Raw genomic sequence first — 70485 nt, 5'->3', positions numbered from 1 at the left:
GCATGGAAACTTTATAATATGAACTAGATTATTCCATGAAGTATGCCTAGTTTTAACTCATAAAACAAGCATGGTTAAATTCTTGAGACTTAAGGGAATAAATCTAATTCATGACATGGATAGCGATAAATGTAGAAGAATCATATCCAATTAAGCAATAAGAGATACAACATGAATTATTGGATAGAATTTCCTAGACATGATGAGATACGCATTTCCATAGAGAAACTTATTCTCTACAAGTGAGACTACTTAAATTACTTTAGATAAAAACATCAGTCTCACTTTTCTAGTTATAGAGAGAACTTTCCTTTTATAAGTGTCCTAAGTATTTGAATTCCTTACATGACACCTTATTCTTTTAAGAACATGAAATATCTCTCTATATCTAGAACATGGCAATAATAATTAATGTAAAAACATGCCATGAAAAATTGCAACAATTTAAAACATGTAGATTGTCATAATATAGAATTGATAAATACACAATCTACCATATGAAAGGAATTTCTTCAAAGAATGATGACATAATTTTAAAACATCCTTAAGTGCTTTCTATTTCTATGTGACTACACAAGACACATGACAAATTAAGATAATTGCACTTAAGAATATAAATGTTACCATCCTTTGACTTTCCTCCATGTTGTAGGCTTTGAAATTCCGCACATGATAATTCTTTAATTCCTACAACATCAATATCTTCCCCGAGATGATATGGGTTTTGAATAACATATTGAAACAACCTTGGGTCAATCTTGAATATGTAGATCATTTGAAGATTGATAGCTTGAGTTGATAAGAATTGAATTAACTTCCTCAAACACCCCAAAGGTTCATATCATCTCCTTCTCCTACAAATCTTGTCAAGCACATTTTGGTACCCATCGCAATGGGACAATCCTTGCATTGATGTCCCTTTCTTCGGCATGTGTAGCATAGGCGTTTTTCAAGTTTTGAAGTTTTCTTCTTTCCTTGCTTGTTGCCTGCTACATGGTTAGTAAAAACTTTCTTTTCTAACCCTATGCCTTTTTGTTTTAAATGGGGACAAGATCTAAGCAAGTGTCCTTTCTTAGAGCATTTAAAACAAAGTCTATCATCCTTGTTAATAATCAAGCCATTAATATAGGGACATGACCTAATCAAGTGCCCCATTTCAAAGCATTCACTACACCTCTTAATGTGAAGTGTGGCTTGATCATTACCTTGGATGTTACCTTTTGTGGAGGCGTGGTTGAGGCTTTTGGAGGAGGTGTTGAATTTCATTTTTTGTTTCCTCCTCATGGCAATCCTCAAATCCTTGACATTTTCTTCAAGGGATGTAGTGCATGCCACGATTGTTCCCGTCTCAAGCTTCTTCACCATGTGATCACGGTTATCTTGAGAAGGTTGGGCAATGCATTTCCCTTTTAGTTGTGTCAAGCTCTTCTTTAGCCTCTCATTTTCTTCTTTGAGCTTTTGATATGAATCATCATTTGTTCCTGCGAATTCTAGCTCAAAGGAAGATTTGCTTGTTGACAAACAACAAGCATTAGCACATGGTAATATAGTATTAATTTGAATACATGTGCACGAGTGAGGTTGTTGGGATTTTAAGTTCTCTATCACAACCTCATGAGCAATGTTTAATATGACATGATTATCCATAAGATTTTCATGAGAATATAAAAGCATATCATATTTATCTTGAAAAGCTAGATTTTCAACTTTTAGCTTTTCTACTTGGTCCTTGAGCAAGGTATTCCTATTTACTAATTGAGAGATACAATGTGAAGCGTTGTCTTGCTCAATTGAAATAGTTTCATACCTGTGGACCAAATCAACATGAGAGCACTTTAGCTCCTCATGTTCTTTAGTCAACTCGTCAAAGTGTTGCATCTTTATGGAGAGAATATCTTCTAGCCTTTGACGAGCTTCGCTTTGTTCTCTCGCTCTTTCTAGAAGTTTGAGCATGACCGCCTTATCTTCTTGGCTTAGGCGAGCGTAGAGATGCACAAAGCTTCTTTCTTCCTCCTCATCCTCATTTGTGCTCCCGCTATCATTTTCATTAGCCACACAACACATGTGGGAATCGAAATGGGAAGACAAACCTTTTGGAGAGGTGGATTCATCGTTTGGTCTCCATTGTTCATTTTCTTCTTCTTCCTTGCAAGGGTTAGTATCACAAATACCAAAGGAAGTAGAAGCACAAAATGAACTATCATTTTTGGACTCATCAAATTTGCTTCTAATTCTAGTCCAAATATCATGCGCATCATGGACGTATTCATCATAGTTTGATATGAAGGCACGATAATCTTCTTTGCTAAGAGAATTGTTTAAGATGTCAAAAGCTAGGTAGTTTAAGCGATAACATCTTTGATCCTCCTCGGAATTAATTTTTCCATTAAAACTAGAGGGAAAAATACTCTTGTCAATAATTTGTTCTAATTGAGGATGTATGGTTCTAAAGGCATTTATCACACTAGTAGACCATGAATCATAATTAGAACAATCATCAAGTAATATCTCAAGAGTTACCTCCTTTTGAGTTGCGTTCGTTGGAGGAGTCTTCTTGTTCTTTTGGGATCTTCTACGAGCCATCACTTCGAGTTGTTAGACTCAAGATGAAGTGCCTAGCTCTGATACCAATTGAAAGTCGCCTAGAGGGGGGGTGGATAGGCGAAACCTGAAAATTAAAACTTTATCCCCCAACTAGATCCTTTGATTAGTGGTTAGAACAAGATGAACAATTATCGGAGTATAAAAACTAAGTTCTTGCTGGTAAAGAGTATAGCTTTCAAATAAAGCGGAAGTGACAAATCAATACAACTAATAATTCTATGATAACAAAGCAAGAAAGCTTAGATGAAAAAGAGCACTAACTCAAGTTCTTTTCTTGCGGAGTGTTGCTTCACTTAAATGAGATTTTAACTTGAAGCAACACCAAATGATATGAGCAAAGAATAGTGCAAGAGAACTTAGAGTAAGGGAAAGCAAACAAATCACAAGCAAAAGCACAATGAACACGGGTGATTTGTTTTACCGAGGTTCGGCCCTCGAAGGCCTAGTCCCCGTTGAGGAGTCCACTTAAGGACGGGTCTTTTTCAACCCTTTCCCTCTCTCCCGATCACACAAGGATCGGCGAGCTCTTCTTCTTCTCAAGGATCACTCTCGATCCCACAAGGACCACCACAATCTTTGGTGTCTCTTGCTAGCTTTTACAAGCCTCCAACACTTTGGAGGAAGTTTGAATGGAAGTCAAAACTCCACGCGCAAATGAACACAAAGATGAAGCACACACTATCTCTCAATGAATCTCACAAGGCACTAGGGCTAAACTCAATTGAGTAGCTCTCAATTGCTCGCTCTCTCTTTTGTGGCACTTGTGTTGGTTGTAGTGGGCTAGATCTTGTGTATAGGATGTATCAATGAATATATGTGGTTGGGAGGGCTTGAGTATGTCAACTAGATGACTTGGAATGTTGCTTGGACTCCCACACCTTGAAGTGGCCGGTTGGGGTGGTATTTATAGCCACCATCCAAAAACTAGCCGTTGATGAAGTCTGCTGGCGATGGGCGCACCGGACAGTCCGGTGCACACCGGACATGTCCGGTGCCCCAGCCACGTCATCCTATCCGTTGGGGTTGGAGCTGGTCGACCGTTGGAGGCTTTGTCCTCATGTGGCACCGGACAGTCCGGTGCACACCGGACAGTCCGGTGCCTCTCTGATCCTCTGCTCTGACTCCTGCCGCGTGTACTGTTCTGCACTGTTTACTGTCAGAGTCGACCGTTGGGCACAGATGACCGTTGCTCCGCTGACACACCGGACAGTCCGGTGCACACCGGACAGTCCGGTGAATTTTAGCGGAGCAGTCTTCGTGAAATCCCGAGGCTGCCGAGTTCCTGAGGCCGCGTTCCGTTGGAGCACCGGACACTGTCCGGTGTACACCGGACAGTCCGGTGAATTATAGCGCGCCGGCCCCAGACTTTCCCGAAGGTGGCGAGTTTGAGTCTGAGTTCCCTGGTGCACCGGACAGGTACTGTTCACTGTCCGGTGGCACACCGGACAGTCCGGTGCGCCAGACCAGGGGTGCCTTCGGTTGCCCCTTTGCTCCTTTCTTTTGACTTTTGTCTTGTTCTTTTTATTGGTTTTATGTTGAGTCTTGGGCACCTGTAGAACATATAATCTAGAGCAAACTAATTAGTCCAATTGTTTGTGTTGGACATTCAATCACCAAAATCATTTAGGAAAAGGTTTAAAGCCTATTTCCCTTTCAGGTACCAACTCCCGCGGAGTTGCGTTCCCCGACGACAAGGCAGAAAGATGGCGGGTATCCCCCATCTGGGGGCTTGGAAGGTGGAAAGACACGATGCATAAGGGAGCACGAAGACATGGTCGCCTTCCAAGGGGGTCACCCTCCTTTTAAAGGCGACTCTCCCTACTTGCGTCCCCAGCCATAGCGGGCTGAGTCTTCTCCAACACGCTCCAAGGTCCTCCCCTGCGGCGCGGGGGCTGGGTCCCACACGTCATGCAAGCCGGCTCAGAGCAGAAGAAGCCAAACCGCCGTGCGCGGTGCGCACAACCGCCCAGCGGTTACAAGTGACCCTCCACTTTTGCCCAGACCAACGGGCGAAAGGGGCGGGCAGCCATGCAGGCGGCATGCAACCGCGCCAAGTGGGCGCGCTTCTCCGACTCCCAACACGCCCGGCATGGAGGCCCAGGCCCACGCGTCATGCAACCGGCGCGCCGAATGCTTCGTGCATGCAACTGCACCGCCACTTGCGCCACTACCGCGCCTCCTCGACCGCGGAACCAATACCGCGACTCGAGGCGACCCAGCGCTGTGACACCCCAGGTGTCTATTTCGGGTTATGTCGGGAGATTTATCCCAATCTCGGATGCTCAGTAAAAATTTCTATTTCTCGATCGTGCCTATCTCTGTTTATCAGGCTTTCTCTTGGAAGTTCACCGAATTCAGAGTTAATCGATCGCGAGAAACAGCCAATTTTGGAGCGTGTTAAAAACTTTTAATTCTCGGAACTAATGCAGACTCGAAGATCATTCTCGAATTATAAATCTCATCTGAAGTTCATTAAATCAAACTCTCGACGATTGTTATCTGATCTGAGCCTGAATCCAATTTTCTCGATGTTCGATCTATGTCCAAAAATTTATCCGACTCCGTACTCTCAAACGGAATGCTTAATATGTCGTCATCAAATTAATTTATACGACTCGGCTAAATATCTCATGTCCGAACCGAATTCAAAACCCCGTATCGACCGCAATTTTAAAATATCGCGATTCGCCTTCTCCGACTAAAAATCCAAAACCGGTCAAATCTCAGGATGATTTATTTTCCAGTCACGCGTAGGGAATTAATTTCCGAGCAAAGTCAAACCAAACTCTCGACCGAGTTAATCGCGTAGTCGTCCGTTCGTCCGAACTCTGTTTCACTCTGTTCCGCGTACAGACAAATTCCGCACGAGCATTTTTATTCCAAAAAAATAATTTAGCGCAGCCCGTTTGCGTGTTTGGGCCAGCCCAACCCAGCCCAATTGGGCCCATTTGAAACCCTAACCCTAGGGCTCCTTCTATAAATAGAACCCCTCTTCCCTTGTAAATTGGAAAATTTCCATTCCCACCCCTAGCCGCCACCAACCATTTTCCAGCAGCCTTTCTCCCTCACGCCAGCAGCAGGGAGGATCGGCCAGCAGCCATGGCGTCCTCCCTTTCTTCCCCAGCGCATCGAAGCACCTCCCATGGCGCCACCCCCTGCAGCTTCACCTCTCAGCGCCCCCTTTCTGCTTCATGGCTGCCAGCAGTTCCCATGGCCGACACCTCTGCTCGGCCAGCCGCCATGGATGCCCCCTGCCACTGCTGCAAATGGCCGAGCTCCCTTGGAGCAGGCGCTCTCCAGCCAGGGCGCGACGCCCTGCTCCTCCATGGGCTCGACCCTTCCTGCGCCCTCCCTGTTTCCCCTGGACGAGCACAAGTGCAGCCGACGACCTCCCTTCCCCTGCTGTTCCTGCGTCCTTTTTATTTTTCCATGGACAGCAGTAGGAGCCATGCCGCCCCGGCCCCTCTCCTCCCCTCTTCCCCATAAAACAGCAGCAGCAGCGAGCCGCCGTCGTCCACGGCGAGCAGCAGCTCGCCCACCTCTTCCTCCCATGACGCCCTGCAATCTTCCCCCTTCCTCCCTTTGCTCCTCTCCATGTTTCAGCGCCTAGAACAATCCCTGCTGCGCCTGAGATCTGGACAGCCATGGAGGACAACCAAACTCCCCTCCCATGGCAACATTTTCCCCCATCCGAGCTCTACCCATGGCGAGAGGCCAATGCCGCCCAGCTCGCTGTCCAGGGCGCCCATAAAATTCCAGCAGCGAGCTCCACCGCCGATCTACGCAGCCCCAACTTCGCGCGCTGCCGGCTCGCTGTTTTGTGGAGTCCCATGGACAGCGCGCCGTCGACGTCCGCCATGTGCTCGCTGTTTTGCGCAGCCCATCCGCGACGCCGTCGAAAACTGTGGTGAGAAACCCCCGCTGTTCTCGGTATTTATTTTCCAATGTGTGTGATGTTCGATGAACTGCCGCCAACAAATTGTGTGTTTTCGCAGCTAGTGGTCGACGTCGTGCCTTGCCCGTTCGACGAAATACCGAGCCATGTGGACAGCCATGCGTCTAGTCACGACCCGTTCAGGTTGATTGATTTATAGTTTATAATACATACGCTTTGGTTGATGTCAGACAATGCATGTATATATGTGGATGTGTGTAATATGTTTTGGCAATACATGTTAGTGGGATCGCATTTGCGGTTAAAGAACAAGCGGTTGTTGAGGTGTGCGATTTGTAGTTTGTCTAATTACGTTTTGGTCGATGTGGTGTATAGTGGTGTTTGATTAGATGTGGGCATAAAATATTTGGATTATATGTCGTGGCAAGGTCGCATTCGCGTTTTGGTAAACATGTGTGTCGTGCTTGTTTTATGTGATGAGTAAGTTTGGAAATACGTGGGATGCGAGGATTTAATTAGTGCACGTAGGTGTGTGAGTGTCGTGGTGTGATATAGTAGTGGTGGCGTGAGATGTTTGTTTGAGGTGTGCGGGTATATGCCGCGATGTGGTTATACTCGCAACGAGGACAGATATATGTATTGTGTGACACGACGTTTGGGTTGCTGTCATATAACCGCGTAAACGATGCTCCCGATGGTCAGGTGACTAAAGGGGGTTGTTGTGGCAAAGCGAGAAGTAAGTTTAATTCTTCAACGATTAGTGGATAGTATCTGTCGGTGCTGTCATGATTTTTGTTGTATGACAGATCGATGCATAGCTTTATAAATTAGTGCATTCCATTCCCTTTTGATAAATAAATGTCTTGTTGATCGATTAGAGGTCTTATACGAGTGTTATTGCAGCCCAATAATTATTGGGGGCAAGTAGCGTTCATGAGTAAATCCTTGCTAAAATTGAAGAACAGTCCGATAACATATGCACGTGAGTGCTTTGAGTCCTTCAGTAACCAATGTAGGTCTTATGGAGTGTTATGCCATGTTTTAATGTCTCTATGTTAGACCTCCTAAAAAATGGTGTTTTAAGTGACTTGTGCATTGACTAATTCGAGTGGAGGAATGGTTAAGAAAAACTAATTAACCTCTTCAACCCGTGTTTCGAGTTGCAATGTCTAAAATGGTTGGCTAAGTCTTATACGACGTTAGCCAACTCATGTTAAGTAAGAGTCGATGGCGTAAGAGATTGCGATATATATACATGTGGTGTCTCGGACTGTGTTAATAAGAGGCAAGCCGACGTGTATGTCGTATGGCGGGTTGTGCCATCCCTTTGGTTAATCGACTAGTTAGATGGCGTTGGTTAAGCTCGTAGTTACGATGAATTACTTGTTGTGGTCTAAATGCGTATGGTTGTGGTCGCAGGTAACAATTAGTAGTGCTCATGTGGTGTATAAGTTAAAATGCGGACTAGTGGGTGAAAAGCGCTTCGATATAAATATATGCCGGATTTGATGATTGTGGTGAATGTGTTTGTTAAATGAATGTGGTAATTTTAGTGCTCATAATGACATGAATAAAATTTGTAAGTCTACTTGTTAGTGCTCATTTGATTAATTTAACTCTAATAAATGGTAAAGTGTTAGAATAACTCAAGTCTCTAAAACATGGCAATTCTTGAATTATATAGAAGCTGAAATGTGTTGATTGCTGTTTTGGACTGCACGCACTGTTTTGGTTGTGCTGTATGTTTGATGAACCAAATTGTGTTTTCTGTAGATATGTGCTATAGAAAAGTGGTAGATAACTTTATTATCTTGCTGGTGTTAAAATTTGGCAGCCATAGGTCTGACAGTTTAGGAGTTATGCTGTTTATAAATTCAGTAACTGAATCTGTCCAAATTCTGTACAGATTTTAGAGACTGTATTGTTTGCCTAATTTAATGTTGCAATCTGTTTATGGTCATTATAAGAAAGTTGTAGATGCTTTTCTTATATTGCTTGTGTTAAAATTTCATAAACACAGGCCTGATAGTTTAAGAGTTATGAATTTTACAAACTGGTTGCTGTGTTCTGTCCTCTGTCAGAACAGATTTCGAAAACTGTAATGTTTGATTTGATTAAACCTGGAATCACTTCTTGGTGATTATAAAGGTTATGTAGTGCTTTTGCCAAGCTTTCCAAAAAGTCTTGGATCACTATTTTTGGTGGTCTGAAGATTAAGTTATGGATGTTTAAAGTCTGAAGACTGAATCTGTCCAGTTCTGGACAGCACAGCCTTCATAGTGTATTTCACCCTAGATACATGTTAAACCAGCCAGTGATGTTTATAAATAATTTGTAGAACATTTTATTAGCTTTCCAGAAAGTCTAAGATCACTTTGTTTGGATGCCTGAATCTTCAGTTATGAATTTTTAAAGTCATAAGTCTGAATCTGTCCAAATCTGGACAGCGCTGTTGTGTTAACACCTTTTGACCTTGCTAAGTGTTTAATCATGTTGTGATGACAATACCAAAGTTGTAGAGAACATTTTAAGCTTTCCAGAAAGTCCTAGTTTGCTATGTTTGGATTAATATTTGAAAAGTTATGATTAAAACAAGTGACTGTTGTATTGCTGTCCAAAAATTCTGCTAGTGCTTATTTGATTGTTAGTTCACCCTTTTGGCTAAAAATGGTTGGTTAGCATTAAAATTAATATAGGCTTGCCATGACTAAGCTAGTGATGACATGTGTGTCTTGTTTTATATGTTTCTTTCTCTAGTTAATTGCGACGTAGTATTGTGTTGCGTAAATATCCAAAATGTTTGTCGTCTTTTTAGTGGTGTGATGTTGTGCGCTCGACGATACGTAGTTAGCTAACGCTAGTGGGTGTGGTTGCTTGTGATGTCTCGCTACTTAGTGTTTAATTCGCTAGCGTGTACTTAAAGTATCTTGTGCTATTCCATTATATTCATACATATGCATCTTGCATCTCACATAGGACCGAGAGATGATGATCGAGCAATTGATGTGGTGCCACCCACAAGGTGCAGTCGGTGGACGACCCAAGGAAGGATGAACTTGACCAGTGGATGCTCGCCAAGCGAGTGCCACCCAGCAAACACTACCTAAGTGTTAAATTAAAGGCAAGCCCCGGTTTTATGCATAACCGTTATATATGCTATTTTACTGCACTTAATGTTTGTAGGCTTGTATTGTGCACTTAAGTGTAGGAGTTGATCGAAACCTTAGTTGCATGAACTCAGGATTCCCTTTGAGATGGATACTAGTATGCTAGGTCGAGTAGCTGCTTATTAATTAGGGATCTCGGTAGAAGTCGAGTGATTTTTCTAGCACTCGCGCGAGGTCAGGAATTGATTGTATCCATTTTGATATCATAATGATGGTGGTCTGTGGACAACGGTCCATGGGGATGCGTTGTCTACGAGACGGAAATTGGAATAAGGATTAAGGTGTGGTACCGTGTGTCAAGCGTTTGAACGTACTAAACACATACCGAGAAATATGGTAAATCGGTAAGCCTAGTACCTGAGTGAACCTGCCCGCAGACTTTACCCCTCACGCGACCTGAGACGAGGTCTCCCATTCCGGTTATGGTGGGTACAAGTGCGGCCACTGCACGACGGCCAGTCGGGGTCAGTGGGGCATTGTACGCCAAGGCGGTGAGCCCTGTTCTGTTGCCAGGGAATCGATGGGGACGGTTGATGTGTGTGGGGACGGAGTGCCCCTACATGTCGTGTGTTTAGGTTTACCTTGCAAGGTTTAAAAACTCGATTTGAATCGTCTGCTTCTCGCAGCTAATGAGACTGCTTGATCCATGCTGCTACATTGAGTAACAAGTGGAAATGTGGTGACTGGCAAAAGATGTTGATTGATATAATGTTTGATACCATGTATGATTAGCTAGGTACACATCTAGTTAAAAGGATCATACTAAAACTTGAAAAGCTAAAACTTGATTTTAGACTCAGCTAGTGCTTTTGGCAAACCAAACCCCTCAGCCAAACAGCTGCATGTCTAGAGGTAGAGGAGTAGACTCCTCACACCGGGTAAGTCTAGCTGAGTATTAGTATACTCAGCCTTGCTTGTGGCACAATTTTTGCAGGTACTCCTTAGGATGATTTTTTGCTGGTGTGACTTGGCCTTCATCCCTGCCACCGGGATAGACGGTCGAGTGGGTTATTGCTTCCACAGGAGAGGACCAGGAGGAGTAGCGTGGCCAGGCTTCGCCATGATTACTCGGTTTTCTTCGTTAGTTATTTCCGCTGCATTAAACTTTATGATTATTATTTCTGAAACTCCGATAATGTAATCACTAATGATAATTATTAAATTTGTGGTATTATGTTTTATTGTATTTCTCTGTGCCTCACCTTCGAGTGAGCTAGTGGTATTCGATCCTGGTAAGTGGCTTTATCGGACTAGATCCGAGGGACTAACGGGTTATTCCTGTTTAAGTGTGTTGCTGACCTTAAGGGTGCGACTTGGGCACTTAAGCTGGAATAATTCGGGCGGTTCCGCCACAGCTGGTATCGGAGCGAATACCATTACAGAGAAGTCAATAAGTCATGATTACCAACCTTTTCTAAAAGTAAAACTTGCTAGAAACCAATGTTGGATAGATCGTCAGGACGATAAGTTAGACTTAGGACGTGAAGCCTTAGGAAATAGATGGGTAGCTAGGTGGCTATTTATATAAGCCATAAAGGCTACTACTACTATTAATAGGGATGCTGTAGAAGCACCCGAAAAATTAGTTAGGTCTGAGAAGACGACTAGAATGAGCATGCATCATGATTGTCGCATAATTGTCTCTTGTGCACTAACATGCCTCTCTCACCTTTATTCCAATAATAACTTGTGAATAATGTGATGTACTGCTATGTTAGGAACTATAAGAAATGCTTTACCTTGTGTCGGATTGGTAAGTCTTGACTAGGTCGTGATATGTGTTTCTCTTGCCTTGCTTTCTAGAAGGCACGATAGTTGTTCAGTCCATTGTTTCCCCTAACCAATAAAAAAAAAGGTTGTCTGTCCTGCTCATTAAAAGACCCCCTTCCCCAAATAATCTAGCTTGTTCCCGAGTAAAGCCCTTAAAAAAATCAAATCACGTGCTTGTTTTGGTGTTTCTAGCCTTGTGTGTTTTACACTTGAAATTGCACCTGCACAGTTTAGAGACCCCCACAGCTTGACCGCTAGACCGACCCAAGTCTCCTTATGCACTTGTTGTGTCAAAAAGAATTTGTTGTTTGGTGTCTAGTTGCGCAAACCCTATCAAGGCCATATTTCTTTCCATAGATCCTGTCTCGAATCTTCATAAACTTTCTTGTGCTCATCCTAGATGATCCTGTTTGCCTACCTCTCTTTTCGCCTAGATCTGGTAACCCCTTTTTCTTGTGAATCATGTCGGCTTTATCATCCGAATCTCGGGATCCCCTATAATTCTGCCCTATTATCTGGTTATCTCCTATAACCCGTTCTCAAGTATCGTATGTCGATCAATCTAATCTCTCATTTCTAGTATTTCTGATGCTCTTTCTCTAGGCATCATGACATCGTTTTTGCCAACCTTATCTTTAAATGGCATATCCATGTGGATTAATGGATTTCGTTGTTATCTTTGGTTCTCTCATGTCTCTAAAAGCTTATCAATCTCGATCTCATGGTCGGTTCATCCTCATATCAAATCTCGTGCTAATATCTGATCTGATAATCTCTATGTTGATCATAAAATAGTTCTCTGAGTTAAATAAAAAGTCTCATCTGATGCTCTTTTGCCAACAATCTTTGCTTCAACTTCAGTCACCTCTTCTGAGCCATACTCTCATAGGCTCCATCTATTTTGCTATGTGGATTTCATTGGTTACGTTTGGTAATGGTGTCATGACTAACGACTGATGGTGCCGCGACGAGACCGAGAGCCTACTATGGTGCACACATGGTTGAGCTGCTCGGCACGCGCTGGTATCGCGGTTAATAGTCGTAATCCATTACGAGACTATACTGATGTGCTATCTTTTGTGGACCTTATCTCAAAGTGGTCGCGGCATTTTGTCTCGATATGTCACGATACTCTGTCCAAATCTATCTTCAGTATCTTGTCAGATACCCTCTCATGAATTTGCATCTATCTTCAGTCTGGGAGTTACATGCTTCTCCACCCTTAAATATCATCATTCGAATCTCGGGACGAGATTCTTTTTAAGGGGGGAAGGCTGTGACACCCCAGGTGTCTATTTCGGGTTATGTCGGGAGATTTATCCCAATCTCGGATGCTCAGTAAAAATTTCTATTTCTCGATCGTGCCTATCTCTGTTTATCAGGCTTTCTCTTGGAAGTTCACCGAATTCAGAGTTAATCGATCGCGAGAAACAGCCAATTTTGGAGCGTGTTAAAAACTTTTAATTCTCGGAACTAATGCAGACTCGAAGATCATTCTCGAATTATAAATCTCATCTGAAGTTCATTAAATCAAACTCTCGACGATTGTTATCTGATCTGAGCCTGAATCCAATTTTCTCGATGTTCGATCTATGTCCAAAAATTTATCCGACTCCGTACTCTCAAACGGAATGCTTAATATGTCGTCATCAAATTAATTTATCCGACTCGGCTAAATATCTCATGTCCGAACCGAATTCAAAACCCCGTATCGACCGCAATTTTAAAATATCGCGATTCGCCTTCTCCGACTAAAAATCCAAAACCGATCAAATCTCAGGATGATTTATTTTCCAGTCACGCGTAGGGAATTAATTTCCGAGCAAAGTCAAACCAAACTCTCGACCGAGTTAATCGCGTAGTCGTCCGTTCGTCCGAACTCTGTTTCACTCTGTTCCGCGTACAGACAAATTCCGCACGAGCATTTTTATTCCAAAAAAATAATTTAGCGCAGCCCGTTTGCGTGTTTGGGCCAGCCCAACCTAGCCCAATTGGGCCCATTTGAAACCCTAACCCTAGGGCTCCTTCTATAAATAGAACCCCTCTTCCCTTGTAAATTGGAAAATTTCCATTCCCACCCCTAGCCGCCACCAACCATTTTCCAGCAGCCTTTCTCCCTCACGCCAGCAGCAGGGAGGATCGGCCAGCAGCCATGGCGTCCTCCCTTTCTTCCCCAGCGCATCGAAGCACCTCCCATGGCGCCACCCCCTGCAGCTTCACCTCTCAGCGCCCCCTTTCTGCTTCATGGCTGCCAGCAGTTCCCATGGCCGACACCTCTGCTCGGCCAGCCGCCATGGATGCCCCCTGCCACTGCTGCAAATGGCCGAGCTCCCTTGGAGCAGGCGCTCTCCAGCCAGGGCGCGACGCCCTGCTCCTCCATGGGCTCGACCCTTCCTGCGCCCTCCCTGTTTCCCCTGGACGAGCACAAGTGCAGCCGACGACCTCCCTTCCCCTGTTGTTCCTGCGTCCTTTTTATTTTTCCATGGACAGCAGTAGGAGCCATGCCGCCCCGGCCCCTCTCCTCCCCTCTTCCCCATAAAACAGCAGCAGCAGCGAGCCGCCGTCGTCCACGGCGAGCAGCAGCTCGCCCACCTCTTCCTCCCATGACGCCCTGCAATCTTCCCCCTTCCTCCCTTTGCTCCTCTCCATGTTTCAGCGCCTAGAACAATCCCTGTTGCGCCTGAGATCTGGACAGCCATGGAGGACAACCAAACTCCCCTCCCATGGCAACATTTTCCCCCATCCGAGCTCTACCCATGGCGAGAGGCCAATGCCGCCCAGCTCGCTGTCCAGGGCGCCCATAAAATTCCAGCAGCGAGCTCCACCGCCGATCTACGCAGCCCCAACTTCGCGCGCTGCCGGCTCGCTGTTTTGTGGAGTCCCATGGACAGCGCGCCGTCGACGTCCGCCATGTGCTCGCTGTTTTGCGCAGCCCATCCGCGACGCCGTCGAAAACTGTGGTGAGAAACCCCCGCTGTTCTCGGTATTTATTTTCCAATGTGTGTGATGTTCGATGAACTGCCGCCAACAAATTGTGTGTTTTCACAGCTAGTGGTCGACGTCGTGCCTTGCCCGTTCGACGAAATACCGAGCCATGTGGACAGCCATGCGTCTAGTCACGACCCGTTCAGGTTGATTGATTTATAGTTTATAATACATACGCTTTGGTTGATGTCAGACAATGCATGTATATATGTGGATGTGTGTAATATGTTTTGGCAATACATGTTAGTGGGATCGCATTTGCGGTTAAAGAACAAGCGGTTGTTGAGGTGTGCGATTTGTAGTTTGTCTAATTACGTTTTGGTCGATGTGGTGTATAGTGGTGTTTGATTAGATGTGGGCATAAAATATTTGGATTATATGTCGTGGCAAGGTCGCATTCGCGTTTTGGTAAACATGTGTGTCGTGCTTGTTTTATGTGATGAGTAAGTTTGGAAATACGTGGGATGCGAGGATTTAATTAGTGCACGTAGGTGTGTGAGTGTCGTGGTGTGATATAGTAGTGGTGGCGTGAGATGTTTGTTTGAGGTGTGCGGGTATATGCCGCGATGTGGTTATACTCGCAACGAGGACAGATATATGTATTGTGTGACACGACGTTTGGGTTGCTGTCATATAACCGCGTAAACGATGCTCCCGATGGTCAGGTGACTAAAGGGGGTTGTTGTGGCAAAGCGAGAAGTAAGTTTAATTCTTCAACGATTAGTGGATAGTATCTGTCGGTGCTGTCATGATTTTTGTTGTATGACAGATCGATGCATAGCTTTATAAATTAGTGCATTCCATTCCCTTTTGATAAATAAATGTCTTGTTGATCGGTTAGAGGTCTTATACGAGTGTTATTGCAGCCCAATAATTATTGGGGGCAAGTAGCGTTCATGAGTAAATCCTTGCTAAAATTGAAGAACAGTCCGATAACATATGCACGTGAGTGCTTTGAGTCCTTCAGTAACCAATGTAGGTCTTATGGAGTGTTATGCCATGTTTTAATGTCTCTATGTTAGACCTCCTAAAAAATGGTGTTTTAAGTGACTTGTGCATTGACTAATTCGAGTGGAGGAATGGTTAAGAAAAACTAATTAACCTCTTCAACCCGTGTTTCGAGTTGCAATGTCTAAAATGGTTGGCTAAGTCTTATACGACGTTAGCCAACTCATGTTAAGTAAGAGTCGATGGCGTAAGAGATTGCGATATATATACATGTGGTGTCTCGGACTGTGTTAATAAGAGGCAAGCCGACGTGTATGTCGTATGGCGGGTTGTGCCATCCCTTTGGTTAATCGACTAGTTAGATGGCGTTGGTTAAGCTCGTAGTTACGATGAATTACTTGTTGTGGTCTAAATGCGTATGGTTGTGGTCGCAGGTAACAATTAGTAGTGCTCATGTGGTGTATAAGTTAAAATGCGGACTAGTGGGTGAAAAGCGCTTCGATATAAATATATGCCGGATTTGATGATTGTGGTGAATGTGTTTGTTAAATGAATGTGGTAATTTTAGTGCTCATAATGACATGAATAAAATTTGTAAGTCTACTTGTTAGTGCTCATTTGATTAATTTAACTCTAACAAATGGTAAAGTGTTAGAATAACTCAAGTCTCTAAAACATGGCAATTCTTGAATTATATAGAAGCTGAAATGTGTTGATTGCTGTTTTGGACTGCACGCACTGTTTTGGTTGTGCTGTATGTTTGATGAACCAAATTGTGTTTTCTGAAGATATGTGCTATAGAAAAGTGGTAGATAACTTTATTATCTTGCTGGTGTTAAAATTTGGCAGCCATAGGTCTGACAGTTTAGGAGTTATGCTGTTTATAAATTCAGTAACTGAATCTGTCCAAATTCTGTACAGATTTCAGAGACTGTATTGTTTGCCTAATTTAATGTTGCAATCTGTTTATGGTCATTATAAGAAAGTTGTAGATGCTTTTCTTATATTGCTTGTGTTAAAATTTCATAAACACAGGCCTGATAGTTTAAGAGTTATGAATTTTACAAACTGGTTGCTGTGTTCTGTCCTCTGTCAGAACAGATTTCGAAAACTGTAATGTTTGATTTGATTAAACCTGGAATCACTTCTTGGTGATTATAAAGGTTATGTAGTGCTTTTGCCAAGCTTTCCAAAAAGTCTTGGATCACTATTTTTGGTGGTTTGAAGATTAAGTTATGGATGTTTAAAGTCTGAAGACTGAATCTGTCCAGTTCTGGACAGCACAGCCTTCATAGTGTATTTCACCCTAGATACATGTTAAACCAGCCAGTGATGTTTATAAATAATTTGTAGAACATTTTATTAGCTTTCCAGAAAGTCTAAGATCACTTTGTTTGGATGCCTGAATCTTCAGTTATGAATTTTTAAAGTCATAAGTCTGAATCTGTCCAAATCTGGACAGCGCTGTTGTGTTAACACCTTTTGACCTTGCTAAGTGTTTAATCATGTTGTGATGACAATACCAAAGTTGTAGAGAACATTTTAAGCTTTCCAGAAAGTCCTAGTTTGCTATGTTTGGATTAATATTTGAAAAGTTATGATTAAAACAAGTGACTGTTGTATTGCTGTCCAAAAATTCTGCTAGTGCTTATTTGATTGTTAGTTCACCCTTTTGGCTAAAAATGGTTGGTTAGCATTAAAATTAATATAGGCTTGCCATGACTAAGCTAGTGATGACATGTGTGTCTTGTTTTATATGTTTCTTTCTCTAGTTAATTGCGACGTAGTATTGTGTTGCGTAAATATCCAAAATGTTTGTCGTCTTTTTAGTGGTGTGATGTTGTGCGCTCGACGATACGTAGTTAGCTAACGCTAGTGGGTGTGGTTGCTTGTGATGTCTCGCTACTTAGTGTTTAATTCGCTAGCGTGTACTTAAAGTATCTTGTGCTATTCCATTATATTCATACATATGCATCTTGCATCTCACATAGGACCGAGAGATGATGATCGAGCAATTGATGTGGTGCCACCCACAAGGTGCAGTCGGTGGACGACCCAAGGAAGGATGGACTTGACCAGTGGATGCTCGCCAAGCGAGTGCCACCCAGCAAACACTACCTAAGTGTTAAATTAAAGGCAAGCCCCGGTTTTATGCATAACCGTTATATATGCTATTTTACTGCACTTAATGTTTGTAGGCTTGTATTGTGCACTTAAGTGTAGGAGTTGATCGAAACCTTAGTTGCATGAACTCAGGATTCCCTTTGAGATGGATACTAGTATGCTAGGTCGAGTAGCTGCTTATTAATTAGGGATCTCGGTAGAAGTCGAGTGATTTTTCTAGCACTCGCGCGAGGTCAGGAATTGATTGTATCCATTTTGATATCATAATGATGGTGGTCTGTGGACAACGGTCCATGGGGATGCGTTGTCTACGAGACGGAAATTGGAATAAGGATTAAGGTGTGGTACCGTGTGTCAAGCGTTTGAACGTACTAAACACATACCGAGAAATATGGTAAATCGGTAAGCCTAGTACCTGAGTGAACCTGCCCGCAGACTTTACCCCTCACGCGACCTGAGACGAGGTCTCCCATTCCGGTTATGGTGGGTACAAGTGCGGCCACTGCACGACGGCCAGTCGGGGTCAGTGGGGCATTGTACGCCAAGGCGGTGAGCCCTGTTCTGTTGCCAGGGAATCGATGGGGACGGTTGATGTGTGTGGGGACGGAGTGCCCCTACATGTCGTGTGTTTAGGTTTACCTTGCAAGGTTTAAAAACTCGATTCGAATCGTCTGCTTCTCGCAGCTAATGAGACTGCTTGATCCATGCTGCTACATTGAGTAACAAGTGGAAATGTGGTGACTGGCAAAAGATGTTGATTGATATAATGTTTGATACCATGTATGATTAGCTAGGTACACATCTAGTTAAAAGGATCATACTAAAACTTGAAAAGCTAAAACTTGATTTTAGACTCAGCTAGTGCTTTTGGCAAACCAAACCCCTCAGCCAAACAGCTGCATGTCTAGAGGTAGAGGAGTAGACTCCTCACACCGGGTAAGTCTAGCTGAGTATTAGTATACTCAGTCTTGCTTGTGGCACAATTTTTGCAGGTACTCCTTAGGATGATTTTTTGCTGGTGTGACTTGGCCTTCATCCCTGCCACCGGGATAGACGGTCGAGTGGGTTATTGCTTCCACAGGAGAGGACCAGGAGGAGTAGCGTGGCCAGGCTTCGCCATGATTACTCGGTTTTCTTCGTTAGTTATTTCCGCTGCATTAAACTTTATGATTATTATTTCTGAAACTCCGATAATGTAATCACTAATGATAATTATTAAATTTGTGGTATTATGTTTTATTGTATTTCTCTGTGCCTCACCTTCGAGTGAGCTAGTGGTATTCGATCCTGGTAAGTGGCTTTATCGGACTAGATCCGAGGGACTAACGGGTTATTCCTGTTTAAGTGTGTTGCTGCCCTTAAGGGTGCGACTTGGGCACTTAAGCTGGAATAATTCGGGCGGTTCCGCCACAAGCGCACGACCCAGCAGCGCCAGCCTGGCGCGGCGGTCAGTGCGGCCAAAAATGGGCCGGCAGTAATGACGGTGGCAGGTGGGCAGGAGCAGCGGTCACGTCGTCAGCCAAGCTCACGTCCCATCCGGGGGCAGCGAGAGAACCCTCTCTCACGGCGTGAAGACAACGCGTCCGTGTTCCGTTCCTCGAACGGCTCGCGCACGCGCAACGGCCGCCCCGCCAACCACTCGCCCCGTCGTATTAACTCCGCGGCGGGACAGGCGGCGCCTCTGGCAGGAGAAGCGGGCGACGCTTCGCCTTCGCCATAATGACCGCGTCAATAAAGGTACGCCGCGTCGTTCGATTTCGTATCCTTTTCCTTTTTTCCTCTTTCTCTCTCTTGCAACAGGGATCGGGAAAGGGGGAAACCCCGAAAAGGATCCTTCCCCGTGAAGGAACCAGGCTCCGAGCCTCCCTACTGATCAGAGGTTCGAAGGCTGGCCCCTCGGAAGGGTTCGACAGCCGCCTCAGATCACGTGGGCCCTACACCCACTACTGGTCAGAGGTTCGAAGGCCGGCCCCTCGGAAGGGTTCAACGGCCGCCTCAGGCTACTCGGGCTCCGCGCCCACTACTGATCAGGGGTTCGAAGGCTGGCCCCCGAAGGGTTCACAGCCGCCTCAGACACAGAGCGAGGGATGACCATGGGTACGTTCGATACATAACCGAGGCTCGGGCTGCGCTCTCGAGGTACCCTAGGACATTTCCGAGACCAGCGGGAACGATCTTGTAACGGAACCCCATCAGAGGGAGGCATCGAGCCCTCGGACCCCGTCGCCAGGGGACCGGGTCCGGCAGATCACCCGCAGGTACTTTTGGGCGTGCCTCTGGGCCCCTAGCCGACCCCTAACGAATGGGGCACAGACGTCCACTCAGATTACCCGCCTGCAGCTCACAGGAGACACCATGTTCGGCGCCCATCGAGGGCAACATGGCGCTTTCCCCCCCTCCTCCTTGCGGAAAGGCGACACAGGGGCGTATATAAAAAAGTCGAGTCTGTCCCTGATCGCCCTCTCGCCCTGTGCAGAGGCTCGGGGGCTGCTCTCGCAAACCCGGCTCCGCCCGAACCGTTCACAGCGTCAACATACCAGCCCGAGAACTTGAGACCCGACCGTACACCCGGGCTACGGCCAGCTCGCATGAGGGAACGACCAGACCAGCCGAAGCATTACGCGAGGCATTAAGACCTCGAAGGAGTGAAACCACTCCTCCGAGGCCTCGGGGGCTACACCCGGCGGGTGCGCTCGCGCGCACCCACCGGAACAAAACGCAACCGAGAAAGGCTGGTCCCCTTGCAAAAAGTGCGACGAAAGCCTCCAAGCGAGTGCTAACACTCCCTTCGAGGCTCGGGGGCTACTGTTGGGGACCATAATTAGGGGTACCCTCAAGGCTCCTTAATTCTCAGCTGGTAACCCCCATCAGCATAAAGCTGTAAAGGCCTGATGGGTGCGATTAAGTCAGGGATCAGCCCATTCGAGGGACTCGATCACGCCTCGCCCGAGCCTAGCCTCGGACAAGGGCAGCCGACCCCGGAGGATTTCCGTCTCGCCCGAGGCCCCTCTCCAGCGGCGAATATATTTTCGGCTCGCCCGAGGCCCTGTCTTCGCCAAGAAGCAACCCTGACCAAATCGCCGCACCGACCGACCAAATCGCAGGAGCATTTAATGCAAAGGTGGCCTGACACCTTTATCCTGACGCGCGCCCCCCAGCCGGCAGAGCCGAAGTGACCACCGTCACTTCGCCGCTCCACTGACCGGCCTGACAGAAGGACAGCGCCGCCTGCGCCACTCCGACTGCGGTGTCACTTGACAGAGTGAGACTGACAGGCAGTCAGGCCCGACCGAAGGCACCATAGGAAGCTCCGCTTCGCCCGACCCAGGGCTCGGACTCGGGCTAAGTCCCGGAAGACGGCAAACTCCGCTCCGCCCGACCCAGGGCTCGGACTCGGGCTAAGTCCCGGAAGACGGCGAACTCCGCTCCGCCCGACCTAGGGCTCGGACTCAGGCTAAGTCCCGGAAGACGGCGAACTCCGCTCCGCCCGACCTAGGGCTCGGACTCGGGCTAAGTCCCGGAAGACGGCGAACTCCGCTCCGCCCGACCCAGGGCTCGGACTCGGGCTAAGTCCCGGAAGACGACGAACTCCGCTCCGCCCGACCCATGGCTCGGACTCGGGCTAAGCCCCGGAAGACGACGAACTCCGCTCCGCCCGACCCAGGTCTCGGACTCGGGCTAAGTCCCGGAAGACGACGAACTCCGCTCCGCCCGACCCAGGGCTCGGACTCGGGCTCAGCCCCAGAAGACGACGAACTCCGCTTCGCCCGACCCCAGGGCTCGGACTCCGCCCTGGCCTCAGCCGACGGCCTCCGTCTCGCCCGACCCAGGGGCTCGGACTCGACCTCGGCCACGAAAGACAGACTCGACCTCGGCTTCGGAGGAGCTTCCACATCGCCCAACCTAGGGCGCAGACCAGCCACGTCAACAGGAGGCGCCATCATCACCCTACCCCGAGCTGACTCGGGCCGCAGGGAACAAGACCGGCGTCCCATCTGGCTCGCTCCGCCAGATAGGCAATGATGGCGCCCCGCATACTCTGTGACGACGGCGGCTCTCAGCCCCCTTACGGAAGCAAGAGGACGTCAGCAAGGACTCAACCGCTCCGACAGCTGTCCCTCCGCCAGGCTCCATCGCTCCTCCGACGGCCACGACATCACACCAGCTGGGTGCCAAAATCTCTCCGGCTGCCACGACGACATGTACTTAGGGCGCTAGCTCTCCTCCGCTAGACACGTAGCACTCTGCTATACCCCCCATTGTACACCTGGATCCTCTCCTTACGCCTATAAAAGGAAGGACCAGGGCCCTCTTAGAGAAGGTTGGCCGCGCGGGGACGAGGACGAGACAGGCGCTCGATTGAGGCCGCTCGCTCCCTCTCCCGCGTGGACGCTTGTAACCCCCTACTGCAAGCGCACCCGACCTGGGCGTGGGACGAACACGAAGGCCGCGGGATTCCCACCTCTCTCACGCCGGTCTCTGGCTGCCTCACTTTCCCCCCTTCACGCTCGCCCTCGCGCTCGACCCATCTGGGCTGGGGCACGCGACGACATTCACTCGTCGGCTCAGGGACCCCCCGGTCTCGAAACGCCGACATAAATATTTTATGTCAACAAAGATAGCTGACTTCCGAGCTCAAAAGCAGGTAAGAAATCATGGTTGTAGTAAAACAGGCATACATATAGAGCTCCTCCAACAACTGAGAGGTACCATGGGGGCCTCTCGGCTCTAACACACATAGCTATTCTGCTGTCAAGCCAACCAGTATGGATCTTATTTTCGTGGTATTCTATTGCCTGTACAGATGGAAATTGAAAAGTAAATTACACAAAGAGATAAAGAGTATCATGTACAGAAGACCATTTACTATAGAGGTCATCATACATTCCAGAAATCCACTGTGTAATCAACATTTGTGCGTGTCTCTCCACGGATCTGAATCTCTTTCAGCCCAAGTACCATATTGACTGGTGGTCGGTGTTCTGCAAGATTAAAATGTAGTGAAGAACTAAAAGGGGATTGGGGTGGCCTCACAACCGACAGGTTGTGTGATTGCAAGACTCACCCAATATCGACGGGAGAGGGACTCCACAGTGTGGGTCTCGTCGCGATTGGCGGCAAAGCAGTTGAGGCTCATGAGCTTGGCCTTCCTGATCTGCTCCCTATCCAGGCACCCCGCGCAATCACCGTTGGAAAACCGCCGACAGCACCATGGCCAGCATCTAGAAATCCTCCGACGACGATATGTAATCCTCCTCTCCCACTCCAGCCACCACAGCAGCGGCAGCAACGCCCGTGAGCGTCGCCACCACGGGAGGGGGTGAGGAGGAGGCCGGCGTCGAAATAGAAAGCGCTGTCGCCGACACTGTCCCCGACGGGGAGCTCGCGGTAGGCGGCCCCGACGTCTGTTGTGACTGCCCCGCTGTGGACGTGTGAAAGGGAATTAGGCTTACACCTAGTCCCTAATTAATTTTGGTGATTGAATTGCCCAACACAAACAATTGAACTAACTAGTTTGCCCAAGTGTATAGATTATACAGGTGTAAAAGGTTCACACTCAGCCAATAAAAAGACCAAGTTTTGGATTCAACAAAGGAGCAAAGTGGGAACCGAAGGTCCTCTGGTCTGGGAGCACCGGACTGTCCGGTGTACACCGGACAGTGTCCGGTGCACCAGAGGACTCCAACTCGAACTCGCCACCTTCGGGAATTTCCAGAGGCGACTCCGCTATAATTCACCGGACTGTCCGGTGTACACCGGACAGTGTCCGGTGCGCCAAGGGAGGTCGGCCTCAGGAACTCGCCAGCTTCGGGAAACTCCAACGGCTAGTCCGCTATAATTCACCAGACTGTCTGGTGTGCACCGGACTGTCCGGTGCGACTCCGGAGCAACGGTCATCTCCGCGCCAACGGCTCTCTGCCGCGCATTTAATGCGCGTTCTGCGCGCGCAGAAGTCAGGCGCGCCCATACTGGCACACCGGACAAGGAACAGTAGCTGTCCGGTGTGCACCGGACACCCAGGCGGGCCCACAAGTCAGAAGCTCCAACGGCTAGAATCCAACGGAAGTGATGACGTGGCAGGGGCACCGGACTGTCCGGTGTGCACCGGACTGTCCGGTGCGCCATCGAGCAGACAGCCTCCCAACGGCCACTTTTGGTGGTTGGGGCTATAAATACCCCAACCACCCCACCATTCATTGCATCCAAGTTTTCCACTTCCCAACTACTACAAGAGCTCTAGCATTCAAATCTAGACACACCAAAGAGATCAAATCCTCTCCAATCTCCACACAACGCCATAGTGACTAGAGAGAGTGATTTGCTTGTGTTCTTTCGAGCTTTTGTGCTTGGATTGCTTTCTTCTTTCTTGATCCATTCTTTGCAATCAAACTCACTTGTAATTGAGGCAAGAGACACCAATCTTGTGGTGGTCCTTGTGGGAACTTTGTGTTCCAAGTGATTGAGAAAAGAAAGCTCACTCGATCCGTGGATCGTTTGAGAGAGGGAAGGGTTGAAAGAGACCCGGCCTTTGTGGCCTCCTCAACGGGGAGTAGGTTGGCAAGAACCAAACCTCGGTAAAACAAATCTCCGTGTCTCACTTGCTTATTCGCTTGGGATTTGTTTTGCGCCCTCTCTTGCGGACTCGTTTCTTTATTACTAACGCTAACCTCGGCTTGTAGTTGTGTTTATATTTGTAAATTTCAGTTTCGCCCTATTCACCCCCCTCTAGGCGACTTTCAATTGGTATCAGAGCCCGGTGCTTCATTAGAGCCTAACCGCTCGAAGTGATGTCGGGAGATCACGCCAAGAAGGAGATGGAGACCGGCGAAAAGCCCGCAACAAGCCAAGGGAGCACTTCATCGGAAGAGTCCCGCACCAAGAGGAAGGAGGAGAAGAAGATCTCCTCCAACAAAGGGAAGGAGAAGAAATCTTCTTCTCACCACAAAGAGAAGAAGGAAAAATCTTCTTCCCACAAGCTGCATCGGAGTAAGGACAAGCAAAAGAGGATGAGGAAAGTGGTCTACTACGAGACCGACACTTCATCAACATCGACCTCCGGCTCCGACGCGCCCTCCGTAACTTCTAAACGCCAAGAGCGTAAGAAGTTTAGTAAGATTCCCCTACACTACCCTCGCATTTCTAAACATGCACCTTTACTTTCCGTCCCATTAGGCAAACCACCAACTTTTGATGGTGAAGATTATGCTAGGTGGAGTGATTTAATGCGTTTTCATCTAACCTCACTCCACAAAAGTATATGGGATGTTGTTGAGTTTGGTGCACAGGTACCATCCATAGGGGATAAGGATTATGATGAGGATGAGGTGGCCCAAATCGAGCACTTCAACTCTCAAGCAACAACGATACTCCTCGCCTCTTTAAGTAGAGAGGAGTATAACAAAGTGCAAGGGTTGAAGAGCGCCAAGGAGGTTTGGGATGTGCTCAAAACCGCGCACGAGGGAGACGAGCTCACCAAAATCACCAAGCGGGAAACGATCGAAGGGGAGCTCGATCGGTTCCGGCTTCGCAAAGGAGAGGAGCCACAACACATGTACAACCGGCTCAAGACCTTGGTGAACCAAGTGCGCAACCTCGGAAGCGTAAAGTGGGATGACCACGAGATGGTTAAGGTTATTCTAAGATCTCTCATTTTCCTTAACCCCACTCAAGTTCAATTAATTCGTGGTAATCCAAGATATACTAAAATGACCCCCGAGGAAGTCATCGGGAATTTTGTAAGTTTTGAGTGCATGATCGAAGGCTCGAGGAAGATCAACGAGCTTGATGATCCATCCACATCTGAAGCTCAACCCGTCGCATTCAAGGCGACGGAGGAAAAGAAAGAGGAGGCTACACCAAGTCGACAACCAGTAGACGCCTCCAAGCTCGACAATGAGGAAATGGCGCTCGTCATCAAGAGTTTCCGCCAAATCCTCAAACAAAGGAGGGGGAAAGACTACAAGTCCCACTCCAAAAAGGTTTGCTACAAATGTGGTAAGCCCGGTCATTTTATTGCTAAATGTCCTATATCAAGTGACAGTGACCGAGGCGACAACAAGAAGGGGAGAAGAAAGGAGAAGAAGAGATACTACAAGAAGAGGGGCGGCGATGCCCATGTTTGTCGGGAATGGGATTCCGACGAAAGCTCAAGCGACTCCTCCGACGATGAGGACGCCGCCAACATCGCCGTCACCAAAGGACTCCTCTTCCCCAACGTCGGCCACAAGTGCCTCATGGCAAAGGACGGCAATCGGAAAAAGGTTAAATCTAACTCCTCCACTAAATATGAATCTTCTAGTGATGATAATGCTAGTGATGAGGAAGATAATTTGCGTTCCCTTTTTGCCAACCTTAACATAGCTCAAAAAGAAAAATTAAATGAATTAGTTAGTGCTATTCATGAAAAGGATGACCTTTTGGATTCCCAAGAGGATCGTCTAATTAAAGAAAACAAGAAACATGTTAAGGTTAAAAAGGCTTATGCTCTTGAAATTGAAAAATGTGAAAAGTTATCTAGTGAGCTAAGCACTTGCCGTGAGATGATCGACAACCTTAGGAATGAAAATGCTAGCTTAAATGCTAAGGTTGATTCACATGTTTGCAATATTTCAACTTCAAATCCTAGAGATGATAATGTTAATTTACTTGCTAGGATTGATGAGTTGAATGCTTCCCTTGCTAGCCTTAGAATTGAGAATGAAAAATTGTTTGCTAAGGCTAAAGATTTTGATGTTTGCAATGCTACTATTTCCGACCTTAGAAGTAAAAATGAAATATTGCATGCTAAGATTGTTGAACTTAATTCTTGCAAACCCTCTACATCTATCGTTGAGCATGTATCTATTTGCACTAGATGTAGAGATATTGATGTTAATGCTATTCATGATCATATGGCTTTAATTAAACAACAAAATGATCATATAGCAAAACTAGATGCTAAAATTGCCGAGCACAACTTAGAAAATGAGAAATTTAAATTTGCTCGTAGCATGCTTTATAATGGGAGACGCCCGGGCATCAAGGATGGCATTGGCTTCCAAAGGGGAGACAATGTCAAACTTAGTGCCCCTCCTAAAAGATTGTCTAATTTTGTTAAGGGCAAGGCTCCCATGCCTCAGGATAACGAGGGTTACATTTTATACCCTGCCGGTTATCCCGAGAGCAAAATTAGGAGAATTCATTCAAGGAAGTCTCACTCTGGCCCTAATCATGCTTTTATGTATAAGGGTGAGACATCTAGCTCTAGGCAACCAACCCGTGCCAAGTTGCCTAGAAAGAAAACTCTTAGTGCATCAAATGATCATGACATTTCATTCAAAACTTTTGATGCATCTTATGTATTGACTAACAAATCCGGCAAGGTAGTTGCCAAATATGTTGGGGGCAAGCACAAGGGCTCCAAGACTTGTGTTTGGGTACCCAAAGTTCTTGTGTCTAATGCCAAAGGACCCAAAACCATTTGGGTACCTAAAGTCAAGAACTAAACTTGTTTTGTAGGTTTATGCATCCGGGGGCTCAAGTTGGATACTCGACAGCGGGTGCACAAACCACATGACAGGGGAGAAGAAGATGTTCTCCTCATATGAGAAAAACCAAGATCCCCAACGAGCTATCACATTCGGGGATGGAAATCAGGGTTTGGTCAAAGGTCTTGGTAAAATAGCTATATCTCCTGACCATTCTATTTCCAATGTTTTTCTTGTAGATTCATTAGATTACAATTTGCTTTCCGTTTCTCAATTATGTCAAATGGGCTACAACTGTCTATTCACTGATGTAGGTGTCACTGTCTTTAGAAGAAGTGATGATTCAATAGCCTTTAAGGGAGTGTTAGAGGGTCAGCTATACTTGGTAGATTTTGATAGAGCTGAACTCGACACTTGCTTAATTGCTAAGACTAACATGGGTTGGCTCTGGCACCGCCGACTAGCTCATGTTGGGATGAAGAATCTTCACAAGCTTCTAAAGGGAGAACACATTTTAGGACTAACAAATGTTCATTTTGAGAAAGACAGGATTTGTAGCGCATGCCAAGCAGGGAAGCAAGTTGGCACTCATCATCCGCATAAGAACATAATGACGACCGACAGGCCACTGGAACTCCTGCACATGGATCTATTCGGCCCGATCGCTTACTTAAGCATCGGCGGGAGTAAGTACTGTCTAGTTATTGTGGATGATTATTCTCGCTTCACTTGGGTATTCCTTTTACAGGAAAAATCTCAAACCCAAGAGACCTTAAAGGGATTCTTGAGACGGGCTCAAAATGAGTTCGGCTTAAGGGTCAAGAAAATAAGAAGCGACAACGGGACGGAGTTCAAGAATTCTCAAATTGAAGGCTTCCTTGAGGAGGAGGGCATCAAGCATGAGTTCTCTTCTCCCTACACGCCACAACAAAATGGTGTAGTGGAGAGGAAGAATAGAACTCTATTGGACATGGCAAGGACCATGCTTGATGAGTACAAGACTTCGGATCAGTTTTGGGCCGAGGCGGTCAACACCGCTTGCTACGCCATCAACCGGTTATATCTACACCGAATCCTCAAGAAGACATCATATGAACTCCTAACCGGTAAAAAGCCCAACATTTCATATTTTAGAGTCTTTGGTAGCAAATGCTTTATTCTTGTTAAAAGAGGTAGAAAATCTAAATTTGCTCCTAAGACTGTAGAAGGCTTTTTACTTGGTTATGACTCAAACACAAGGGCATATAGGGTCTTTAACAAGTCCACTGGACTAGTTGAAGTCTCATGTGACGTTGTGTTTGATGAGACTAACGGCTCTCAAGTAGAGCAAGTTGATCTTGATGAGATAGGTGAAGAAGAGGCTCCATGCATCGCGCTAAGGAACATGTCCATTGGGGATGTGTGTCCTAAGGAATCCAAAGAGCCTCCAAATGCACAAGATCAACCATCCTCCTCCATGCAAGCATCTCCACCAACTCAAAATAAGGAAGAGGCTCAAGTTGATGAAGAAGAAGATCAAACAAATGAGCCACCTCAAGATGATGGCATTGATCAAGGGGGAGATGCAAATGATGAAGACAAGGAGGATGAGGAACAAAGACCGCCACACCCAAGAGTCCACCAAGCAATCCAACGAGATCACCCCATCGACACCATCCTCGGCGATATTCATAAGGGGGTAACCACTAGATCTCGTGTTGCTCATTTTTGTGAACATTACTCTTTTGTTTCCTCTATTGAGCCACACAGGGTAGAGGAAGCACTTCAAGATTCGGATTGGGTAGTGGCGATGCAAGAGGAGCTCAACAACTTCACTAGGAATGAGGTATGGCATTTAGTTCCACGTCCTAACCAAAATGTTGTAGGAACCAAATGGGTCTTCCGCAACAAGCAAGATGAGCATGGTGTGGTGACAAGGAACAAAGCTCGACTTGTGGCCAAAGGATACTCCCAAGTCGAAGGTTTGGATTTCGGTGAAACCTATGCACCCGTAGCTAGGCTTGAGTCAATTCGCATATTATTAGCCTATGCTACTTACCATGGCTTTAAGCTCTATCAAATGGACGTGAAAAGTGCCTTCCTCAATGGACCAATCAAGGAAGAGGTCTATGTTGAGCAACCTCCCGGCTTTGAAGACAGTGAGTATCCTAACCATGTCTATAAGCTCTCTAAGGCGCTTTATGGGCTCAAGCAAGCCCCAAGAGCATGGTATGAATGCCTTAGAGATTTTCTTATTGCAAATGGATTCAAAGTCGGAAAGGCCGATCCTACACTCTTTACTAAAACACTTGAAAATGACTTGTTTGTATGCCAAATTTATGTTGATGATATTATATTTGGGTCTACTAATGAGTCTACATGTGAAGAGTTTAGTAGGATTATGACACAGAAATTCGAGATGTCTATGATGGGGGAGTTGAAGTATTTCTTAGGATTCCAAGTGAAGCAACTCCAAGAGGGCACCTTCATCAGCCAAACGAAGTACACTCAAGACATTCTAACCAAGTTTGGGATGAAGGATGCCAAACCCATCAAGACACCCATGGGAACTAATGGGCATCTCGACCTCGACACGGGAGGTAAGTCCGTGGATCAAAAGGTATACCGGTCGATGATAGGTTCTTTACTCTACTTATGTGCATCTCGACCAGATATTATGCTTTCCGTATGCATGTGTGCAAGATTCCAAGCCGACCCTAAGGAAGCTCACCTTACGGCCGTGAAACGAATCTTGAGATATTTGGCTTATACTCCTAAGTTTGGGCTTTGGTATCCTAAGGGATCCACATTTGATTTGATTGGTTATTCGGATGCCGATTGGGCGGGGTGTAAAATCAATAGAAAGAGCACATCGGGGACTTGCCAGTTCTTGGGAAGATCCTTGGTGTCTTGGGCTTCAAAGAAGCAAAATTCGGTTGCTCTTTCCACCGCCGAAGCCGAGTACATTGCCGCAGGCCATTGTTGCGCGCAATTACTTTGGATGAGGCAAACCCTGCGGGACTACGGTTACAAATTAACCAAAGTCCATTTGCTATGTGATAATGAGAGTGCAATCAAAATGGCCGATAATCCTGTCGAGCATAGCCGCACTAAACACATAGCCATTCGGTATCATTTTCTTAGGGATCACCAACAAAAGGGAGATATCGAGATTTCTTACATTAATACTAAAGAACAATTAGCCGATATCTTTACCAAGCCTCTTGATGAACAATCCTTTAACAAACTTAGGCATGAGCTCAATATTCTTGATTCGCGCAATTTCTTTTGCTAGATTGCACACATAGCTCATTTTATATACCTTTGATCATGTCTCTTTCATATGCTATGACTAATATGTTTTCAAGTCTATTTCAAACCAAGTCATAGGTGTATTGAAAGGGAATTGGAGTTTTCGGCGAAGACAAAGGCTTCCACTACGTAACTCATCCTTCGCCGTCGCTCCAAGCAACTCTTCGTTCTAGGGGGAGAAAACATGAGTACCCAGCAAAAGGACTCCATCGTTGGTATAATCTTAACTCATTTATTTATGACCAAAGAGGAAGTTAGCACTACAGGGCTCAAATGATTCCGTTTTTGGCGATTCATGCCAAAGGGGGAGAAAGTAAGAGCCCAAAGCAAAAGGACCGCACCACCACCAATTTCAAAAACTTAAGTGTTGAATATTTTCAATTGGTATCCTATTGTGTTCAAAAGGGGGAGAAAGTAGTATTTCAAAATAATATATCAAAACCCTCTTGAACACTAAGAGGAGGATCTCATTTAGGGGGAGTTTTGTTTAGTCAAAGGAAAAGCATTTGAAATAGGGGGAGAAAATTTCAAATCTTGAAAATGCTTCGCAAAATCTTATTCATTTACCTTTGACTATTTGCAAAAGATCTTTGAAATAAGATTTACAAAAGAATTTGCAAAAACAAAATATGTGGTGCAAACGTGGTCCAAAATGTTATATAAGAAAGAAACAATCCTTGCATATCTTGTAAGTATTTATATTGGCTCAATTCCAAGCAACCTTTACACTTACATTATGCAAACTAGTTCAATTATGCACTTCTATATTTGCTCTGGTTTGTATTGGCATCAATCACCAAAAAGGGGGAGATTGAAAGGGAATTAGGCTTACACCTAGTCCCTAATTAATTTTGGTGATTGAATTGCCCAACACAAACAATTGAACTAACTAGTTTGCCCAAGTGTATAGATTATACAGGTGTAAAAGGTTCACACTCAGCCAATAAAAAGACCAAGTTTTGGATTCAACAAAGGAGCAAAGTGGGAACCGAAGGTCCTCTGGTCTGGGAGCACCGGACTGTCCGGTGCACCACCGGACAGTGTCCGGTGCACCAGAGGACTCCAACTCGAACTCGCCACCTTCGGGAATTTCCAGAGGCGACTCCGCTATAATTCACCGGACTGTCCGGTGTACACCGGACAGTGTCCGGTGCGCCAAGGGAGGTCGGCCTCAGGAACTCGCCAGCTTCGGGAAACTCCAACGGCTAGTCCGCTATAATTCACCGGACTGTCTGGTGTGCACCGGACTGTCCGGTGCGACTCCGGAGCAACGGTCATCTCCGCGCCAACGGCTCTCTGCCGCGCATTTAATGCGCGTTCTGCGCGCGCAGAAGTCAGGCGCGCCCATACTGGCATACCGGACAAGGAACAGTAGCTGTCCGGTGTGCACCGGACACCCAGGCGGGCCCACAAGTCAGAAGCTCCAACGGCTAGAATCCAACGGAAGTGATGACGTGGCAGGGGCACCGGACTGTCCGGTGCGCCATCGAGCAGACAGCCTCCCAACGGACACTTTTGGTGGTTGGGGCTATAAATACCCCAACCACCCCACCATTCATTGCATCCAAGTTTTCCACTTCCCAACTACTACAAGAGCTCTAGCATTCAAATCTAGACACACCAAAGAGATCAAATCCTCTCCAATCTCCACACAACGCCATAGTGACTAGAGAGAGTGATTTGCTTGTGTTCTTTCGAGCTCTTGTGCTTGGATTGCTTTCTTCTTTCTTGATCCATTCTTTGCAATCAAACTCACTTGTAATTGAGGCAAGAGACACCAATCTTGTGGTGGTACTTGTGGGAACTTTGTGTTCCAAGTGATTGAGAAAAGAAAGCTCACTCGATCCGTGGATCGTTTGAGAGAGGGAAGGGTTGAAAGAGACCCGACCTTTGTGGCCTCCTCAACGGGGAGTAGGTTGGCAAGAACCGAACCTCGGTAAAACAAATCTCCGTGTCTCACTTGCTTATTCGCTTGGGATTTGTTTTGCGCCCTCTCTTGCGGACTCGTTTCTTTATTACTAACGCTAACCCCGGCTTGTAGTTGTGTTTATATTTGTAAATTTCAGTTTCGCCCTATTCACCCCCCCTCTAGGCGACTTTCAACGTGGGGTCGTTGGACCGATGCGGCCACCAGATCTTACTCTTGAACAGGCTCTTCATCCCTCCATGACTCCCTATGAGCTCGACGGCTAGGGTTTGCTTGCGTCGGCCGTTTCCGCGTCCCGGTCAGCCAATGGGAGACAACGACTCGTGACGAGGAAGCGACTGGCGAGGGGTGGAAGCGCGGAGGAGGTGGGGACTGGGGATGGGAGGACGCGGCGTCGAGGGGACGGAGGGGGCATGCGTGGGCATCACCGCCATGACGTTGGAATCGCGGGGAGGGGGCGCGCGGGCGGGGGCATGGTTGCGTCGTGTGTGGGAGCCGGAGCCGGGGCGGGGGCAAGGGCGAGGGCGAGGGAGGAGCGCTGGGGGAGGGGCGGCGACGGCGATGCTGGCGAGATTATCGGGGGGCGGGTAGGCAGGAGGGCGGGCAACGGGGGCGGGCGCGACATGCGGGCGGGGGCGTGGTGAAGCTGTGGACGCCCTCCTTAGGTACTTATAGAGTAGTAGAGATTACAACACAATGTTTTATGATAAAATAAACACATGGGCGATATTTTTGATGGGCTAGTAAATTAAGCGGGTAACGGGTAATACCCGCGGGTGAGAAGTGTTGCCCGTATCCTTACCCGTGGGCGAGATTTCTTACCCGTATCCATATCCATCGGGTACGAAACCCGTGGATATCCGTGCCTGCGGGAAGAATTGCCATCCCTACCTATTCTCCATAGGGATTGAAGGGAAAATTAGTTTATTTTCCTTCAATCCACTCCAACGGCTGGAGCATAGGGCGGAGCTCAGTGTATATCCTGGAATAGCTCAGTGTATTCCCTGGAATACCCTGCATTTTTGTACACATACAATATTTAACCCGTTTAAATAAAAAATAGATAATAAAACTAGTTTGGTCCATCACAGTACACAATCGATGGCCCATTAGGTCCATTTGGCGTTCCCAGTTGCCCTCCACGCTCAGACGCTCTACCTCGCTCGAATCCTCGATCCCACCGGTGGCGGCTGAGCGGCTCCAAGCTCCTAAGCACGACGGCGCCACTGCGGACTGCGGTACGCCTGTTGCTGAGCTCCTACGCGCCTGTGGACGACCGGTCGTGGCTCCGCGCGCGTGCGAGACGGCGTCGCGGCGAGCGGTGCGCCGGCGCCGTGGCCGTGCGCTCGTCCGCAGCGGGCCCGTGGTGAGGCGACGAGGCGGCTCCACCGGCCGCGGCTACCGAGCGCCGAGCGGGCGCGGGCGGCACCCGGCAGCCGACGAGCGCTGGTGCTGACTGCTCACTGCTGTGCTGCAGGGCGGCAGGGCGAGCACCGAGGTCTTTGTCGTTCGTCAGGCCTTTCGCCGGCGACATGCACCAACCTGTGATGGCCCTTGGACGCCGGCGAGAAGGCGCTTGGACGTGAGCGACACCAGGCGATACCGCGATACAGTGTGGTAAAATTATGTTATTATTCGTTGTTCGTTCGTGCTTACATTATTTACTAGTTTGTTATATATCATATATAGTTTCTTTGTATAACACTATAACCCAAACCAATTCGAGTTACCGTGGTTAGAGGCATGGTCTCTCTTCCTAGAGACTAGGGATGACAGTGGATACGGGTTTGAGTAAATAACCATAGATAATTATCCATCAGGTACGAGTATAGTGAAAATTTGTATCCGTGGTACATATATGGATATATTAAGGTATCTATGGGTGTATTTTTCGTGGATATGGATATCCATATCCGTTACTCGATAGGTATCTGACAAGTAGGCCATCTCTCAATTTCCAAATCCCATTCAACCAACCGGCCAACCCTAAGTCCTAAACTAAGTAACTGAGTAGGCCAACTGGGCCTAGGCGACTGGCCAATGCACCGAGCCCCCTGCTACTTTATTATATTGTTGCTATAATGTTGTGTATTATCATTCCACGAATATTGTTTTATATTGTCTGTATTATCATCTAATAATTTGATGTTGAAATTGTTGTTGGGTGCTGAAATTGTTGTTCTATGTTGTTCGAACGATGAAATTTTTGATTATCATAAAATTGTTGTTTGTGTGATGAATGCTAAAATTATAGTGGGCGAGCAGGTAATGAATATTCGTCGGGTAGAGGAACCCGGTGGGTACGAGTACAGATCCATACTCATGAACATATATGGATATGGGTATGAGTTAAGTTTCATCTCGCGGGTATGGGTTCACCAACCATATACCCATGTCTTACTTGCCCGATTGCCATCCCTACTAGAGACCATAGTTCAAATCCCAACGGGCGGTTTTTAAATTTCGTTGAGCCCATAGGAACTCTAGCGACACTCGCTCGCTACACGTGTGGGGAGGGGGACGACGCACGACGAAACTCCCACTTCAAAGACGTAGTGATAGTGATATTCCCGGACTGGGCCGGTCCCAACATCCACGGTCCAACACCCACACAACCATAGACTAAAACGTAATGCAATAATACGCCTTCTGCAACACAACCAACCTCCCTATTCACCATCCGACACAATCAGCTGGGTGCCCGTGTTCCTAGCGTCTTCAGCTTCGTTGCCCATGTTCTTAGTGTCATTAGTTTTTTTAGACGTAACATCTGCCCCCGCCGAAGGACTTGTTTGTCCTCAAGCAAGGGCGCGTGGCAAGTGTTGTTGAACCGCATAATAATCCTCCCAAGTAACATATTCCCGATGAACGTGAGTACGTGACTCCAACAGATGAGCACTTGAGGAACCACCCGGTTGCCATTCTTCACCAACCGCCGATCCAGAATCTCCATAGGAGCAACCCCTTGCCAGATCATCATACCGAGGTATAGTGGAAAAGACTGGCGGTTGAGAAACGTGGAACACTAGATGCACTTGTGTTGTAGATGGTAAATCTACACGATAAGCAACTCGGCCACACATTCGACGACCTTGTATGGTCCAAAGATTTTGAAGTCTAATTTCGGAGAGGGTCGATTCAACATCGAGTGTTGAGCATACGACTGCAACTTTAGCAAAACTGGATCGCCAACTTGAAACTGTCGCTCAGTCTGGAGCCTATCAGTCAACATTTTCATGATGTTCTGAGCACCAGTTAACTGTTCTCACAACATAGTGCTAAAGGCTAAACGCTCAGCGAGCATGGTAGCCACATTCACTTCGGCCTTAGCTGGAATCAGAGGAGCATCAACAAAGGGTGGGTCATAGCCATACAACACCTTGAAAGGAGAGCATCCCAAGTAAGAATGGTAAGAAGTGTTGTACCAAAACTCACCTAGGAACAACCATGCCTTCCACTTATGAGGTTGGGCATGCATTGCGCAACGAAGATACATCTCCACACATTGTTTGACACGTCCACTTTGACCATTGGTCTAAGGGTGGTACAATGTACTCAAATTCAGTTTGGTGCCCAATAACTTGAAAAGCTGAGTCCATAAGGAACTAGTAAAAACCTTGTCCTGATCAGTGGTCATAGATTTAGCCATTTAGGTAGGCCATGCAACTTTACCACCTGATCCAACAACACTTGAGCCACCTGTGAAGCTATAAAGGGATGTTTCTAGGCCAAAAAGTGAGCATATTTAGAGAAACGGTCGACCACCACAAGAATGGTGTCATATCCTTCGGATTTTTGAAGTTTTTCGATGAAGGCCATCGTGATATCTTGCCAAACACCCAAGGGCAGAGGTGAAGGTTGCAACAACCCTACAAGATGTTTCCTTTCACCTTTGGCTTGTTGACAGACCTGACATTGCTTGACAAAGTTCTCTACATCTAGTTTCATGCCTCTCTGAGTTACGACCTTGAAGAATTTGTTCTCCCGTGACAACGGACCCACTCTGAGTAACGACTGACCCCATTGCCAGCAAGAGGTCGGCCCTCACTAGGGGGTTGATAAGAGAATGACCCCCTCCCCCGCAGCAAGCATGGATGCACCCGACCCATACCAAAACAAGTGGGTAGAAAGAGCGAATTACACCGGTCGGACCACAAGGATCCTATGCCCCAGCGGCCATGGTACCTTCGCTCACCAATGTAACTAAGTCCTCTCTCCGACCACAAGGATCCTGTGCCCCAGCGGCCATGGTACCTTCGCTCACCAGTGTAACTAAGTCCTCTCTCCGACCAAACTTAATCCGTAGGTGGGATCGGACCAATTATAGAGAGTCGGGCTCATCACAAATACTTCAATTTTTTTTTGAAAAACGCAGGAGAGCTGCGCATCTTTATATTAAGAAGGGAAATTAAGGTCCAAGAGGACCAGTACAAAAAACCACCCTATGGTGGCCAACAACAAGCATAAATAAATCTGTCCATAGGACCAAGATACAAAAAGACGACCAATGAAAAAATTAAGTCGAGCCTGCTGCGCCTGGAGCGGCAGCAAGCCAAGGCTTCCGAGGTGTTTGGCACCAGCCAACATCCATAAGGATAGCTCATCGATGAAGCTTCTATGCACCTTGCCAATGGTTGGCGAATCTCCATCGAAGATAACTCTGTTTATATGCAACCAAAGGCACCATGCTCCCAAAATAATGGCACTGTTGACTCCCTTTCTCTTGTTTCTGTGCACCTGAATGGTCACTATTCCCCACCAATCAGCAAAATTAGTTTCCTCTGGTCTTGGAGTTAGGTGGCCCATACCAAAGGGGGAGAGGATGCTATGCCAAAACTGTCTGGCGAAGACACAACCAGTCAACAGATGCTGAACTGTTTTTTCCAGCCTGTTAGCTGTCCAACACTTATTCTGCATGGCTAACCATAAAAAGGTCTTACACTTAGGAGGAGCCCAAGATTTCCAAAGTCTTTTCTAAGGTTCGTAGGTGATGGAGCCCAAAAATAGAACCTTGTAGCAGGACCTAGAAAAGAAAAGGCCCGAAGACTTGAATCTCCACACATGGTGATCCTCCTGGAGAGTGAGCACGATCTCACCCAGGGTGTCCCAAAGCGTAAGATATTGCTGTATACTTACAAGGGAAAGGGTTGGCTTGATGTCCCTAACCCACAACATGCCCTCCAAAGCTTGATGCACTGTCCTGGTAGAGGCCACCTTTTTATCCACCTTTGAGATCACTTCAGGTGCCAGCTCAGCGATAGAGCACCCATTTAACCATCTATCCCTCCAAAAAAGGGTGTTTTTGCCGTTGCCCACATGAGTGTACATCAAACTGGCCACTAGTTTCCTTACTTGTGACTAAACAGGGAGATCCAATCCACTCCAAGGCCTATTCGGGCCAGTCTTGATGAGCCAAAGCCATTTAGCTTGCAGCGCCCAACTCTTATATATCAGGTTTGGGATACCAAGTCCACCAAGGTCCAGCGGTCTGGTGACTTTATCCCATGCCACAAGGCAATGCCCACCTTTCACATCTTTTCTACCCTTCCACAAGAAACCTCGGTGAATTTTGTCAATAGCACTGATAACCCACTTGGGAACATTCATGGCGATGAAAAGATATACGGGGATTGCAGAGAGCACGAACCGGACCAAGGCTGTCCTGCCAGCAAGGTTTAGAAATGGAGCCTTCCAACCGGGCAGCCGGTTAGCTATCTTGTCCACCCACTGCAAGAGGTCCCTCCTCCCCAACTTCTTATCAGAAACAGGCAGCCCCAAATAGCTGCATGGAAAAGAAGCCGGATGCACTGCAAAATGTTACAACTGTCCTGAACAGTCTGATCATCACAACTGATAGGGATAGCACAACTTTTTTGCAAATTCACAACTAAGCCCGAGGCCTCTCCAAAGCAATCCAGGATCATTTTGACACAAATAAGATCTTCAACTGCAAGCTTGACAAAAAGAACCACATCATCTGCGTAAATGGAGAGCCTAGATTTCACGTTTTTGATGGCCAGGTCATGCAGCAATCCTCTCTCCTCAGCATGCTTGAATAAGCTACTAAGCACATCCATCACGATTATGAAAAGCATAGGAGATAAGGGGTCGCCTTGGCGCAGCCCCCTCCGGTGTCGAATATAATCCTCCGGAGTTCCGTTCAATAACACTTGTGTGGAAGAAGTGGATAACATATTGAACACAAGGCCGCACCACCTGGGTCCGAAGCCAAGATGAGATAACACTTCTAGGAGAAAGGCCCATGACACTGAGTCAAAAGCTTTTGTAATATCTAGCTTTAGAAATAGACTAACGATCTTCTTCCTGTGAAGGGCCTTGATAGAGTGCTGAACCAACATGTAGTTGTCATGAATGGAGCGACCCTTGACAAAGGCACTTTGATTTGTAGCCACCAGATTTTGAAGGTGTGGTGCTAAACGATTAGCCAAGACTTTGGATACCAATTTGGCGAAGCTGTGAATAAGACTAATTGACCTGTAATCTCCAGCTGTCTTGGCATCAACCTTCTTAGGGATAAGGGTTAGGTACGCAGAGTTCATCATCCACAATTTGTGCGCGTTACCTTGGTGCAGGGTGATAACTGCCGCCATCAGATCAACCTTAATTATGTGCCAACAAGTTTTATAAAACCTTCCTGTATAACCGTCTGGCCCCGGGGCTTTGTCCGAGGGAAGGCTAGCAATAGTGGCCCGGACCTCCTCCTCTGTAATGGGAAGGTCCAAGGCCCCAAGATCAACATCAGCATTGTGGCAAGCCTCCAAATCTAGAGTGAAATCACGCTGCTTCGCTACACCCAACAAATTGGAGAAAAAAATCAAACAAGACCTTCTGCTTTTGCTCTTGAGAGGTGGCGATCAGGTCCTCATGCACTAGTTCAGAGATAAAGTTCCGCTTTTTCCGATAGCAAGCCTATAGATGAAAAAAGGAAGTGTTGGCATCTCCCTCTTTCAGATATTTGATCCGCGATCTAAGTCTAGCAATTGTCCTTTCCAGAGAGGCAAGCCCCAGGCAGTGGTGCTTAAGCCTTCCTTTCAGCCATATCTCGTCCCCACACAACAGTCTATTGTCTTGAGCAATCTCAAGTCCGTGCAAAATTTCCCTGGCCAAGCTAAGCTGAGATTTAACATTTCCGATCCTTTTATGACTCCACGACTGCAAAGCCTTTGCAAGCCTTCTCAACTTTAGAGCCATTCTTCCAAGGGACAAGAAAACATCACTGGCTGCTCCCAAGAGGTAGCCACCGTCTCCAAAAAATCTGGAATCTTAGTCCAAAAACTCTCAAAATGGAATCTTCACTTCCCCTTGACATCCTCATTAAGATGCAGAGCTAAGGGACAATGGTCAGAGAGCTCCGAAGAGTTGCTATGGAGAATACAATCCGGATGGATCTCCTCCCAGCTGGCTGTACAGAAAACATGGTCGAGTTTAACAAGTGTAGGGACATTTCTCTCATTTGACCAAGTGAATTTCCTGCCTACCAACGGGATTTCTTTTAGCTCCAAGTCATTGATAAGTCTCCTGAATCTGCCCATCATGGCCCTATTTATATTGGCATTGTTCTTGTCTTCTGAGCTGTAGATCTGATTAAAATCTCCAGCTATTACCCAAGGGCCAGCGCATGTCTCCCTGACTTCCCTAAGCTCCTGGAGAAAGGAATGCTTGAGAGGGTCTTGGTGTGGCCCATAAACACCCGTGAACCACCACTGAGCACCACCTTCCTCTTGCAACTTGACTGAAACTGTGAAATCATGCACCAAACTCTCAATAGCAGAATAGACTCCATCTCTACAAGCCACTAAAACACCTCCTCTGGTTCCTTGCGCTGGGGAGTAAACGAAGTCACTATACCCAGCACCAAGAATAGACAGGATGTCAAAAGCTGAGATAGAGCATAGCTTAGTTTCCTGCAAACAGACAACCGCTGGTTTGATGCCAAGGACCAAGGACTTAACAATGTCTCTCCTAGACATGTCATTCAGGCCCCTTACATTCCAGATAAGAAAAACTGGCTGCATTATAACAGGGTACACTAAAACACACACGACCTACAGCACACCCCCCCTCCAATCAGGTTTGAAACCGGCCTTCAACAGGCAGTTCCCAGCCAAATAAGTCTGCCATGGCAGCAATATGCTCTCTGGAAAGTGCTGCATCAAAAAGGTGAACATACTTTTGGGCGTCTTCGAAGGAAATATGTTCTTGGTCATCACAAAATCCTAGCTGCCTGCAGACTTTAGCTGCAGATTCATTGCCCAGTTCCGGTGGCAGATTAGCCACCCTTCTGCTTCTCCTTGGATTGAAGTCATTGGGCAGGGTCTTCCTCTTCTTTCGCTTGGTAATCCGGGGGGGGGGGGTCAGCCAACAACCTTGCAGCTGGCTTGGTAACATTCTGCATGAAATCTTGTAACCTTTCTGTCCTCTCAACATCTGTCATCTGGGCTGCCGCTGCCTGGAGTTTTTTTCTTCTTGAGTAAACTTTGAAACAGGGAGGCTTTACTTTGAATCTGCTGTCAGAGTGGTCCTGAAGGTGGGAAGGGAGGCCACCTCCGCTAAAATGGGTAACATCCTGCGGCTCAACAAACAAAGGCCTGTCAACAGGGTGAGAAGTACCCTGGGCAGGCACAGTGTCTGGAACCACAGCAGCACCAAGACCTCTTTCTTCCAAAATAAGTAGCGACAGGTTGACGGCTGGAACAGAAGAATCAGCGTGAACATCATCAATATTGGGCACCAGCTGCTCCACGGTCTCGAGCTCATCAACAGGGGCCAATGGACCCTGGACATGCCCCACCTAGCGGTAGTAAACATGACAGCCACATCCGGAGGAAGCAATAAGGCCTCGGACGGAGTCTGTGGGACTACCACGTCCAAGGCATGAGAGGCTGCAAGGGGTTGAGAGGTGCACGCCTGTGGTGGGGAAGAAACTAGCACCAAACGTGCCCGGTCAGCAGCCAAATTCGGGACAACAGCAAATTCTGCAGATATACCAATGGTGATCTCCACGGTCGAGGACTCCTCCAATATCTCATAGTTTCCAGCTGTCTGATCACACTGACTGGCGTCGCCTTCTTCCCTAGGCTGAACTTTAGACCTTGGGCCTAGACGTTCAAGAGCAGATCGTCTGTCCTTAAGCACACCGTCCTCCGCTGAACCCCTTCGACCATCACGGTCCCCTGGTGGCGAACGCGAACAGAAACGCCACCTCTGTCGTGTGGAACCATCCATATCTGTTGGGATCTGGATGGGGTCAGGGACAACACATTATCCATCCAACACCTTAATCTGAACACGATAGGCAAGAGATAGCCTTTCAACGCCTGGTCCATTTCCCAGCGAATCAGTAATCCAGAGATCTCTAGAATGAGGGATTGAGGCCAGGTCATAACACCAACCATAACAGCGAAAGACCTCCAAATTCTTGAGCTCGAGAGTCTCCTCATGTACCTTCTGCACCCATGCAAAAGGGTTTAAAATGTGTCGGACAGTGGATAGTTCCCAGACATGAATTGGAATGCCACTTAGCTCGAATTCCACAGGGATAGGCAAACTTGCACCTGAGGGTCCAAAAAACCTGGACCATCTTTTACAGTGCAGAGAGAAGGCGCCTGCACGAATAGTGTTCCATCTCGTTATCAGCTGGTCAACTGACTGGAGGGTGGGAAGCATGAGCAGGAAATGTCCATGAGCCAATTGCCTCAAGATTAGCGAATCAGAATTGGCTTCAAGTTTTTGAGCGACTGCATCTGCGATATCGACGACTGGCACAAGCACATCACTGACCACAAAGATAGACACTGCGTTCTTCAAATCTTCTTCTGCTTTATCCATCAAACTATTCCAACCGATCACACAAGGGTGCTGATGATGCAAAAGGCTGGGTACAACCAGAGGGGTCTTGTCATTTCTGGGTTGATCAGATCGTCCACGACCCAGATCAGAACCACCCCTAGGGGATGACTTGCGCTTTCGATGGCGTATGCGTCGCGGGCGGGGCGGGAGGGGGCCCTGCGAGACAGAACCAGCTGTAGCTCCGACATCACTGGATGGAGTAACAAATGCTCGCGCATCCACTGCCCCTTTCATCATCTCGAAATGTACCCGATGAGAGCACCTAGAGGGGGGGGGGGTGAATAGGTGATCCTGTAAAAACTTGAAACTTAAAGCCACAAACTTGATTAAGCGTTAGCACAATAAAATCAAGTGGCTAAGGAGAGCTCTTGTGAACCACAATTGACACAGTGAGAACAAGCACAAGAGACACAAAGATTTATCCCGTGGTTCGGCCAAGTACAACACTTGCCTAGTCCACGTTGTGGCGTCCCAATGGACGAGAGTTGCACTCAACTCCTTTCAAGTGATCCAATGATCAACTTGAATACCACGATGTTCTTTTTCCTTTACTCTTTCCCGTTTGCGAGGAATCTCCACAACTTGGAGCCTCTCGCCCTTACAATGAGATGATCACAAAGAAGCACAGATGTAAGAGTGGGAAGAACAACACACACAAGCCTCAAAGCACGAGCACACACAAGTCACAACTTGAGCTCTAAGATCACACACGGAGTTCTCAACTCAAGAGGAGCTCAAATTGCTATCACAACGAATCAAATGCGCTAGAGAGATGTCTTGGTGCTAAGAGATGATCAAAGAATGCTTGGTGTACTCCTCCATGCGCCTAGGGGTCCCTTTTATAGCCCCAAGGCAGCTAGGAGCCGTTGAGAGCAATCCAGGAAGGCAATTCTTGCCTTCTGTCGACTGGTGCACCGGACAGTCCGGTGCACCACCGGACACTGTCCGGTGCTGATTGCTTTCCTGTTCTGGCGCAGCCGACCGTTGAAGTTTTGGAGCCGTTGGCGCACCGGACACTGTCCGGTGCACACCGGACAGTCCGGTGCCCCCATCGGACCGTTGGCCCGGCCACGGGTCACGCGCGGATTGCGCGACCGACTGTTGGCTCGGCCGACCGTTGGCTCACCGGACAGTCCGGTGATTTTTAGCCGTACGCCGCCGACGAAATCCCGAGAGCGGCCTTTTCACTAGAGCCAGCCTGGCGCACCGGACACTGTCCGGTGCACCACCGGACAGTCCGGTGCACCCAGACTGAGCAGAGTCTTGGCTGCTCGAGCCAAGTCTTTTCCATTTGTCTTTTCTCTGATTCTAGCACTTAGACAAATATGTTAGTACACTAAAACCAATGTACTAAGTCTAAAATCATACCTTTGTATTGATTTGCACTTTGTCCATCATTTGACATAGTTTAACACATAACCATTTGTGTTAGACACTTAATCACCAAAATACTTAGAAATGGCCCAAGGGCTCATTTCCCTTTCACCCGACCCTTCTCAATGCCTGGAGGGGAGATTCTACGCCAGACACTGACTCTCTTCTTGCGTGGATGGGGTGCTGGAGGCAGAAGTCGCTCCTAGACCGAGGCCCGAGCCAACTGGTGCTGCGGGACAGGCCCTGTCGCCACACGGTCGGCGTTCGTTGGCGCGACTGTCGATAGCCTACTCCAAACCACTCCCCTCAATAGTCGTCGATGCACAGGAAACTTCCTATCACCATTCACTGGCCCAGAGCAGGCGTAGGAGCGATGACCAAGAGCCTTGTAGCGGAAACATCTTGGCCCAAGGCGGCAGGATGCAACAAGGTGGTCATCCGCGAAGCAGTTGAAACAACGACCTACATCTTTACTATATTAAAGCACCAGTTTCAACGGTTGTCCCGCGTCAATATTTTTCGAAAAAACTCCTATATTTCTTTAGAATCAACCCACACTCCTATAATCTTTTTTCTACTACTATAATAGGAGAGTTTATGTAAAAAATAAGTTGAAATTATGTATAAGTGAGTGTTTGAATCTTGGTTGTTGACTCCACATTCACACACACCTAATCAATAGAAAACATATATTTTGTGCTTTATTAAAACAAAATTTATCCTATGTCATATATATATAAACCGTAGCAATGCATGGGCATATGACTAGTTAAATCCTGACATAAGACTAGTACATCCCTAGTTGGATACATAAAATCCTTTTACAATTACTTTATTTTAGGAAGAGCCTCCTTCCAGTCTGATCTGCCAAATGCCGCGATGGAGGGTCTGTCTCCTCGAATTTGTCCAACTCTTCCTCGGTGTACCCCAGCGCGAAGCCCTGCACCAACGCCGGGAGATCATTGTTGTCATAATGGGACGGAGTGATCGAAAACGACTGGTGCACATCGAGGAAGATGGCGTCCTTTATCAGCTTCGAAACTTGGATGGCTAAAGAGCTCAGGCCTTCGCGTTGGGAGATTCCGAGGTCGCTGCACGCCAAGATAGCGGCAACCCGCATGTTCTCATGTTCGGTGCTCTCCTGTCTTAGGGACTCTCGGACATTGGCGAGCTCCCGTTCTAGGCTTTGACCGTTCCTCTTGAGCTCGCAAGAAACAAAGTTATGGAGGACGAGTTGTCGTCGGTGTTGTTCATGTTCTTCATGTACCCACGATGTCGCAGTTGGCTCACATTTTCACAAAAGGCCTATCATATGTTGTCTTCAAAGAATGAATGCTTGGTCTACCGACACTCCTGCTGCGTGGGTGTTAGAGAATTCTTATATTCAAAACTCTTCGTTTCTCCACTAAGCGACTCCTTGTAATCAAGGCTTTTTTGTTTCTCGGCTCTTAGTTGTCCACTCACAGCGTCACAAGCTCGAACTGATGAGCACGGACCACACACGTACATAATGGCAACGGCATGATCACCTGTGCGCCATCCCACGACTGAGAAAGAAGCATGCATGACATCTTGTACGACCCAATAGAAAACAGAAACAATGGGAACACCGCATCGTGAACTAAGCACGAGTCTGGCGAGTACATGGACGCACCCAACTGGGTTCAAACTTTATTATTGGCTAAGAATCAAACACAAACCGACTGAATTAACCAACAACAGAAAGGTATCTGGTGAGCAGACAGAAGAAAGAATGAGTGTTTGCAAGGAAGAAATGGTGCCTGAGTTGAGGTCTAATCCTCATCGACCCATACCAATCTGGGACGGTTTGGGTGGGCATCCATTGCTCTCTCTAGGGGAGCTTTCAGCTCATGAGGGTCGTCGGGTGCATCGAAGAGATGGATGCAGAGGTATTCCAGACCAGTTATGCTTCCTAAGGTCTCCACATCTTTCTCACTGAGTCCGTACGTATAAAAGAGTAGCTTGTGAAGGTTCACAAGTACACCCCACCAGTCTGCAAGATCCGAGACAATATCTCCCGTGACGACAAGTTCTCCAAGGTCAACTGTACCATGGTCATTTAGCTTGTTCAGTAGTTCTGGCGGCTCGTTCAAAGTATGAACACGAAGAGAATCAAGGTTTGAGTCGGCAAGCTTACGGACCGAGGAGACGATCTCTTCATATTTCTCATCCCATTCTTCATCAGCATCACTGTTGATAAATCTTATCCCCAGCTTCCTCAGGTTCGTTAGCTCGCCGAGCCCCTCAATGAAGTCAACCGACTGGATGTAGACATTAACGCCTTCCAGAACCTGAAGTGCTTTCATGTCTGCAATCTCATCAGGCATTATAGTTTCACGATCAACAGCTAGAGTAACCAGGCATTCCAATCGCCCGGCCTGACAAATGGATGCTGGGATTTCCATTACTGTGTTGTGCCCATGTACGTCGAGTGCCCCCAGGTGCTTTAGCCCAGCTGTTTTTTCTGGGAGCTCTGTGACACCACTTGCTTCGTTGAGCCTCAAGTACCTCAGGTGCAACAGATCACCCACATCTTTGAGATGGTCATCCTGTAGCTGCCCACAGCCTTCAAAGGCTAAAACACGCAGGCGTCTGAACCTCGACAGAGACGGGATTTCCACTCTAGCACCGAAAACATTAAGCGACCGGACGCTAGATAAGACCAGCTCCGGTGGGATCTTGCCTTCATTCTGCATAGACAACCGACGGACCTTGTCTTTGTCTCCAACAGCAGTAGGATTTACACCAGGTACTCCTATTAAAGTGACAAAGTTCTCCTCGATGGCCTTGGATACAATGAAATCAAGAACTGTGTCATGAATTCGACAGCTTTTCACCACACCAAACTCGTCCATCTCTCCTGGCTGGAGCAAGCTCCTGTTGATGAGATCGTTAAAACACGTCTCGCCTGAGCGGTATGCTCCAGCCTCCAGGTTGGCTCTGCTCATGGATGAACCCCTCACCAATCCACCTCTTTATCAAACCGTCCTTGTCAATCGTGTAATCTTCTGGAAATATGCTGAGGTACAATAGGCAAGTTCTAAGCTCGGGAGGAAGATCCAAATAACTGAGTGAAATTATCTCTAGCATTCGTTGGACATCAGAATTCCTTTCGAGCGCACGGCCCATCGAGTCCTTCACTATATCCCACTCCTTCCTTGTTCTCCCCTTGCTCGACAGCAGGCCAGACATAGCGATGATCGCTAATGGTAAGCCGGCACATTTCTCCAGGATTTGGCCAGAGATCTCTTGGAGGTGCCCAGGGCATTTCTCTTCAGGGCTGAATAATCTTCCATAGAATAGCTGTGCTGAGTGCTCCATATTAAGAGGCCTCATATTGTATATATGCCCATTATCACTGTATCTACAGCATTCCCTAGCAACCTCGTTTATGCGAGTGGTGACGATGATTATGCTGCCACAGTGAGTCAGTGGGAAGGCAGTCTTGATGATTTCCCATGTTTTCGTGTCCCATATATCATCCAGCACAATAAAATATCTGCACATTGGTACATAGTAAATGGGATGAAGAGTAAGGTAAGGTCACTGACCAAAATGAGCTCGTACAATTATTCAATTATAGATTTGTCGTGCATCTATATGGCAGTCTAGGTGCCTTAAGGTGAAAAGATAGGAGCCAAGAGCTAGACTACTAGAGTTCAGGCTTCGCCACGAAACCCCAAACTTCCCCGGCGTCATCCTCGTTCTGCGATCCAAGATGGTGAGTATCTATGACCTGCCCCGGTTCTGTTAGCTCCCGGTTTGAATTCGTGGGTTAAATGGTTAATTCTGATGTATGAACTGTTGGAATCTGATGTTTAGTTTCTCCTTTTTAAAAAGATATATAGTTGATTATGTGTGGTTTGTGTGCACTGTGCAGCATAAGCTGAGGAGAGGAAACCGCGACAAGCTGTAGCAGTTCATGACCATAAGTGGCGCCAGGTATGGTTGTTTATCTGCTGTTGAAATTGGAACGTTGTGGGCGGTGTGGCCATTGGCAAGGTAGATAGTATTTCTGTAGTTAATTTGTTGCTTGAAATCTTGCTGAGATTGTGCATCATATAATAGTTCAAGATGCCTAAACTTGCTACTGATCCATGCACGATATGCTTGTTTGGTCTACTATAGATATGGAATTTAGTGCTTGCCATAATATTGTAGTTTTAAAATCTGGTAGCAATTCTGGGGCTCTGGGTAGAAATCTATTTTGTTGCTTTCTATGCGGGTGCTACATTAATTCTGTCTCATTCTTGTGTAGTTCTGTATGCATATACTTCCGTAGAAATCCTACTAGCTTCGGAATGCAAGTAAAGTAAGTAGTTATCTACGATGATTTTTGTTTAGCCAGTATAAATCATTTTCTTTCGTGCGTTTGAACCTGAAACCTGACCGTCCCTTACTTATGTCGGCTAGCTATGACCGTCATAGATTAATTATTTACGGCGGTTAGCCGATGTAAATAAACTTATTTACGATGCTTTATTAGTAACGACCTAGAACCGATGTAAATAAATCAAAAACTGATGTAAATAACAATTTATTAAGCCTTATTTACAATGGTTTTAGGCCGACCTAGATTCGTCGGATTCCTGTAGGTATGAAATGATAGTGAGTACAACACACCAAAACACTTTAGCACAAGGACTAGAAAGCAAATAACCGAGCAAAGCAAATTACTCTACATGGTTATGCCTAAGCCTAAGCACTAACACAACAAGAGATATAGAGTTACTCGATTAAGACATGATTAGAACTAGCTTGTCGATTACAAAAGCAAATTAACTACATAAGCACAAATATGAGCGGTAAGAAAGGAGTTGTACATGGTAGAGTACCTTTTGTTTTTTTGTTTAAGGTATTCCCTGATCATTGTGATAAGTTGCTGGGTCCCAGCGAGGCAGCGACAGTGCTGACATAGTCTCCCTTGAACACGGACGGCCTATCTTCTTCGGTCACCACTTCATGGAGGATTGTTTTGAAAACGACATTGATGTCCGGATTCCTGGACACGGATAAGAAGGACCGATGTTCGAATCGATTCTTAAGTTGTTGATATACCTGGTATGCCAGGGTCGTTTTCCCCAGCCCTCCAGATCCAACAATATAGACAATCTGGCGTTGCCGCTGCTCCTGGTGGCCTTCTTGTTCCAGTCGTCCCAGCAGCAGTCTGGTGACCTCGTCCTTTGCTCCGTCGATGCCAACAGGCTTCCTCGCATCCTCAAATATAGCTAGCGCTCTTGGATCGATGGATGATGATCTGGCTTTGGCCACCGGACGGTCGGTACTGTAACTCTTACGCCTTGCGTCCGCCTCCATGACTTTCCTCTTGATGGCGTCGAACTCCTTGCCTATCCGGTGGCGACTCTTGGTCCTCTCCAGCAGGCTCGCCATCTTCTCCATGATGCCGTCTGGCTTGGCGGCATGCTGCACGAAGAAGTCGTCGAGGCTGTCTTCGATGTCGTAGGAGAGCTCCCGCACGTCCTTCATCCACAGCTTGCGTTGTTCATCAGGAGGAGTCTCGTCCCTGGACATGTCGGTGAGGAAGGCCTTCATGGCAACCAGCTCGCCAGTGAGCCACTCCATCTTGCCGCGCATTCCCGTGAGGCGCCTGTACTCATCGCGGAGCAGAGCTTGCAGCTTCGCCACAACGGACTGCAGGGCTCCGGTTGCTGCGCTCGCAAGAGCGCCCTCCATTGTATTCCTAGCTAAGCTCTCTTTGAACTAGGTACCTTGGTTTCTTTCTTGCTGCCAATGGATGTCTACGATCTGTTGTTCATATATGTATGTAGTAGTAGCATAGAGTTTTGTGCTAGTTATTATTAGTTATTTGCGCATGATGCGCGTGCATATTATTATAAAATCCATGGCTGTCACGTACACATGAGAAACAAATCCATATTCAAATCTGGTCATCCAACAATTATTGTCTACCGGCCGACAGGTGGTTCATTGAGCGCAGAGTCAACAGATCTAGATCTTTAGGCAGGCTGGCCAGCCAGTTATTGTTATTATTTATTTGCGCATGAGGTGCGTGCATGTTAGTGTAAATGCATGGCAGCCACACACGAGAAAGAAATCCATATTCAAATTTGGTCTTCCAATAATTGTTGTCTACCGGGTGGTTCAATGAGCGCAGAGTCAACAGATTGAGAAGAAGAAAAAAAAACACACACAAGCTAAATCTTGAGAGAAGTGGTACACCTAGAAGCAACAGTTATTAACGCCGATAAGGCTTATCCCGTAAACATATTGTATATGTTGCAACAATTTTTTCATTGCATGAATGGTACACTACTGAAGAACCGGGCTTCTGTCCCTTAATTTTAGTACCGGTTTTCTAAGAATTGGTACCGAAATCAAGGAAAAGAAGCCATGTTAGAGTTAGATTGGAAACATCATTTTCCTAAGAGTTTTTCCATTTTTTCAAGGGAAATTAGTTTATTTTTCCTTAGGAAAATAGGAATCTTATGAGAAAATGAAGTTCCCAAACTAAACTTTAATAGTTTCGTTACCGGTTTTAACTGTAAGGGGATTTAGTAGGGATGACAACGGATACTTAGTAGGGTCGCTGCAAAGGTGAACTAGTCCTTAATAGTAGCATCGCTGCAAAGGTGAACTATAAAGTGAAGTGTTTGAAATAATCCTGAAACTTTTACTTCCAATATGTCATCATCTCAATATTACTCAAAGCCTGGATAACCAATTGACGCCAAGACACAATCTCTCATCCTCGATGGTGTCTCTCCCGGAATGCGAGATTTAAGTCTGCTGCGAAGAAGAAGACGGCTCTTTGCGCCATCGTGGACCGTCTGAGCCCTATGCGTGGACTGTCCGGACGTACGCAGAGGAGTAGACGCTCCTGCGCCAGGTCGCGGACCGTCTACGTCTCCGCAGAAAGCATCGTCAGGTGATTCGTTCTAGTGTTTGGCGCCTAGATCCGCGCTAACACGTGTGTTTACTTGTGTGTCCGAACTTGTCTAATTTATTGGAAATTCGAATGAAGTCTCTTCTCTCTCTCTCTCAAGAGGAGAGATTTGTGGTCGCTTCTCTCTGTTTACAAAAGTTATATCCATATCATAGACACATTTTCTGTTCTAAAAAAACTCTGATGTGCACAAAAACTGATTAGCACAAGGATTTTAAAATGTATCCCCTCTGTCGAAGTCGTTATCACAGAAACATCACCAGTGGGCAGTGAATACAAGAAACCATAGTAGAAAAAGGAACAGAACTGCAGGCAACGACAGTGTCTGCACCTTGCATGATCGGGCAGCTTGCATGGCGCTAGCTGACGGCGGCCGGATTATTGCCGCTGACGTCTGACGGTGATACATGGCCGATCAAGAACGAAAACAAATTCAAATACAGTAGAATAGAGAATATATAGCTGGCCGTCGTCGTCGATCAGGCGCCACTAATGGTCCGGCCGCCGTCGACGAAGATGACCTGCCCGGTGACGTAGGACGCCGCCGGCATGCAGAGGAACGACACCAGGGACGCCACCTCCTCCGGCTCGCCGGTCCGCCGCAGCGGGATGCGTGACCGCTCCTGCTCCACCAACGCCGCCGGTAGCTCTTTACCCATGTCCGTCATGATCACGCCCGGCGCGACGCAGTTCACACGGATCCTATCGCAGGCCCACTCCACAGCTAGACTTCTCGTCATCTGATTCAGTCCTCCTGCAAGAGATGATCGATCGATGATCATGGATGGATGCAAGGACGATCCAAGATATATTAAATAAAAAAAACTATATATTGTGTACCTTTGGTGACGCTGTACATAACTTCCTGCGGGAAGCCAAGGACGCTGGCGATGGAGGAGACGTTGACGATGCTCGCCCCTCCGGCGACGGAGGCGTTGAGGAGCAGCGGGTGCGCGAGCTGGGAGATGTGCAAGCACGACTCCAGGTTGGTCGCCATGATCCGCGCGTAGTCCTCCGCCGCCCACTCCGCCGCCGGCTTGAGCAGCAGCAGCGCAGCGTTGTTGACCTGTACACGGCACAGACGACACACCGATTGGCCGACGGTCGATATGTACACGCATGATATGGTTCCACCTTAATTTCTAGCTAGCTTACCAGGATATCGAGCTTGCCGTCGAAGGCCGCGCTGACCGTGTCCAGGACGAGCCTCTCCCGGTCGGCGCGCACGGCGACGTCGCACACGGAGACGGTGACGCGGAGCCCCTTCTCGGCCCACCGCCGGCGGCACTCCTCCAGGTCCGCCGCGCTGCGGGCGCACGTGTGCACGCGCGCGCCGAGCCTGGCCAGCTCCTCCACGACGGCTTGCCCGATCCCCTTGCTGCCACCGGTGACCAGCGCTGTCGCGCCGGCCAGGCTCCACCGCTCGCCGCTGCCTCCTGGCGCCATGCGACGATCGACTGCTTGCGGTTGCGCGCGCGTGTAGGGGAAGTATGCTAGCAAGCTAGCAGCGGTGCCGGCAGTCTTTGGCTCTTTGCAGCCTAGCTAGCTAGTGCCTGCCCATATTTGTACGTGTTCCTCTCCTCCAAGTCCAACCACTGCCCCCTATTGTTTAGTCGCAAAACGGCCATCGGATGCGCGTTCATGCCGTGATCGATCGTGACTGGGGCATCATTCCATGCCGATCGTTTGGCGCCCATGACTAATCTCCTGCCGAATCGTTTGCTTCTGGGATGTTCAAACTCTGCCCCATCACTTGTGGTCTGGCCCCTTTCTTGTTTCTTTCTCTACTAGCCGATCACTGTCATATCGACATCGTTTGCTAGTAGTATTATATTTCTCTGACTGGCACATGCAGCGTGATACTGATAGTCTGGTTGCTACTTGCTAGTATTATATAGATCTCCAGCAGGCATTCAACGATACTCCAATGCTAGCTGTCGTTAGCAGCAGCAGCGTATTACAATTTTCCATGATCATACCTCACCTCACCACCACCACAAAAAAAAAGGCTGTTCTGTGACTGCAGAAATGGCTTGGAACCACACAGAGACCTTGTTCAGCGCTATGGCTGTTCTGCTCGCCTGAAGCTTATCACACGCACGCAGGCCGGTTCCTTCAAACAAAGGCTAAAAAAACTGTTGTATGCAACCTCGCTCGTCGACATCACCAGTAGCCGTATCCTCGTCGTCTGTATCAGGTTCGATCAGGTTGCCAGTAGCCTCGCGTGCTCGCTGCAGTTTGTATCAGTTCGATCACGTTGCTCGTGCCTACAAATTTACAGGTATTATGAGAAATTCAAGAGTTAACAGTGCTTATCAAATTTTCGGGAACCTTTAATAATCTTTGTATCATGCTCGTCACATGTGATTTATTTGTTCTTTTTCTAGAACCTGTACTGTAACTACGATCTGTTACATATGAGTTACTTAGAGATAAGACAATATTAAATATGAATGATTCCTTTTTATCATGTCCACTGTTTTTTTATTTCTGTAGCAGCCATGGACGGGACGAGCCAGTCGAGGCGGATTGGAGTTTGAATCACGGCCACACAATACACTCATCAGTTACATTATTACTAGTGCAAGCACCTCCACTAGTAGATTGGGATTCGATATAAATTCAAGAAGAAAATGAAATGGAAGGAATAACAGAACTTTGTAGTGAAGAACAAGTTTATGCACTTTTGGGTCTCTATCCTGACCTTGAGCAGTTTAGATGAATAGTGTTATCTGGTAAGCGTGCTTATTTGGATGATAGATAATCCTTTGCGAGTTGCCTGAACATTTATACATCACATTCATCCTACACGTAATTAGTCCGTATTAAATCCTGAAAGTGAAATGCATGACCGCCTACCTATTGGATAGAAACATATACAAAGATTTATTAATGAGATGTTTGCGCTTATCCAAATCCCACATCACGGAGTCACCACACCCACACTTTTCCAAGTATGGTGCTATTTTACTTTTGCTTGGCCAATATCAAATCTGGAAGCCTAAGTTCAGTTTCACCACTACAAAAGATATTCAGCAGAACTAAAAAGCCACATGCATGCATGCATGTTCACAAACATCAAGTTGCATATGTAAAGTAAAAAAGCTGACTCACATACATGTTGAGAGAAGAAAAGCATCACCATCGAAAGGAATATAGGATACATCCAAGCATTCAGCAGAAAGAACTATAAAGCCACATGCGTGTTCACAAATCTGATCTTGATCTTCTTCTTATTCACCCGAGATTATAAAATGCAACACGCCGTTAACAACGGCACACCCAGTGCCGTCGCGAGGAGTTAAGCCATATCTACGCACCGATTAGCTTTCTAAACCCCTATGCCATCTCTGCACACCATATTAGCTTCATAAAATGAATTGGGCCAGCCATAAATAGGCTAAAGGAGCCGAATTCTAACAGAAAATTCCTGGCATACTGGAGCAAGCTCCTGATAATGACATTGCTGCACAACATGAATATGCTCAGGTATTTTTCGAGGAAAAGAACATGCAACCAAAGATTTGGAGCCAATTCAAAGGTTTCAGCGAGCAGCTGACAACTATTGCTTGACATAAAAAACCGGTCGTATAGCTAGTAATAACTGTTGTTAATGGTGCAAAAGACACTGCCCTCTTGGGGCTATAGGCATGTATATATATGCGCGTACAGCAGGGTGGATTACATGGCAGCAATGTCGTGATTGACATGCCAAGATTACAGGAGGCCTCAATCAACCGAGCCTCAATCAACGGATTTAAGTGCGCATGACCCATTCCTAATATACATGACCTTCTATGTTTAACATCCCCCCTCAATCTGGACAATATGAAATTAAGTTCAGATTGGTACAAATCTTAGAGAAAGCCGGTCCTGCTAGAGGCTTGGTCATAATATCTGCCACTTGGTCACTAGAAGAAATGATGCGCACATCAAGTTGTCGCGATGCCACACGTTCACGAACAAAGTGATAATCAACTTCAACATGCTTCATACGGCGATGAAAAATTGGATTGGCCGTAAGATAGGTGGCACCAATGTTGTCACACCACAAATTAGGAGGCCGAGGCTGAGAAATCCCAAGCTCATGAAGAAGGACTTGGATCCAAATTACTTCTGCTGTAGCATTTGCAACTTCTTTGTATTCGGCCACCGTACTAGAGCGAGAAACCGTTGAATGTTTTCGAGATGCCCAGGATATCAAATTTTCGCCGAAGAAGATGGTGAATCCACCTGTGCTGCGACGGTCATCGGGATTGCCAGCCCAATCAGCATCAGAGAAGGCACTCAATAGAGAAGATGTGGACTTAGTGAAGCAAAGTCCAAGATCAATAGTAGCGTGGAGATAGCGTAGAATCCGCTTCACAGCAGCCCAATGAGATGTAGTAGGTGTGGAGAGAAACTGACAAACCCGGTTTACTGAGAAAGTGATGTCAGGCCTTGTAAGGGACAAATACTGTAGAGTACCAACAACACTTCGGTACTTCGTAGTATCATCAGGAGATAGAGGAACACCATCATGAAGGGAGAGCTTATCAGCAGGCAGCATAGGCGTAGAAACCCCTTTAGAAGTATCCATGTTTGTGCGCAGGAGGAGGTCACGAATATATTTGTGTTGCGTTAAAATCAGCCCCGAAGAAGTGTGATGCACCTCAATGCCAAGAAAGTAATTGAGCTGACCAAGATCCTTCACAGCAAACTCACAACGAAGTTGGTGGAGAAGCTTGTCCGTCGCCAAAGATGAGGAGCTAACAATAATAATATCGTCCACATAAATAAGTATATAAATCTGAAGACCGTCTTGGTTAAAGATAAATAAAGAGACATCGGCCTTCGATGCTTGAAATCCCAATTGTATCAGGGTGCCGCTCAAGCGAGAGAACCATGCCCGGGGCGCTTGTTTAAGGCCGTATAGAGACTTATCAAGTTTGCATAAAAACTTTGGATGTGCTGAATCCTCGAAACCCGGCGGCTGCTTCATGTACACATCTTCATCAAGAACACCATGCAAAAATGCATTTTGGATGTCAATTTGTCGAATAAACCAATTACGAGAAACCGCCAAAGATAGGAGCAGGCGAATAGTGGTTGGCTTGACAACAGGACTGAAGGTAGCATCATAATCAACACCATATTGCTGCTTGAATCCCTTGGCCACTAAACGAGCTTTGTAGCGAGCAATAGATCCATCGGGATTATGTTTGAGTTTAAAAACCCATTTAGAATCAATAATATTGAGGCCAGCTCGTGGTGGAACAAGGTGCCAAGTCTTGTTCTTGAGAAGTGCATCAAATTCATCATGCATAGCCTGTCGCCATAGGGGATGCTTCATAGCAGTGACATGGGAGGATGGTTCTGAAGAACAAACCCGGGATACTGAATATGTGACAGTGCCATCAGTACGAATCTTCGGTTGTCGAATATTATTCCGAAGGCGAGTACCATACGGATGGACATGAGGAACTTGTTGATTATCCACACCAACAGGAGATCCAATAGTCCCAGCAGTATCTTCTGGAGAATCAGTGCCGGGATCAGATGGAGAGAAATCAGCTGGGGCTGGTCCTGCGGCATGCTGATCGGCCGTGGGGGAAGAGCCCAGTAAATCAGGAGCCGGGGCACCTCCATGTGGACCCGACGGTGCTTGCTGGCTGCTGGGCACAACACACGGGAGCGGCTGGGTCGCCGTTAGTGCTGGCACGCAGGGTGTGCACTCCATAGATGGTGCTGTCGTACCGGTGGCCGAAGCTGCTGCATTGGACGGAGCTACAGGCATAGAGTTAACAGGAAGCAAATTGTGCAAGTGATTAGTGTTCAAATTAAAACTGCTATCACCCGGTTGCTCAGCAGAGTTGGATGAAGGATTAGAGAATGGAAAAACAGCCTCATCAAAAATTACATCCCGAGAAATATAGACACGTCCGGTTTCCATATCAAGGCACTTGTAGCCTTTGTGAAGGGAGCTATAGCCTATAAAGACACAAGGTTTAGAACGAAATTCAAGTTTATGACGGTGGTAAGGTCGAAGATGGGGCCAACAAGCACACCCAAAAATTTTTAGCATAGAATAATTTGGCGGACTTTGAAATAATCGTTCCATGGGAGACAAGTTATCAAGGACACGAGTAGGAAGACGATTAATGAGATATGTGGCTGTCAAAAAGGCTTCGTCCCAAAATTTGAGTGGCATGCCGGCATGAGCTAATAAAGCAAGACCCGTCTCAACAATGTGGCGGTGTTTTCGTTCAGCAGACCCATTTTGTTGGTGGGTGTGGGGACAAGAAACACGATGAGCGATGCCAAGAGAAGTAAAAAATTGATTATGAAGTTTCTGGTATTCCCCACCCCAATCGGACTGAACACATCGAATTTTGATGTCAAGAAGGCGCTCAACATGTTTTTGGAATTGGAGAAAAATACGCTGAGCCTCGGTTCTATCGTGCATAAGATAAATCCATGTAAATTTGGTAAAATCGTCAATAAAACTGATATAATACTTATAACCACCAATAGAAATTGGAGCAGGACCCCAAACATCAGAATGAATAATTTCAAGTGGCATAGTCGTACGATGAATGGAATTAGTATAAGGTAGCTGATGACTTTTAGCCAATTGACAAGCATTACAAACCGAGGACGCACTAGACTCCTTGAGACAAGGGAGATTATTAAGATGCAAAATAGACCGAACGATCTGAGGAGATGGATGACCAAACCGAGCATGCCATTGCTCCGGCCTTGCCGAGTAGCCAACAAGGGCTTGATGAAGGGATTTTATGTCGGACGGCTTGAGGGGATAGAGACCGGACTCACACTTTCCTTCCAGAAGCAGCTTCCGTGTTGCCCGATCCTTTATGAAATAATACCATGGATGAAATTCAAAAAAGACGTTATTATCACGAGATAATTTATGAACGGAAAGAAGTTGTTTTGATATGTCGGGAACATGAAGGACATTATTGAGGGCAAGTGGGCGAGTAGCAGTATAAATTGAACAAGAACCAGTATGCAAAATTCGCAAACCTGCTCCATTGCCAACTTGCACTGTGTCGCCACCGTGGTATTGCTCACGCATGGCAAGACGATCAAGGTCGCTCGTGATGTGGTCCGTGGCGCCGGTATCGCTGTACCAATTGGGATCCACCTGGTACGAGTGTGAAGATGCCAAAGCCGCTGATGGTCCTTCTTCCTGATACGATTCATCCATGCGGTACCAGCATTTGATGGCGGTGTGGCCGACTATGCCGCAGATTTGGCACTCGGGCCGAGAGGTGCTGCCGCGGCGAGAACCACGCGCGGGGGCGCCGCCACGGGAACGGCCTCCACGACCGCGGTCACCACGACCACGATAACCACGACCGCGGCCACGATTGAAGCCGCCACGGCCCGCGTAGTTCGCGGAAGCACCGAACTGCAGTTGCATGTCCGTCTGGTGTTGGAGGCGACGAGCCTCGAAGGCAACGAGGTGCGCGAACACATCATCGAGGGAGAAGGCCTCACTCTTGGTCGTCATGGAGGTGACGAAGGGATCATACTCGACTGGAAGACCTGCAAGCAAATAAGCGAGCACCTCTTCGTCGCGAAGTGGAGCATCGGCGGCAGCGAGCTCGTTGGCGAGCCCCATGATCTTGTGGAAGAAGTCGGCAGCAGAAAGATCACGCTTTTTGAGAGTCGCGAGTTCGACACGGATTTGCACCGTGCGCGCCTTCGTGGATGAGGCAAATTTCTTCTGGAGGGAGTCCCATACCTCCTTAGAAGTTTTGGCGAGAACAACATCCCGAAGAACATCCTCAGTCATCGTCGAGAGGAGACCACTGAGTAGTTGCTGGTCCTGATCGAACCAGCGGTCGTACTCCGGATTGGGTATTGGCGTGGCGCCGTCGACCGTGGATGCGACGACAGTTGTAGACGGCGCAGGTTTGGAGCCATCAAGAAACCCCATCAGCTTTGAGCTCCGGAGATAGGGGAGGGCTTGAGCACGCCATAGGAGATAATTAGCCTTAGTCAGTCTGATTGTGACGGCTTGGGAAATGGGGACAGGCGAAGCCATGGAAAGATGGAGGTGGAGAGGAGGAGGAGGAGGAGAAAATTTGTGGTGGGTAGTCAGAATATCCTTGGCTCTGGTACCATGTTGTTAATGGTGCAAAAGACACTGCCCTCTTGGGGCTATAGGCATGTATATATATGCGCGTACAGCAGGGTGGATTATATGGCAGCAATGCCGTGATTGACATGCCAAGATTACAGGAGGCCTCAATCAACCGAGCCTCAATCAACGGATTTAAGTGCGCATGACCCATTCCTAATATACATGACCTTCTATGTTTAACAATAACTATTAGTGCAATTTTTCTTTGGGTTTTATGGAAACGTAGAAATAGCTATCTCCCACCATCATCTATCAGCAGGCTGGTCCAACATGTTACTTCTGTCGATCGGAGGGAACTACCAAGGTGACACCCAATATACAATGCTTCCATCCAAACCAAAGCTGGAACTCCCTCGCCAATGCTTCACGCACCAGCAGAACTAATATAAATTCGACAGGCAATAATATTTGAAACCGGTCCATAGCGTGCAAAATTTCCAAGAAATGGAAGACGATTTTACCAAAGATCGACCAAATAAACAAAATTCGACATAAACAACGAGCTGCTCGTTACTACAGCCAACAAAAGGAAGCATATAAATCATGCATATAATAACTTATATATAGCCAAAAACATAAATCATACAACGTATCCATTAATTTAACTAGCATCCATAAATATAGACTACATATATATATAAATGCCTCAACAGGCTTGCGGAACTAATTAGACCAAACACTCATGGACGAAATACTTCACTTGACCTTATTACAGTCTAACTAAGTTGCTAGCAGCTCATACTTGTATTAGACCACGCACTAATAGTTTGTAGTGCTTATTTGAGAGGCGCCGGTGAGAAACAAGGAACATAGCAACCAACCTTCCACCTGTGTATAGCTTTGGAACTGCTGAAAACACTCACTTCCTTACTGTCCATGTCATATGCTATGAATCTCCGTTCACAGTGTGAAAAGAAGAAGACCACATTGCGATCGAGATGCATGCTGGCCACCTCGCTGTACAACTCCAATGCGACACTTGTGGGACAATTTCCTCCAAAGAGCTGGAGGGAGCTCACAGTGTCCTTGAGCACCCACTCTTGTGCATCGTAGTCCTGAAGAGCCCAGATGGACAGCTCGTATTTCTCTTCGTTGAAGTCGAATAGTTGTTTAGTAATGCAGTGCAGATGCCCCTGGGATTGGCCAAAGTAAACACAGTAGCATCCCTCACAATTACCAGCAGCCACGTCTGGCAGTCTGATCATCCTTCTTGGACGTCCTTGTACATCTACAATGAGTATCTGCATTTTGTTCGAGCCCCAAACTAGCAAATGCAGGAAGCCATTAACAAAGGCGCATCGATTGCTTATAGATAAGTAGACCTGATTCTGCCACTCTTCTTCTTCTTTCTCAGTTTGGCTATAGGTCCATATCCCAGTTTTAGACGAGTAAGCATGCACCGACATGGGCTCCATGTACTCGCGATTCTTTTTGAACCGGACCAAGTGGAAGTGGGAGGATACAGTCGGATCAAAAGCCAAATATGTGTAGTTTATTGGTACATGGGAGCTGCAGTCGGGCTCGGGCACGGCTCGCCATTGCTTCGTGGTCGGGTTGCACACGACATAGCCCAAACTGTTGTAGTGCGGCAGCTCCATAAGGTGCTGGAATAGGATCAGGCCATTGCAGGAATCCAGTAAGACGAGGCGATGGATCCCAGGCTGTTCCGTCAGGAAGGAGATGAAGCCTGCAGGGTCGGCAACGTCCAGAGGCACGGATCCTACTGTCAGTGGCAGGTCCAGGAAGCTGAAGCTGTGGCGGTCCTTCTCTGGATTCATGAAGATGAGTCCCTGCATGGGTTGGCGGAGCTTCTTACGGTGGTCGGGACCGGCAATGAGGTCGAGCCAGGCCTTGGACACGCACTTGAACCGGCAGATGGACTTGGCGGGGACGCGGGAGAGGATCTCCACAAGGAGGTCGTCGTGGAGGTCGGCCACCACGGCCACGCCTGCCTGCTTGGAGCTGCGGTCCTCCATGGCACCGATCGATCGATGAAATTAACGATCTGTGAAGGCAGGAGATGGACCGAGACGGAGATGTGAGGGGGGCCGGGATGCGCGAGAGAAATATGCAGCTAGCGAAGGGGACTTACCAGTTACCACGTGCGCACCGGGAGATGGCCGACCGGGATCGACGGCGCCCTGGGGGGATGGGGGCGTGAAACCCTAGCGATGCCGGCGCTTGATGCCGGTGGCGGTGAGCCGAGCCCTGGTGTTCTGGAGCGCGAATTAAAAATCGGCCAGAATCTACACGATGCGTAGATAAACATGAATTGAGAGGAAAGGTCATTACCAGGAATCGGACGCTAGCGTGCACTGCTCACAGCGGATGGTGGTTCGGCGGCGGAGGGTTTGCTCAATTCCACGCACCCCCGTAGGTTATTCGCTGAATTGGTAGCGTCCAAAGCTTTCCCGTGTCCTGGCTTCCACCGCGGCGGCTCTTCCGCTCCTTCTCCCTGGCTTCTGTCTCTCTAAACGCTCTGGGTTGTTTGCTCGACAGTAATTTGTATGGTACCTTCCAGGTCGGCGAGAGGAGCCCTACATCGGGTTATATACCTAGACCACCGACCCCAACGACCCCCGCTAGCAAACGGGAGGTTGTTGCGATTTCCTCGCCGGACGACGCGATTGCCACCTGACCTGGCGAGAAAGTCCTGGCGACCCGGCCCCACCTGGCAGTGGCATGGGGGCGAGTCCGCGCGCGCGAGTAGAAGGGAAGAGAGACTGGCGCTCAGGTCCCAGCTCCCGAATACCGCAACCATATAAATTCAAGAAGAAAATAAAAAAGGAAGGAATAACAGAACTTTGTAGTGAAGAACAAGTTTATGCATTTTTGGGTCTCTATCGCGAGGATGAGAGAGAGGGAGAAATAGCTACGACCTCAAAATCGAGAGCTGATAGACCCGGTGCTTCTATAGTTCTTGATGTAGAGGGTGTTGAAGATGTAACTATGGTACTGGATGATTATATTCAAGAAGAGACAGTGATGGAATATGACAAAGATAATCCCAGTATGGATATATATAGGCACCATATATTCTTGTATGGAAGATTTTCGATTGGCTATGAGACAATATGCAATAAATAAAGAGTATGAATTGGGTATTAGGTCAACAAGCAAGTCAAGGTATACAGGGTATTACAAAGGTGGAGACTGCCCTTGGTCTATTTCTGGATTCAAGAAGAAGGGTGAGGTGGTTGTTATGGTACTAACTTCTAAACTAGCAAAATCAACAAATTTGAATTGTCGTTGATCCTGACCTTGAGCAGTTTAGATGAATAGTGTTATCAGGTAATTAAGCGTGCTTATTTGGATGACAGATAATCCTTTGTGAATAGTTGCCTGAATATTTATACATCACATTCATCCTACACGTAATTAGTCTGTCTTAAATCCTGAAAGTGAAATGCATGACCGCCTACCTATTGGATAGAAACATATACAAAGATTTATTAATGAAATGTTTGTGCTTATCCAAATCCCACATCGCGGAGTCACCACACCCACACTTTTCCAAGTATGGTGCTATTTTTTACCTTCTTTCTAGTTCAGACAAAACATATTGTATCTGATGCATAGAGGTTGGAGATATTATTTCTCTCTTTGAGAAAGGGTTTTTGTTGAAAGGCTTAAAATTTTTACAGTGCCCCAAGGCCTTGGCTCAGGTTTGCTTCCTAAAAAATCAATGTTGCATAACTATTGTGGTTCTTGTAAAGTTTCTCATCATGTCAAATATACCTCCAGTGCTACAATTTTAAATTGGGACCCTAATGTGTATCCTTTCTACATAGAAATAATTTTCAACTTCTTTTTCTATTACTATCAGTTAATCAGTTATTCCCTTAAAGAAGTCCATGTTATTTAGTTAGTTTAATAATATTGTTGTGTACCTTTGATTAGTTAGAACAGTTAGACGATTTAGTATTTCTGACTCCTATTATTGTCACGGCAAAAGTGTTGGTTGAAAGGCAAATAGTTTTAATTGCATGCTTCGTCTTTCATGGCTTTAGCCTTAAAACATGACTGTTCCCCACTCAAAAAACATAGTTTTCTTTTTTTCCTGCTGATACTTATTCCTTTTCCATCATTGGGTTTTAGTGGATCCGCGGTATGGGCAACAAATTGGCAATTGTATTATCTTTACTCCTATATTTGCAGAACGACCAATTAACTAGTGTTGTTCTTTCGAACCAGTTCCGACAAGTAAATTTGTTTATGCACGTTCTGGGTCCGGATGGTGTGCTCGGTGGGCGCAAGATTTATACTGGCTCAGACAGAACATCCCTGCATCCAGTCTTCGGTGGCTTGTGCTACCGACACCATGATGCTCAATGCTCGTAGCAGGGGTTACAAACGGTCGAGAGAGGGAGGAGACTCTCAAGTCTCTTATGCATGGTGAGGACTGAGGGCTACGAATCTGGTGCTTTCTTCCTAGCTAAACTTTGGGCGTCGTGGCGGTGTGCTCCTTGGCTTTGACCTTCATAGTCCTCTGTGCCTTTGTCTCTGTGTGTTCTTCTTCTCGTCTCAACCGACCCTCCCCCTTTTATAGGCCAAGGAAGGGGTCGATTACTGGTGGCTTCTCGTGGAGTTATCGCGCCATGGTAGAACGAGGTGTTTTACCTCGACAAAGTCATGCTTGTCGGGATGCACCTCGGTCATATGAGCTCCTCTAACCATGCTCCTTAAGACTGGATGCATGTGGGCGGCGAGGAGCTCCGACGTCATCATTACTCTGTCTTTGCCACACTGACCCCTGGCCTTCGTAGCCAAGGTCTTGGTGTGGCTCATCATGTTGTGGGTCCTGTAGATGCCAAGTGCACTCAGGCCTAGGCTTAATAGGTCATGAGTGGGTTGCAGGCCTAGGGACCCATAGGTCATGAGTGGAAGGAGGACCGACTCTCCTGCTGTGGCTCGGGACCAGGCACATTTAATGCAACTAGTCATTTATGGCGGGTCAGTCCTAGGCCAGGCACAGAATTCACCCAAGTGGATTCCTCTCCATTCGCTCGACCCCCCCTTTGGCTTCGCCTTGCCCGATCCCTGGCTCAGTGTCTCGGACTATCCGAGGGTGGGTCCTTCCGGGGCGGACTCTTCCTCTATCCTCCTGCTGGCTTGTGGACCCTAGGGGCCCGAGGAACTTTTCCCCAACAAGTGGTTATATCAATGTCTTAGACAACCTTTCCCTTGATACTCTATGAGTAACCAACTTTGAAATTCAATGGTCCTTCATTTGCATGTCGAATACCATATATCATAACTTGGTTGCCTCTAGGAATGTTGTGAATAACCATTACACTGGTTTGATTCCTAGTCAGCATAAGAAGATAAACAATCTACATTGAGTTATCTCAATTCTTGACATGCAACTGATAGAGAGCTATATCTTGGACTAATATGCTTCTTGTGTATAGGACTAACAAAAATTCTTGGAGCGACAGACCAGCGCCACAGCGACCTCCATATACAACGTCGTCGTCTCCAAACCATTAGAATGGCGATCAGAAAGTTCCCTATCATTGGGCATGTTAATTGAATTTTTTTTTATTTTAATACTCATGTGTTGATAACTTCATACTTTGGTATTAAAAGAAGAGTGGAGGTATTCCATATAGCTTCTTGTTACTTGCTTAGTGATATTGCCTCAGATATTATCTTCGTGTGTAAATGGGTAGTGTGTAATCAGCTCTGAAATTTGGACAACCCAGTTCATCAAGTTATAAGTACTTGATTGTGTACGTGGAAAGCCAGGCCCATATCAACCATTATAAAAGCATGTTGCCTTGCAAAAAGTTTTGGATTAGATTGTTGGCTACATTATGTGTTGAACATCAATATTTTACCCTTTTGGTATTATCTTTGGAAATGGGATATATACTTGTCGTTATATTGAGGTGTAACTTTGTAAATATCCTTTACACAGATGTATCAGACCCCTCCACCTACCTTACATGCACCGCAACAACATGACAGTAAAGACTTTGTTAATGTGTTATTTACCCGTGGAGGTGGCTATTGTATTATCTTTACTCCTATATTTGCAAACCCACTAATTAACTAGTGTTGTTCTTTCGAACCAGGTCTGACAAGTAAATTTTTTGTGCACGTTCCGGGTCCGGATGGTGTGCTCAGTGGGCGCAAGATTTATACTGGTTCGGGTAGAACGTCCCCGCATACAGTCTTCGGTGGCTTACGCTATCAGCACCATGTTGCTCAATGCTCGCAGTAGGGGTTACAAGCGAGTGAGAGAGGGAGAAGACTCTCAAGTCTCTTATGCATGGTGTGGCCTAAGGGCTACGAATCTGGTGCTCTCTTCCTAGCCAAACCTTGGGCGTCGTGGTGGTGTGCTCCTTAGCTTCGGCCTTCGTAGTCCTCTGTGCCTTTGTCTCTATGTGTTCTTCTTCTCATCTCGACCGACCCTCCCCCTTTTATAGGCCAAGGAAGGGGTCGATTACTGGTGGCTTCTCGTGGAAGGAGTTACCACGTCGTGGTAGAACGAGGCGTATCATCTCGGCAAAGTCATGCTTGTCGGGATGCACCTCAGTCATCTGAGCTCCTCTAACCATGCTCTTTAAGACTTGTTGCACATGGGCGACGAGGAGCTCCGACGTCATCATTACTCTCTCCATGCCACACCTACCCCTGGGTCTCGGTGTGGCTCATTGTGTTGCGGGTCCTATAGATGCCCATTGCACTCAGACCTAGGCTTGATAGGTCATGAGTGGGTCGCATGCCTAGGGACCCATAGGTCATTAGTGGAAGGAGGACCGACTCTCCTGCTACGGCTTGGCACCAGGCGCAGTTAAGGCATGTTTGGTTCACTACCTCAGTTGCCACACTTTGCCTAACTTTTCTACCTAAGGTTAGTTATTCAATTCGAACGACTAACCTTAGGCAAAGTGTGGCACATTTAGTCACAAACCAAACAGGCCTTTAATGCGGCTAGTCATTTATGGCATGTCAGTCCTGGGCCAGGCGTGGAATCCACTCGAGTGGATTCCTCTCGGTTCGCCCACCCCCCTTCTGGCTCTGCCTCGCCCAATCCTGGGCTCGGTGTTTGGGACTATCCGAGGGCGGGTCCTCCTAGGGCGGACTCTTCATCTATCCTCCTGGTGACTTGTGGGTCCTAGGGGCCCGGGGATCTTTTCCCCCGACAACTGGTTAAATCAATGTCTTAGACAACCTTTCCCTTGAAACTCGAGTAATCAACTTTGAAATTCAATGGTGCTTCATTTGCATGTCCAGTATCATATCTCATAACTTGGTTGCCTCTAGGAATGTTGCGAACAACCATTACACTGGTTCGATTCCCAGTCAGCATAAGAAGATAAATAATCTATAGTGAGTTATCTCAATTCTTGACATGCAACTGCTACAGAACTATATCTTGCACTAATATTCTTCTTGTGTATAGGACTAACAAAAATTCTTAGAGCAAAGGACCAGCACCATAGCGACCTCCATATACAATGTCGTCGTCTCCAAACCATTGGAATGGTGTGGATCAGAAAGTTCCCTATCATTGGGCATGTTAATTGAAATTATGTTTTTTATTATTTTAATACTCATGTGTTGACAACTTCATACTTTGGTATTAAAAGAAGAGTGGAGGTATTCCATATAGCTTCTTGTTACTTGCTTAGTGGTATTGCCTCAGATATAATCTTCGAGTGTAAAATGGGTAGCGTGTAATCAGCTCTGAAATTTGGACAACCCAGTTCATCAAGTTATAAGTACTTGATTGTGTATGTGGAAAGCCAGAACCATATGAACCATTATAAAAAGCATGTTGCCTTGCAAAAAGTTTTGGATTAGACTGTTGACTACATTATGTGTTGAAGATCAATATTTTAACCTTTTTGGTATTATCTTTGGAAATGGGGTATATACTTGTCGTTATATTGAGGTGTAACTTGGTAAATGTCCTTTACGCAGTTGTATCAGACCCCTCCACCTACCTTATAGGCACCACAACAACATGACGGTAAAGACATTATTAATGTGTTATTTACCAGTGGAGGTAGCGGACGTGACTCCTCTCAGTTCCCCGATGATGATCAGCTGCAGTGATGTGTGCATTTGATGTTGGTTTTAAAGTTTGATTTATGAGACTTGAGACTTGCTTGTGAACTTGTGACATTTTGGATGTGTGTAGATTTAGACATGTGGATTGGAATTGTGTTGAAGTGTGGAGATGATGTGTTTTTGTGATGAATGGATGAGATATTATGTTTGTTATGAATTGTGTTTTGATTGTGTATATTTTGTTATGAAATGTGGTGAAATTCGAAAATAAATAACATTTTAATGATGTTGTAATTTAACTTCCTAGAGGAAATTAACTTTCAAGAGGGATTAAAAACAGACGAAAGTTAATATATAACTTCCAATATGCATTAAAAGACATTGGAAGTTAATGAACTAATAGCAACAAACTCTCGGATGGTGTCAGCCTCGATTAACTTCCCACGAGCAATAAAAGTCGTCGGAAGTTAGGCTAACTTATGGCCGGAAGTTTTCGAGAGTCTAACTTTTGACGATTTAACCTAACTTCGGAGAGGAGCACTAACTTTTGATAGTTTTTATTTAACTTCTGAGAGTACAGGCCCTCGGAAGTTATTGAGTTCCATGTAGTGTAATAGTACATCAAACAATGAAAACAAAAGCATAAAATAAATCTATGCATCGAGATGAATCCATATGCTCAAGAACCACTAAAACAGAGTTAAAACAAAGAAAATATGGGCAAAACAAGTTTTAGGACTTATTTATATTATAACCAGGGTTGTAGAGACCTAATTGTGAAAGCAGGGGCTAAATCATAATTACATGTATAAATATGAGGGCCTTGGTATAAGAATGTGAGCGCAGGACGACGGGTTCGATTCTAAGTAAGCTCGAAGTCTAAACTGATAAAACAGGACCTCGATGTAAATATTTTGAACTGAGAAAAACTAATATGCAATACTCAAAAACCCACGGGCTATTTGAAAAGGGACTCGACTGAATAACGTGGGTGTGTCCTAGGCCGTTCAATCCATATTTAAATAAACGAGACGATATCTTCCATCTAATTTGTCTAGTCCATCTGGCAACGGACGACGTAGCCGCATTGTAACACTCTGAATTTGGGGTATAAAATTCAGGTGCTACCTCTTTTCTCTTTTCTATAGATTTCTTTTCTCTTCCTTTTAATAGATGTTTGATTATTTATTTGGAGATGTATTAATACTTTAGTAGATTAAACCTTAAGGAAACATGAAATGTTGCATCATGCTGAGTTTAAACTTTGTTTTTGGTTGATGCACATGTTTGAAATATTCAAATTTGAATTTGTGGTTTGGTTGGATTTGAATTCAACATAGAAAATAAAAGAAAAGGGATTAGAAATTCAGAATAAAAAGGAAAAACCAAAGAATCCCAAACCCCCTCCCCCCAGCCTTTCTGCCTAGTCAGTCCAGCTCGCCTGCGCCCGCGCGCGCCATCGCTCTCCCTGTCTGGTGGGTCCGTGCTGTCGGCGCCGCTCCACTCAATCGCGTGCGCGGCTCTCGCTCTCCGTCCCACGGATCCCGCTTGTCAGCTTCCCCCTTTCTCTAACCTCTAGCCTGCACGCCCCGACGTGGACGCGCCCACGTCGTGCGTCTCTCGGTCACCTCCCACGCACCCGACCCCCTTTTGAAGTCGCGCCCCCAACTCACTCCCCTCCCCTCCCTCATTCGTGCACCCGCAGAGCTCCCGCCCTCGCCTCTCAACGTGCGCACGTCCGAGAAGCACCACCACCGTTCGTCGTGGTCGTGCGCCCGTCCCGCCGTCGCCGTTGAACCCTCGTCGTGTCCGTCGCCTTGGTGAGTTTCGCAGCAACGTCCGTGACCCGGGACACCCTTCAGTTCGCCCCTCCCCCTCTATTTCTCTCTAACCGCACTGGCCGGACCTCCCTCTGCACAGCCGCAGCGCCACCACCATCGACCCGAGCCCTCGCCACGTCCCTGTCACCGCTCAAGGTCCCCAGAGACTCCCCACGAGGTAACCAACCTCCCCACCCTTTATTTCTCCCTTCCCTACTCTCGGCTGCGCGCGATTACTCACCGGAGTGAGGTTGCATTGCCGTCGAGCCACCCCGCCATGGATGGCTACCCTCCGGTGTCGTGCCCATGCTCGTGCTCGCCACACTCCCCCGACCTCCTTGAACCCTCCCCGTCGCCTTAGAACCCCAGCATGCATGCGCCCTCGTCTCCGGCGAAGCTCCACCACGGACACGGGCGCCGCCGCCGCTGGTGGCTAGGGAGAGCCGACCAGGGTTGGCCGTCTGATCTTAGACGCCTATCCTGGATCAAACAACCCTGTTTTAAACAAACCAGATCTAATACAGACCGCCCACTTAAGATTCGACCGCCCAGATCTCCCCCTTACCCATGCCCCTGCTAGTCAATCCCGCCTTCACCCTAGGCCGCTGACCGCCCTGGCCCGCCTGTCAGTGCGCGCCCGCGCGTTTGCCCGTGGGGTCTGTTCTCAGTCGTCGATCTGAGATCGGATGGCCGAGAACTCTCGATACCCCTTCGCTCAGTCATTTTGTTAAAGAGACCCCCCGGTTTCTTAGAAATCAACTTGTTGTCTTGTTTTCTTACGCCTGAGTCCATGGTTTCTCGCAGAGAGACCCTGGACTTTATTTTAATCCCGGAAATGGGTATAAATTAGGGTTTTTGAATTCTAAAACTTCAAAAATTCATAACTTTGTCATATGAACTTCAAATTGTAAAATATTCCTAATGTTATTTCATATCTATTTAAATTATGTTCATTCACTGTTTCCATGTTTCAATTTTATGGTTGGTCTCTAGGTTACAATAAGGTTGTGGGAATTTCATTAGAAATAAAATAAAGATAAAAAATAATGAATATTCAAGTGCTTAACTTTGTAGACCTAATCCCATTTAATGTATGATCCCATCCCTGAAATAAGTTTATTTAAGTAAGTAATTTACTAAGATAGACCTAGTTAGAGAACAATAGACCACTTGGCATAGTGACCTACCCTAAAACCTAGAATTCACATGTGTGTTTTACCCCTTTTCTAAACCTATGTTCACTATGTTGCATATGTGTTGGTGTACTGTTCTTTTGTTATTCCCCAAGTGTGTTGAATCAATGACTGCTTTATGTAGACAACGAGCAGTCCGTGGTTCCTGAGTGTGTTGCAGGAGACTTCTCTGAGCAGCAACCTGGTCAAGGCAAGTGTCCTCTGATCCATTATGTCATACTCACTTTATAATTCATTGTCCCGCGTACCATGATCAACCTAAAGATTGACTAGTGTTCTGTTTTTCCTGTCCTTGGTTGTTCTTTGATTAGAGTTACTCTAGATACTTGTATGATGATGCTTAATGATGATGATTATAATTATGGTTCCTGGTATTTCCTCTTGGAAGGAGTGCTATTTGGGTAATAATTTGGGCTTATTGCTTAAACTTGGTTCTCCACTAGTAATAAATACTTGACCAACTAAAAACAATTGTTTTAAGCTTAACTCCACATACAACTAGTCCACTTTAGTCAAACGGGACATTTGCTGAGTACGTTGATGTGCACTCACCCTTCCAATTCCCTGTATGCCACTGGAAAATATACTCGTTCCTTGTATGCCACTGGCCCCACATGTCATAAACACCAAAAAATATACATATATGCCACTCAGTGGCACACAAGGAATGAGTATAAAATCTGATGGCATACCAGGAATTTTTCCTCCTTAAAACCATCAAACCCCATGTTGTCCCAATTACAAACAGTGCGCAGGAGAAGATGAAGGCAACATGTAGGACTTTCAGGAGTTTCAGGACTACAACGAGTTCTAGATTAGATTAGCGGCAAACCCCCAGTCAGCTGCGTGTGAAGGGCTTATCGTACTGCGTTTTGTTAAGCACTTTGATTATGGTTTAAGTTAATGACTTTATGTATCTTTCGAACATCATAA

The 70485-nt window shown here is 46.7% G+C and overlaps 4 protein-coding genes, 2 long non-coding RNA genes, 1 other non-coding gene and 2 pseudogenes across 12 annotated transcripts; 5 read left to right on the top strand and 4 right to left on the bottom strand.

The window, feature by feature from the left end:
* Positions 1 to 5645: 5645 nt before the first annotated feature.
* Positions 5646 to 6438, top strand: LOC124489737 (uncharacterized). Its single transcript, NM_001402112.1, has one exon. The coding sequence runs from the start codon at positions 5747 to 5749 to the stop codon at positions 6212 to 6214; it is 468 nt and encodes a 155-aa protein (NP_001389041.1). The 5' UTR covers positions 5646 to 5746; the 3' UTR covers positions 6215 to 6438.
* Positions 6123 to 6705, top strand: LOC124489738 (uncharacterized). The gene is made up of 2 exons (NM_001402113.1): positions 6123 to 6511; positions 6600 to 6705. Exons 1-2 carry the CDS (start codon positions 6199 to 6201, stop codon positions 6665 to 6667), a joined length of 381 nt encoding a protein of 126 aa, NP_001389042.1. The 5' UTR covers positions 6123 to 6198; the 3' UTR covers positions 6668 to 6705.
* A 6295-nt stretch (positions 6706 to 13000) lies between these two features.
* LOC118476446 (wiskott-Aldrich syndrome protein homolog 1-like) lies at positions 13001 to 15923 on the top strand (annotated as a pseudogene).
* Positions 15924 to 32884: 16961 nt separating this feature from the next.
* On the top strand, positions 32885 to 50485 carry LOC109944104 (uncharacterized). Of its 4 annotated transcripts, none has more exons than XR_002267483.3 (4): positions 32885 to 33544; positions 33656 to 33795; positions 47051 to 47164; positions 47324 to 50480. It is a non-coding gene; the product is annotated as an uncharacterized lncRNA (long non-coding RNA). The 4 variants fall into 4 exon arrangements; XR_002267482.2 differs by having other exon boundaries at positions 32892 to 33416; XR_002267485.3 differs by lacking the exon at positions 47051 to 47164 and having other exon boundaries at positions 33022 to 33544; positions 47324 to 50485.
* LOC109944103 (disease resistance protein PIK6-NP) lies at positions 44806 to 49300 on the bottom strand (annotated as a pseudogene). The gene is made up of 2 exons (XR_004549334.2): positions 48279 to 49300; positions 44806 to 46942 (listed from the first exon to the last, which is right to left on the bottom strand). The product of XR_004549334.2 is annotated as a disease resistance protein PIK6-NP (transcript).
* A 99-nt stretch (positions 50486 to 50584) lies between the features above and the next one.
* LOC100273624 (uncharacterized) lies at positions 50585 to 51935 on the bottom strand. Its single transcript, NM_001148040.1, has 3 exons — positions 51524 to 51935; positions 51209 to 51434; positions 50585 to 51122 (listed from the first exon to the last, which is right to left on the bottom strand). The coding sequence occupies exons 1-3, from the start codon at positions 51812 to 51814 to the stop codon at positions 50848 to 50850; spliced, it is 792 nt and encodes a 263-aa protein (NP_001141512.1). The 5' UTR covers positions 51815 to 51935; the 3' UTR covers positions 50585 to 50847.
* A 389-nt stretch (positions 51936 to 52324) lies between these two features.
* LOC103648189 (uncharacterized) lies at positions 52325 to 53198 on the top strand. The gene is made up of 2 exons (XR_563319.4): positions 52325 to 52649; positions 52865 to 53198. It is a non-coding gene; the product is annotated as an uncharacterized lncRNA (long non-coding RNA).
* Positions 53199 to 57816: 4618 nt separating this feature from the next.
* LOC111591040 (small nucleolar RNA Z247) lies at positions 57817 to 57956 on the bottom strand. The gene has a single exon (XR_004856803.1). It is a non-coding gene; the product is annotated as a small nucleolar RNA Z247 (small nucleolar RNA).
* Positions 57957 to 59048: 1092 nt separating this feature from the next.
* On the bottom strand, positions 59049 to 61245 carry LOC103648190 (F-box protein At5g07610-like). Of its 2 annotated transcripts, none has more exons than NM_001301586.1 (3): positions 60810 to 61030; positions 60610 to 60733; positions 59049 to 60522 (listed from the first exon to the last, which is right to left on the bottom strand). In NM_001301586.1, the coding sequence occupies exon 3, from the start codon at positions 60491 to 60493 to the stop codon at positions 59294 to 59296; it is 1200 nt and encodes a 399-aa protein (NP_001288515.1). In that variant the 5' UTR covers positions 60494 to 60522; positions 60610 to 60733; positions 60810 to 61030; the 3' UTR covers positions 59049 to 59293. The 2 variants fall into 2 exon arrangements, with proteins under 2 accessions (NP_001288515.1, XP_023157332.1); XM_023301564.2 differs by having other exon boundaries at positions 59055 to 60522; positions 60610 to 60725; positions 60810 to 61245.
* Positions 61246 to 70485: the final 9240 nt, after the last annotated feature.

This window comes from Zea mays, chromosome 2, assembly GCF_902167145.1.
Source record: "Zea mays cultivar B73 chromosome 2, Zm-B73-REFERENCE-NAM-5.0, whole genome shotgun sequence".
Taxonomy (NCBI): domain Eukaryota; kingdom Viridiplantae; phylum Streptophyta; class Magnoliopsida; order Poales; family Poaceae; genus Zea; species Zea mays.
Note: the sequence above shows the minus strand (reverse complement) of the source record. Positions and strands in the feature narration are given on the sequence as shown.

Coding starts and splice junctions, on each gene's coding strand:
- LOC103648190 (XM_023301564.2), bottom strand. CDS start 60,493: ATGGAGGACCGCAGCTCCAAGCAGGCAGGCGTGGCCGTGGTGGCCGAC.
- LOC124489737 (NM_001402112.1), top strand. CDS start 5,747: ATGGCGCCACCCCCTGCAGCTTCACCTCTCAGCGCCCCCTTTCTGCTT.
- LOC124489738 (NM_001402113.1), top strand. CDS start 6,199: ATGTTTCAGCGCCTAGAACAATCCCTGCTGCGCCTGAGATCTGGACAG. Junction 6,512..6,599: donor CGACGCCGTCGAAAACTGTG/GTGAGAAACCCC, acceptor GTGTTTTCGCAG/CTAGTGGTCGACGTCGTGCC.
- LOC100273624 (NM_001148040.1), bottom strand. CDS start 51,814: ATGGCGCCAGGAGGCAGCGGCGAGCGGTGGAGCCTGGCCGGCGCGACA. Junction 51,435..51,523: donor ACGGCAAGCTCGATATCCTG/GTAAGCTAGCTA, acceptor TGCCGTGTACAG/GTCAACAACGCTGCGCTGCT. Junction 51,123..51,208: donor TATGTACAGCGTCACCAAAG/GTACACAATATA, acceptor CATCTCTTGCAG/GAGGACTGAATCAGATGACG.